This window comes from Dryas octopetala, chromosome 5 (genome assembly GCF_963921425.1).
Source record: "Dryas octopetala chromosome 5, drDryOcto1.1, whole genome shotgun sequence".
Taxonomy (NCBI): domain Eukaryota; kingdom Viridiplantae; phylum Streptophyta; class Magnoliopsida; order Rosales; family Rosaceae; genus Dryas; species Dryas octopetala.
The window spans coordinates 3,519,883-3,591,971 of record NC_141370.1 but is presented as its reverse complement, the minus strand read 5'-3'; the positions used below and the strand labels follow the sequence as shown (position 1 = coordinate 3,591,971).

Here is a 72,089-nt window from a genome sequence, read left to right as displayed (position 1 = left end):
ATAGCCCTTCCAATTAACCAGCTTAATTAGAGCATGAAATGCATATATTATTTTAAGTTGCAAAGCAGTAGTTTTATACAAGAGTAAAAAATTGCAAAAAAAATAATACCAAGCTTCCTATAGTTGTATACGTGGGCTAGCAGAAAAACATACCATTCTTAAAATAGATACCAAACTGTAAAGAGCCAGTAAACCATAGGCCACAGATAAAAGTACCCCCAAACGGGGCGGTCAACCATCAAACACTAACCTCGCTTACCTCCTTCTTCCCTCTCATTCCTCATTTCCTTAAAAGAAAATTTTTAATTATTTCAATTCTCTCCCTAATTACAAGCAAGAGAAATTTCCTTTCCTTTTTTTTTTTTCTTATTGTAAGAACATAATAATTAGTGTTTAGAATTCCATAATGTTTGAAGGGTGTCATTTGCTATAGGAGGGAGAAATAAACTAGCGGTTCCTTGTTCGACATTGTTGTAAAGGTGGCATTGGAGATTGAAGTGGTAAGAAATTCAAGATGGCAACGGCGGCGGCGGCGGCTGCAACAACAGCAGCAGCGAATAATTCATCAGATAATACAATAGTGTGCTATGCACCAACCATGATAACAACAAATGGTATATGGCAGGGTGACAACCCTTTAGACTACTCCCTCCCTCTCTTCATCTTACAATTAACTCTGGTCGTTGTTACCACTCGCATTCTCGTCCTCATTCTCAAGCCCTTTCGTCAACCTCGTGTCATCTCAGAAATTATGGTAATGTTAATATTTCTTATCATTCATATATGCATGCCAGCCATCCTAATTCAATTGCTAGCTAGCTCGGAAGTTGACACAATCTATGTACGAAATTAATGAATTAATTTTGTATAAATCAGACAATTATTTGATACTAACACAACATTATTTGATCAACAAGTTTAGGATTTAGGAATATATATGTGTGTGAGTAATTTGGTGTACGTTAATTGACAGGGTGGAGTAATATTGGGTCCATCTATGCTTGGGAGGAGTAAAGCATTTGCCGACACCATTTTCCCTCTAAGAAGTGTGATGGTGCTTGAGACAATGGCAAACGTGGGTCTCCTTTACTTCCTCTTCTTGGTTGGATTGGAGATGGACATTTCGGTAATTCGGAGGATGGGAAAAAGGGCCTTGGCCATTGCCATTTGTGGTATGGTCCTCCCTTTTCTCATTGGCGCTGCCTTCTCTTTCCTTCTCCACAAGAAAGAACAATCCATGCACCAAGGCACTTTCATTCTCTTCCTTGGCGTTGCCCTCTCTGTCACTGCCTTCCCGGTACTCGCCCGGGTCCTGGCCGAGCTCAAACTCATAAACACTGAGCTCGGCCGCATTGCCCTCTCCTCCGCTCTTGTCAACGACATGTGCGCTTGGGCTCTCTTAGCCTTAGCCATTGCCTTGGCAGAAAATGACTCCACCTCTTTGGCTTCCCTCTACGTGGTCCTCTCAAGCGCTGCCTTTGTTGTTTTCTGCATCTTCGTTGTCCGACCCGCCATTTGTTGGGTCATCCGAAGAACTCCCGAAGGCGAAAGCTTCAGCGAGTTCTACATATGTCTCATTCTCACCGGGGTCATGATCTCTGGCTTCGTCACTGATGCCATCGGAACACACTCCGTTTTCGGAGCCTTTGTGTTTGGGCTGGTCATCCCGAATGGGCCGTTAGGGGTCACTCTCATAGAGAAGCTTGAGGATTTTGTTTCGGGGCTTCTACTCCCTCTTTTCTTTGCCATAAGCGGACTCAGAACCGACATTGCCAAAATCAGCTCCGCTGGAACTTGGGGGATTCTTTTACTTGTCATCTTTCTTGCCTGCATTGGCAAAATTGCTGGCACCCTCATCATTTGCCTCTTTTACCAAATGCCATTCGACGAAGGATTCACTCTCGGATTGCTCATGAACACCAAAGGCCTTGTCGAATTGATCGTCCTCAATGTTGGAAAAGACCAGAAGGTGCTTGACGACGAGGCGTTTGCAATTATGGTGATTGTTGCGGTGGCTATGACTGGAATAATCACACCCATCGTAACCACAGTTTACAAGCCGGCAAGAAGGTATATACCTTACAAACGAAGAACGATTCAGAGGTCGAAACCCGACGCTGAGTTACGAGTTCTAGTCTGCATCCACACCCCTCGAAATGTTCCAACCATTATCAACCTGCTTGATGCTTCTCACCCCACTAAAAGATCGCCATTGTGCGTCTACATTCTCCATTTGGTCGAGCTCAGTGGCCGTGCGTCTGCTATGCTCATAGTCCATAACACGCGGAAATCCGGTCGACCGGCACTGAACCGGACCCAGGCGCAGTCCGACCACATCATCAATGCATTCGAAAACTACGAGCAGCACGCCGGCTGTGTGTCGGTCCAGCCCTTAACTGCCATTTCCCCTTACTCCACAATGCACGAGGACATCTGCAACTTGGCGGAAGACAAACGCGTTGCCTTTTTGATCATTCCTTTCCACAAACAGCAAACCGTGGATGGTGGAATGGAGTCCATGAACCCGGCGTTTCGGACCCTCAACCAGAATGTTCTTGCCAACGCGCCTTGTTCGGTCGGAATACTTGTCGACCGAGGCCTCAACGGCTCCACGCGCTTAGCGGCAAACCAGCTGTCACATCATGTGGTGGTGCTTTTCTTCGGCGGGCCAGACGACAGAGAGGCGTTGTCGTACGCGTGGAGGATGTGCGAGCATCCGGGGATAAGCCTGACGGTGATGCGCTTCGTTCCGGGGGAGGAAGCGCCGCCGCTTCGCCCCGACATCGACGGCAACAATTCTCGGATACTCTCTGTGGAAACAAACGACGGGTGGGAGAAGCAACTTGATCAGCAGTTGATCAATGACTTGAGAATCAAGTGTGTGAATGATGAGTCGATTATTTACACTGAGAATGTGGTGAATAATGGGGAGGAGACCGTGGCCATGATAAGGTCGATGGACAGCCAACATGACCTGTTCATAGTTGGGAGAGGACAAGGAATGATATCGCCATTGACGGCGGGACTAACGGACTGGAGTGAGTGCCCCGAACTTGGTGCCATTGGGGATTTGCTGGCTTCATCCGATTTTGCAGCAACGGCGTCGGTGTTGGTGATGCAGCAATATGTTGGTGATCAAGGCCCAGCAGAGGGGCTTCCCACTCCTGAAAGCCCAGATGAACGAGATCGCCGGCCACAACCATCGCCCAGGGGCCACAGTAATGACTACAGTCCCTAAAACGTACTTTTCGTCCAAACCAAACCTATTATCTATATGTGGAGAATGATATTTTTGACACAATTCTCACAAGTTTTGAATGGTCTCACGTACTCCATTTTAACAATTTGCGGATTATTTTTTAGGTCAAGATGATTTTGCAAAAATTATCTGTAGATGAAAAAAATAAAAGAACGGTTCGAATTGTTGAAATCTTATATGACTACGTCTTATTAAAAATTTGTGTAAAAACAAATATGACTTAATTAAAGCGATTTCTTTCTTTATGTTTTGTATTTCTTTCTCTTCTGTGTACTACGTTTTGTTTTTTTTGTTTTTTGTTTATAGTGAAGCATATGCCAGATGTACAGTTCATATAGGACGTATACGACACATATCTTGTTTCCGCCGCTGGTATTTTGGGGTTTAAGGTTTCTCCTTTGTTAACCAAAAAAAAAAAAGGTTTCTCCTTTCATTTTATTGATTTTTGTAAATAAACATGGATGCATAATTAGTTGGGTTTAGCCAAAGCGGTGAGGAAAAGGAAGAAATGGTCAGGTTAGGAATAAGATTAGGACCAGCTCTCAAGTATGATCAGTGGCTTCCAAATTATTTTCTAATATTATTTCACAATACTCCATATATATATATATATATATGATAGAATAGAAATTAAAAGTAATTGTATGACCTTTCTTGACTATTCAGAATGGAATTGTTTTGAACTTTTCATTCGAGTGTTTGGAATGGGTCAATAATAGAGATTAAGAAGGGTGTATTCAATTAGGATTTTAAATAACTTTGGTGGAATTAAAAAGTCTGGTGATATCAAGGAGTAAAATTTCGGTTTCGAGGAAATTTTCGATGGAAATTTCGACGGAAATTTTCGTGGAAATTTCGATTAAAATTTCGATTTCGACAAAATTAGATAAAAACGACGGAAATTGCTATCAAAATACGGAAATTTTGAATGAAACTTGACCATATGCTTATTTAACATATTATCTACTATATTGATAAAAAACATTGAAGAAACCAAATTATATAGTAGGTTTAATGTAATATAAGATGAATATAATGCACGCTGGTGGTAAATACTGTTAAAAAAATGGATCATTAATTAATAATTATATAAATAACACCTCAAATTTATTTATATTACAATTTTTATTTAACTTAAAAAAATAATTATATGTATACATACTTGCTTCTAATCTTTTTTGTTAGCTGTATATTTTGTTGACACTGTGTTCATAGTTAAATGTCATACATCTATTTTGTTTATATCAAACCGAAAATTTATTATAGTTAAACACTTAAACTTAAAATTATGGAACACAGTAAGGCCACGTTTGGTATGTTAGACTGTGTTAGATTGAACTATTCTTATGGATTATGCTGGATAGTGTTGGACTAGAGTAAGCTAGATTAAGTGTTATCTTGTGTTTGATGATGCTATATCGGATTAGAAAGCTGGATAAACTAAATAATACTGTTCTGTGTTTGATGCATGACCAGACTATGCTATAATTCCTTTTAATTTTTAAATTAATAAAAAATTTTAATTATCTTTTTATTTTTTCTTTCTTTTCTTTCTTTTGTTCTCATTTACATTTTTTTTTATATTTTTTTATTACATTGTGCACTCATCATTTTTTTTCTTTTTACTTTTCCTTTTTTATTTGTTTGGCCGTGCGCACAGATAATACAATATACTACGAAGTACAAAGTCAATGTAAAAAACCTGTCCACTAAATCCAATTAGAAAATTTTAAAATTTTAAAGTTCCTGATAAACAATAATTATGATAATAAAATGTATGTAGATGGATGACATTTTTTTTTTGGTCAAACAAAAAAGATGGATGACATTTTTTATAATTTATTTTGAGTGAATTAAATAAAAAAAATTAAAGTCCTCTTGGTGTGCAAGTGGGAAAATAATTAAAGAAATTTAGTGCCAATTGGAGAAAGTTAGATAAGAGGTTTTGCTTTCTGACTGACGTGGCTGCTTCCCATCCTTTTGTACCTCATATACTTTACTCAGATATTTCCCTGTATTTACACTTTTACCTTCTCTTTTCTGAACGTGATCTTAAAAGTTGCACAGCCCACAAGGCTGCTTTCCCATAATCCCATCTTCTTCTTATTATTTTTTTTTCTATTCTTTCTTCTTCTCTCTTTCGGTCCTTCCTTCTTCTCTTTTCTTCCTCTCTGTTTTTTTTTTTTCTTTCTTCTTTGTTTTCACCTGGGTTCCTCCCCCTCCCTCAGATTTTTTTTTGTTGTTCTTTTCTCCTTCCTTCCTTTCTTTCCTTCTGTTTCCTGCACACACTCCCCCTCCCTCAGCTTTGGGAGGTCGATCGGCATGCGGGTCGATCGGAGCAGCAGCCCACCCATCTTCAGACCTGGCTCCGAACCACATCGCGGCGATCTGAAGGATGTTTCAATCTTTTTTGCCAAACGGGTCTAATGGGTTACTTGTTTGTATTTGGGATTTTGGTTTGTTTTGTATTTTCTGATTGATTTATGTGAAATCGGATTGCTTGTTTGTATCTGAGATTTTGGTTTGTATTTCACAGCGAAATTTCGTCGAAATTTCGCTCAAATTTCGACGAAATTTTACAGAAATGCACTTGAAGGAGGATCGAAATTTCGGCCGAAATTTTGGCGAAATTTCGCCGAAATTTTCGAAATTTCGCCGAAAAATTACCGAAAATTAAGGGTTATGTGATAAAATTTCGGGATCCCAAAAAAACGAAAATTTCGGCGAAATTTCGCCGAAATTTTCGAAATTTCACTCCTTGGGTGATATTCAATCAAAACTTTTAAAGAGTTTATAAAAGTCTGGTGGTATTCAATCAATACTTTTAAAAAGTCTATGGTATTCAATTAAGACTTTTAGAGAGTCTATAAAAGTGACATGGTATTCAAAAAGTCATTGACTTTATTAAATGATAGACTTTAAAAGACTTTCATGGACTTTGTAGTGTAAATTATGTTATATCAAAGTCAATAATTCTCCAGCATTCCCCTGCAGATTTTAAAGGATTTCAAATATTAAAAAGCTATTAAAAAAGTGGTATTTATTTATTTTTTATAGAGTGATACTAAACCCCCTAATCTTATTTTTTCACCCACCTCTTAATTAATTTTTTTTTTTCTAATTACTATATCATCTTATATTAATTTTATTTTTCTCTTATATTTAATTGACTCCTCATCCTGGGTTGGAAGCAACAGCGTTGCCACAATGCAATGTAACAGCAAGATATCCAAACCAACCACTTCACAGTCTTTAAGTACTCAACAAAATCACAAGATTATATATTCATAATTTGAGAAATAATGTTACCACCACATCATATAATGTTCTCAACATGTCAATTCAATTAGACAAATTCTAACAACTCGTTAAAACACAATATTTGACAGTCTAACAACATAAAAACATAAAATTCAGAACACTTATAATAAATTATGGAACAAAATAATTTTGGTCCCTACAATTCTAGCCCCAACTTTTTATATTGTTTGCAATATTAGGACAATTTATAACACATGCATCTCGGTCTTGAAGCTCATCCCCATTCCACTCACTCACGGAGGAAAAAAAATAAAAAACATATTGGAGAAATCCTAAAATAAATAATAAAAAATTATATCAAAGTTATTAGAAATCTATAAAAATCCTTCAAAATTTATGAAAAAAGTCAGGGAAACTCTAAATAGAATTCTGTCAAAGTCTATGTGGAGTTTATAAAAGTCATTAAAAATCCATCAACTCTACCAAAGTCAATGACTTTCAAAAACTCTACAAAAGTCTATTAAAATCTTAATTAAATACACCCTCCTAAGAAACGATATATCATTCATATTTTTGTGTTTGGTAATTAACTAATTAGTGGAATTGATTGAAACTTTTAACATATTTTCAATTATATATATTTTTTAGAATTTTTATATACACTAAATTTATTTTAAGGAAATAATAATTTCATAAAAAAAAGGAAATAATAGAAGCATATATATATATGTGTGTGTGTATGTGTGTGCGTGCGCATAAATACAAACAAATAATGTAAGCATATATATTTTTCTTGGTAAAGAATATATATACTTTTTTTTTTTTGTAACCGAGGGTGCCTTGCACTAGATCGTGCACTAGACTAATCCCTTGAGTCAGTTAAAGGTAGGCAATTCACACCAGCCTTAGGGGATTCACAAGAGATTTTATCTCCCTTGTTGCCTGGCTCCAAGGGTCGCAAGTATATATACTTTTTCATCTTTGAATTATATGCATAGATACTGATATAATTCAAAGAGGACAAAATACCCATTCAATTATATTAATCTTTTACTTTTTAATTGTATATATATATATATATATATATATTTTTTAAAAAAAGGACTATATATAAGCTGCACTTGGAAATAAATGGCTCGCTAGAATTTAGTAACTTGAATGGAATTACAATGGGTCAAAGTTCATTTTTGGTCCCTATAGTTTGAGCTAAGTTCCACTTTGATCTATGTAGTTTCAATTGTTATGATTTTGGTCATGTAGTTTATAAATTGTTACAATTCAAGGATATTTTAGCATTTTTGTTCATCAAATCGTCAAATTTGTTGTGTTTTTGGTCATGTACTTTATAAATTAAACCATTTCGATTTTGATCATGAATTTTACATACCGTTAATGATTTAATGACTAATTTAACGAATTAATTGACAAAAATGTTAATTTGTCCTTGAATTACAACGATTTGTAAACTATATGACCAAAATCATAACAATTACAACTAAAGGGATCAAAGTAGACTTCAACCATTGAAGCCACTGTTTATATGTGTAACACACCAAATCTTACTGATTTTGGTTTATGAGGTTTTACTAAATTGATTTTAGTTTAGAACTAATGTTTACATTTTTCTTTGCAATCACAAATATGAATTTGATTCACATGTTTAGATCAATGGAAAATTATTTTCTTTTTTGCACTTGTTATGATTTAAATTATATGCTTATGCTCATTTTTATTTCATATTTGGTTAAATAATTATGCATGCACATTTTGTTTTGTGGAAAACAATTAAATTGTTTAAGTGTTTTAGTAGGTATTCTCGGATCACATATGCAGGGTGTCACGGGCCGGCTTTTCACAGCGTAAGACGGACCGTGCGGCACTTGCTAACCTATGCTAGTGAGCTAGCCCAGCATTCCACCGACTAGTCACCCCCCTGTAAAGAGCATTCTGAGCCATTTTCAAGATTACACCAAGAAACATCAAAATGTACGAGGAGTCATAATTCTTCCAAAAAGAAAATTAACTATTTTGCTAATTACTAAAATACCCTTGCACACAAGCAAGCGGCCAAAGGCTTGACTAATGACCTTGGACAAGCTTGGTTGTGGCAATACAAAAGCAACCCCTAACATCCTCCCCCACTTAAGCTGTCGGCGTCCTCGACGACTCTGTAGCCAGGAACTCTTCAATCTTCTGCTTGAATTGTTGTAAGTCTTCAGCCTTCTCCCAGCTTGTCTCTTCGTCACTTAATCCTTTCCATTTGACGAGGAACTCCATGCGCGGACGTCTGGCATTGACCACCACTCTGTCGGCGAGAATCTCTTCAACTTCTCTGGTCTTCGGCAGCTTGATGTCGACGGCAGTTCTGACTGGTTGGTTTCGTGCTGGATCTTCTGAGTCTGGGTTGTAGGGCTTGAGATTGCTGACGTGAAAGACGGGATGCACCTTCATCCAGGAGGGAACGTCAATCTTGTAGGAGGCTTTACCAACTTTGGCGAGGACGGGAGCTGGCCCCTTGTACTTGCGTATGAGTCTTCGATCTCTGTCGCGGAGGAATCTGAATTGTTCTGGCATCAGCTTGATCAGGACTAGGTCCCCCACTTGGAACTTTAATGGCCTGCGTCCACGATCCGCCCACTTCTTCATTCTGGAGGATGCTTTCTCCAGGTAAGCTCTAGCAATCTCAGAATTGGTCTTCCATTCTTTTGTGAACTTGAAGGCTCTGGGGTTCTCCCCTGTGTAATTCTCATCGACTGTGTGTGGCAAGAGAGGTTGTTGTCCCATCACGATTTCAAATGGGCTCATGTTGGTGGTCGAGCTCTTCTGGGAGTTGAAACAAAATTGGGCAGTATCTAGTAATTGTACCCAATTCTTCTGGTTGGCATTCACAAAGTGGCGCAAGTATTCTTCCAAGAGCCCATTGAACCTTTCTGTTTGGCCGTCTGTCTGCGGGTGATAAGTTGAAGAGATGTTAAGCTGAGAACCAAGTAAGTTGAATAGTTCAGACCATAATGTACATGTGAACCTGGGATCTCGATCACTCACGATGTTCTTGGGAACTCCCCAATATTTCACCACATACTTGAAGAATAGCCTGGCCGTCTCTTCTGCTGGACAAGACTTCGAAGTTGGGATAAAGGTTGCATATTTCGAGAACCTGTCCACGACCACTAAGATGCTACTGAGGTTTTTAACCTTCGGTAGGCTTGCAATAAAGTCTAGGGAGACACTTTCTCAAGGTCGAGTGGGGATTGAAAGCGGCTCAAGCAACCCTGGAGTTTTCTGTCTCTCCACTTTGTCTTGCTGGCAAGTGAGGCAAGTCTTGGTGTATTCCACGACATCATCACGCATCTGGGGCCAGTAGTATCTTTGCTTCAAAAGAGCATGTGTTCTCTGCCAACCTAGGTGCCCAGCCCACAGGGTGTCGTGGCATTCTCGCAATAGCATCCTCCGCAACCCATCTGCCTTCGGGACGAACAACCTTCCTCCCTTCGTCCACAATAACTGGTCTTCGACCCAGAACCGGCGGGTCTTTCCTTCATTAGCAAGCTTCATGATGGATTGAGCTACAGAATCTTTGCCCAAACTTTCTCTTATGCGCTCCAGCACAGTTGTAGCCACTATGCTACCTGACAATGCTGCAAGTGATTGTGAGGCCGCAAACTCAGCTTTTCGACTAAGGGCATCCGCTACTTGATTGGTATGCCCGGCTTTATGCTCGAAGGTGAAGTCAAATTCTGCAAGAAATTCCTGCCATCGGGCTTGTTTGGGCGTCAGCTTAGGCTATGACAAGAAATGACTGACCGCCGAGTTGTCTGTTTTCACAATAAACTTGGATCCTAGTAGCTAATGCCTCCATGTTCTCAGGCAATGTATCACTGCTAACAGCTCCTTCTCTTGGGCCGTGTACTTCCTCTCAGCTTCAGCTAATTTGTGACTCTTATAGGCAACCAGATGACCTTCTTGTAAGAGAACCCCTCCAAGAGCAAAATCTGAGGCATCTGTTTGCACCTCGAAGGGTTTTGTCAGGTCCGGAAGAGCCAAGACTGGATCGTTCATCATCGCCCTCTTTATGTCTTCAAATGCCCTCTGGCATTTATCTTCCCAATTCCAAGTTTTCCCTTTCTTCAGTAACTCGGTAAGGGGAGTGGTCCTCCTTGAGTAGCCCTCCACGAAACGCCGATAATAGTTGGACAACCCGAGGAAGGATCAGAGTTCTTTCACATTGCGGGGAGTTGGCCAATCTCTGATAGCCCTTACTTTCTCCATGTCCATCCTGATACGACCCTGCTCAATTATGTGACCGAGGAATTTGATGTTCACTTGGGCGAACGAGCATTTCTCCCTTTTCACAAACAGCTGATTGTCCCGCAACTTCTGAAACACTTGCCTCAAATGCTTTTGGTGTTCTTCTAGTGAAGAGCTATAGACAACAATGTCGTCGAGGTAGACCACCACAAACTTGTCTAAAAACTCGTGGAAAACTTGGTTCATGAGCGTGCAAAAGGTGGCTGGTGCATTTGTCAACTCGAACGGCATTACCATAAATTCGAAAGCTTCATAGCGGGTGACACATGTAGTCTTCGGTTCATCCCCTTCAGCAATGCGTACTTGGTAGTAACCCGACCTAAGGTCCAGCTTGGTGAAGAATTTGGCATTGCTCAATTGATCAAATAAGTCGGCAATTAAGGGAATGGGATACTTGTTGCACACCGTGACCTTGTTGAGAGCTCGATAGTCGACACATAACCTGAGACTCCCGTCATGTTTTTTCTAGAATAGGACAGGTGCTCCGAATGGGGCCTTTGAGGGCCTAATAAACCCGGCGTTGAGTAGCTCATCCAACTGTCTTCGCAACTCGGCTAACTCGGGAGGGGCCATTCGGTATGGTGCTTTAGCCGGTGGTCTTACCCCAGGGAGGAGCTCAATCTGATGGTCTATACTCCTTCTTGGTGGTAGAGACTTCGGAAGTTCATTGGGCATCACATCTTGGTAGGTCTTCAGGACTTTCTCAATCTTTGGCGGGACAGGCTCCCCTTTCATCTCATCCTTCACTATAGGGACCAACACATAAGATGGCTCATGGCGCTTCACTCCCTTTTTGAATTGTATAGCTGATAAGAAACGGGGCTCACTAGGCTTCTTTATCTTGGCAGGGACCACGCTTGGTTGTTCACCCATAATTAGTAAGTTGTGTGCGGCTGGGATGGGAATGGCCTTCGTTTCTAGGAGGAACTCCATCCCCAAGATAACATCAAAATCATCCATTTGCACAGCCACGAGGTCCGTTTCTCCTTCCCACGACCCGAGCTTAATGTGCACCTTTTTGGCCACGCCGGTTGTTGGCAAGGCTTCGGAATTCACGGCCTTCATACGCCCGACGTCCTTCTCAAGCTTTAGACCTAACATTTGGGCTTCACCTGTTGAAATGAAGTTGTGGGTGGCACCTGTGTCAACCATCACTCTTCGAGCGGCTTTGCCATTTATTGTTGCCTCCACGAACATGAGGCCTTTATCTGGGGTCTTTTGGGAATTGCCCATCTGCTTCTTCATGGCCCCCAAGAATCTCAAAGCTCCCATGTGGCCAGGCTCCACCTCCTGTTCTTGCTCCTCACCTGTTTCCTGCGAATTAATAGAAGCTTGTAAAGCATTTAATGCAGATTTGTGAGGACATTCGGCCACTCTGTGTGGCCCATTACATAAAAAGCATGCAAGAGATCTGGGTTTGAAGCCAGTCGAATTCTGAGGTCGGGATTGTGCTGTATCTCGAAGATTCGAGTTTCTTCTTTCGATCCCTCCTGAGTTTGAGTTTCTTGTCTCTGCTCCCCCACTTTTACTTTAGTTAGGCTTGAGGGACTTGTTCATTTCTCCAAGCTCCATTCTGATTGCTCCAATCTCGACTTGGAAATCTTCCGTCAGCTCATTAATAGCTTTCGAAAGACCCTGAATCATATCACCCATCGGGCCGATGGCAATCGAGCTTGCTGCGCCCATGGAACTCTTTCTCTTCTCCAAAGCTACTACCCTGTCCGCCAAATCTTCTAGCGCTCCGACCTTGCTCACAAGCTCGGGTAGATTATAGCTTTGTACCTCAGCAGAAAGCTCAGCAAAGCTATCTGGGAATCCTGCAAGCTCTCCCAATCGATCATCAATCCAATCAAAATGTTGCGCATTCGTCATTCGGGACATTGTTTCCGATTGCTAGGTAACCACGCTCTGATACCAATTATCATGGGCCGGCTTTTCACAGCGTAAGACGGACCGTGCGGCACTTGCTAACCTATGCTAGTGAGCTAGCCCAGCATTCCACCGACTAGTCACCCCCCTGTAAAGAGCATTCTGAGTCATTTTCAAGATTACACCAAGAAACATCAAAATGTACGAGGAGTCATAATTCCTCCAAAAAGAAAATTAACTATTTTGCTAATTACTAAAATACCCTTGCACACAAGCAAGCGGCCAAAGGCTTGACTAATGACCTTAGACAAGCTTGGTTGTGGCAATACAAAAGCAACCCCTAACACAGGGCACTTGTGCATGTGCGTGATTTTTATACTTGAATTAGGTTTAGAATATCAAGAGTTGACCAAAGGAATATCAAGGATCAAATGGTTTGACCTTGAAACCCTAGCATTGACCGGCCTACTTAAAAAAGGCTAAAACCCTAGGTTACTTGATCAATTGGAAAATAGGATGAACCATAGGTGAGGAGTAATGATGTTCATAAGAGGAATTGAGTGTATTTTCAGCAAATTGAAAATAAAAGGAAAAACAATCTAATAATGGTTTTTATTTAAGTGAATTAAAACAAGGAAAGACTTTGGATTGGTTAATGAGTTGTTAAGTCTAGTCTAATAGATTAATTATTCACTTAAGTAGGCCTTAGAAGATTGGTTAGCCAACCAAAGCCCTCTTGGGAAAACCAAAACCCTGACAACTAGCCTTGAACCCTTTCCCACACCAGTTAAGAGAAAATTGAAGAGGTGACTCTTCAGTTTCCTCTCCAACAACCATATTCCACCCTTTTAAAAACCAACCTGCATTCAGACAAACCTTCCACATTTAATTCAGGATCCAACAAGAGAAAGAGAGAAGGAAAAAAAGAAAGGGACATAGAGAAAGAGAGAGAGACTTGAAAGATTCAAGGAATCAAGAAAAGAGGAAAAGTGCAGCTACACTGCCTTCGAAGGGAATTATGGTAAGAAACCTCCCAACCAAACTCTCAAGTTCTTTATTATCAGTTCTTAGAATTAGAATGATGGTAGGATGACTAGGATAAGTTGCATTTCGAAAATCAATAGATTTTCATGTTTTTAAAACCTTGTTTGGCTGATTTTCAACTTATTGACCTTATTGCCATGTTTTCAATGTCTACATCAATCCTTTAGGAAATTGACAAAACTGTTTTAATGTGAGAAACTATACATCTTAACCTTTCTTTAGTATCAAGAATTACTCAAATCCAATGTGTTATGGATTTATAGTGATTTTTACAAGTTGCTACAATTTTCTGCATGTTTTCATAAAGAGAAGCATTAGGTTTTTATACATGAATTTTGATACACTTGTAATTTTGATTTGAAATTGTTACAGTAGCTTTTAAATGTGATTTCAAACATTTTTCAATTGGTCTCACTCGATTTGGTTCTGTATACACAAAAATGACATTTTTTACCACATGAACAGTGATTATGCAGAATTTCAGTTTTTGATGTGAGATCTAGCACTTCGAAAACCCCACTTGCACAACTCCAAATGCTTTAAAAATTTTTGGACATGAGTATCAATGTGTTTTCTGGGAACATGAGGGAGTCCAATTACCCTTGGATCAGAAATTGGGCTGTCAAACCCCTTATTTTCAACTAAAGCCTTGAAATTGATTTCTGCAACATGCCTATCTTTCTGTCATAACTTTTGTGATGTCTTTAAGCTTTAATTTGTGCTTTAATACATTATTTATAACTCTTGAAGGGTTAGACTTCAATTTTTTTTTTTTGAAATCTCTGATGCAACTTAACTTGTCTCTTAAGACATTAAAACCTATAAAACCCTAAATTTGTTTAAAGAATGCCATTTCTGATTTTGTTATGCTTTATGCTTTAAACCAGGGAAACCACTTGTTGGGACAACAGCAAAGGCAAAGACTAAATTTGAGGTAGGGGGAGCTAGTCCACTTAAAACCCTATGCCTTTTTCTTTATACCTATGTACCTCTATGTATATGTGCTTGTGATTGTGCTTTTGGTGTTGAATGCTTGGCTGTGTATTGTGTTTGAAATACTTAAAATGTGTTTGCAATTAATCACTAAGTTTCTATATAAACAACTTGATCTGCCTTTATCCTATAGCCTCAATTTCACTTTGTTATAAGTTGTTTACTTTGAGTGAGAGAACGTACCAACATGACATGGCATGTTGATGACTTCAACTCACTTCATCATGTTGGGAAAGAAACCTGAATTTGTTAATCAATTCAAACTAATTAGGTATGTGCAGTTTGCCTTGTTACATAATATGCTTTGTATTTTTAAAACTAAATCAACATGTGTAGGCATGTTGATGACTTTAACTTGCTGTAAAAAGTAAATGTAATTTGAACTAGTGTTTCTTACAATTAGATTGCAGTTAGGATGAATTAAGTATAACTCGCAGCCCTCTACATGCATGAACCCAAGACTAACAACCTAGTTACATGCCTTTGGATAAATAATTGATATCTTGCATAATTGAAGTGAGTACTTGAAACAAATTAGAATAATTTGGAACCTAGTTTCATTGTTTTACTGATTATTTGAAAAAGAATCTCAACATAGTAAGATATGTTGATGACTTCAACTTGCTTAATCAACTTGGAAATCATTTCTTTACTTAAAATGAAATCGGATTACACCTAGAATGATTCTATAGGATTTGCATAATTGGTAGTAATCCTAGGAGAAAATGAACTAATTTCTTCACTCAATGATCTCACACAATCTTGAGGAAAACTGTTTTAAGGAAAATAAAAGGATTGAACTAATAAGGGAACCATTAGTTATTTCTTTTCCTTAAATTGAATCAATGTGAATCTGCTTGCTTTATTAAAATTGCTCTTAGTGTACTTTCTTGTCTACACTAGTTGGATGTGAAGCATGATTTAAATAAATGATATAATGAACTTAACATGCATATATGAGACTATCATTACATGATTTATTATGCATTTTATATATATGGTTCATTGATGGTAGAACTTCCCTTCAAAGGGGTTGCCAATGCATTACATTAACATTCATAGTTGTTGAATCAAGAATGTTTACACTAATGTGTTTTGAGTGTTTGGACTTCCTAATTAGAAATGAAGGGGAACGTACAGTTCTTACTCTATCCTTAGGTTTAATCCCCTAAAAGTATGCATACAGGTTTTATATATAATTGGTTATGTGTTTTAAGAATATGCTAGATGGGAATAGATAGAGTTATCTACTTTCAATGAAGAACATATCACTATCTAGACCTACTAAATCATTAGTAGAATATGGGGATATGGGTAATAAAAATTACAAATTAATTAGGGAATAAGTCTACTGTATTTGAATTTTAAGAGGTTTGCTTTGTCATAGAGAAAATGTACGCATTGCATTGTATTTTACCTTTAAACATGCATTTGCATTTCATGAAATGATTCATGGTTAATTATGATATTTGTTGGAATATACAAGGTAACCCGAGACCAAGAAATGATCTCTTAGTTTGATTTATATCAATGTATTGTTCTAAGAACCTCAAACAAAGTGCATTCTTGTTATAAGTTCCACATATTATATTTTGGTTTGAATATGTCAATATTGTTTGGATGCCCTATAAATGTTATGCTTGCAAATCTGGCTAGTTTGGCAAAAAAGTTTCTTAAAGCCTTACTTTCTTATCTAAACTATTTTCAATGTTTGGAAAATGATTTGGACTAGTTGAGTAAATGATCAGTTGCTTTTGGTGATACTCACTCCTATACAGTTTATTAAGTGCAGAAAACCCTATGATGAATTTTGGTTAGCTTTGTGGATCTTACAAGTTCTGAAGGAGGAAGGAGCAACTAAAGATATAGGTCTCCAAGTGTAGAAGTTCCAACACCACCAACATCTCATTTCTCAAGTGAAGGGGATCCTAGCATGGATGAGTGTGTAACAATCAGTTTTCTTATCTCCACCTTTATTTTATCTTTTAGTTAAGAATTTTGTGGACTTGATACTCTAAGGATTAGAATGACTCATTACTCACTTCATACTTTGTTTCAATTTACAATTGGTTTTCTATTTAAAAGGTTTAATGAATTCTCTTTTGTTATTTTGCTTCACTCATTGAATTTCAAACTAAGGGCCTATTTTCTCATTTTAAGAATTCATTTTTAAACTCACAAGCTCACCACTTAGGAAAGCTTCTGCTGGTTGTATTTGTTTTTGTTAAAAAGCAAAAATTTTACTCTGATATTTTATTTCAAACTCTAGTGTCAATTAGTCTTACATTGATCATTGACTTTAGGATGATGTTAATCTCAAGGTTGGTGACTAAGATGCCACATCCTCAAAGTGATAGGCCCCACTTTGGGGTGTGACAATATGCAAGAAATCTGAGAGCTTTTTGGTTCATTCCTATGTGAGCTTTTGTGCAGGAAATCTAAAGTCAGGTGGAGAGAGAGACATAAAGAGAGAGAGAAAAAGAAAGGGAGAGAGAGAGGGGTGGCCGTTGCGGGGAGGGAGGCCGGCGTGGAGGGGGTGGCCGGCGCGGGGAGGCTGTTGGCATGTTGGGGGAGGGTCTGCTCCTCCCCCCCCCCCCCCCCCCCTCTTTTCTTCTTTTAGTAAATTCTCAAAATGCCCATCCACATAGGCGCTACATTAGTTTTTTTTAACTGACAAATGGATAAAGTTGACGAAATTAGTCATTTGTAAAGTTCGGAGGATAAAGTAAAAAGATTTAACTTTAAGGGAGTAAAATAAAAAAAATTAATTTTAGGAAGTATTTTCGTGGATAAGCCAAAAATTTAACCATACTTAATTTAGTAGCGTCTTTAAAACAAGGTGGTGAACAAATTAGTAAAGACTTATATGAGCTTGAAAATTATAGAACGGTCATTATTAAGTGGGATCAAATTTGTTCTCTATATAAATTTCGTATTGCTCTACAATTTGGAGGGATAATTCTATTCGAATCTCACAAATTGCCTAGTTCATGAACTTGAAGTCTTCATATAAACATACCATGACTCACCAACTTTCTAGAACACACATAAGACCTAAGGACAAAAGTTGTTCCAACTCAAAAGTTGTTCAAACTCATAAGCAGACATGACATGTAAAGACAAGCACACAAGGGTCTGAGTACATCGAGTCCAAGCAAAAGTTTGAAAACCAATTAAGTGATGTAAAGGAGAGCTTGCCCTGTTCAAAAACTTTGAGTTTTTGTTGATTTTTTATAGTTGGATTTCTGAGAGAAATTTTCCTGCAACAAAATATTACTGATTTTGTATCTCAATTTAATAACATGATAGTACATATATTTTTATATTTCATCACATAAAAATTTCTCCAATTTTAAAATAAAAATTATCTCTTAAGATGTCAAATTAACCCCTATTTCTATTATAGGTAAGTTTTTCTCTTAATTCCTTTATAAACATTGCCACTACTCTCTCTCTCTCTCTCTCTCTCTCTCTTACACAGTCAGTCACAGGCATAATTTTATTACTTTTCAAAGTTGTATATATTGGTGGAATTCAAAGTTCAACGACATTAACAATTGATTGGGTGGGTCAGTTTGACTGAATTAATAAATGAGGAGAGACATGGGGGGACCATTTTGCCAAATTATTCTACATTGTTCTCATACTCTTTTACTAGGATAAGGCCTATTTCGGCCTGCCCCCTGTTTTGTATCTTTGTGTTCTCATCTCATTCTTCCAATAAATCCTCCAACTTTTTTTTGGTCAATATATCCTCCAACTAAGATTGCACTTAATTTCCCTTATCTCTTTCTTTCTTCCCCATTATCATGTGTTGTCTGTCAGACTGAACTGCAACTCTCCACCAATCTTTGATTTCTTTCCCATTATACCCCTCTCCACTTCTTCAAATGCTTGTTATTTCTGCACTTGTAAGCTCTAAAATCTGATTTTTTTTAAAACCCACTTCTCCACAGTGACCCTCATTCACTTATTACAAACAGTTGTCTTCTGAGAGACCAGACCCACATCTTGCATTGCAAACTAAATCAGTCCCTTGTCACATTAATTTGTATTTGTATCACTTGGTTTATTTTGTTCCATGAAACAAGTTCAAATGAGCATTCCCCACTTGTTCCGATGCCCAATTAGTCTGGACTTGATCAAAGATCCAGTCACTCTATGCACAGGGCAAACCTATGACAGGTCAAGCATAGAAAAATGGTTGGCCGCAGGCAATCTCACATGTCCAGTCACAATGCAGAAGCTTCATGATCCAACCATGGTACCAAATCACACTCTTGGCCATTTGATCAATCAATGGCTGCAAATGGGTCACCAATTCGATCCTGATTACTTGGAAACAATTGACTCTTTAGCTTCACTGAAGCACACCCTTGAATCCCATGAGGCCAACCCAGAAACCAAGATTCAAGCACTCGAAAAGATTCGAGTTTTGTCACAGGAATCACCATCCAGAAATGACATGCTGCTGCAATTGGGCTTCTTGCCTTTACTTCTGGAACTAGTCTTTGGACTAGGAGAAGCCAAACTCCTGGCAGATCAAGACTTGTACATAAAGTTTGTGGAGCCTGCACTTTGTTGTATTCTAATACTGCTGCCTCTCGACAAATTGGGGTCACTAAATGTGCTCAAACAAGAGAGTAAATTAGCATCCTTCCAAGTTTTATTTGCGCACGGCACTGTCTTCATCAGGATGAGTTTGTGCCGTCTAATTGAGGCAACATCATTATCGTTATCATCGTCATCATCGCCATCATCTTCGCGTTTAGATCAGTCAAAAGGACTCTGTTCTATGCTTGGAAAGAACCACCGACTCGTGCATCAGATGGTTGAGCTTCTTCACCAGAATTCGGAGGCTGCAGATGCTGGAATTAAAGCCATATCAGCACTAACTTCCTTGGAAGAAAACAGAGAGGTTTTGGTCAGACAAGGCATAGTAAATGGACTGATAGCATACATTTCGAGCTCGGAAAGACGAGAAAGAAGATTGGCAGCATTGGCAATGGCCACACTCGAGAAGCTTTTGGATATAGAGAGTGCAAAAGAGGCATTGGTTAGTAATCGGAATGGCATTCATGCTCTGGTTAAGATGGTTTTCAGGGTGTCATCGGACCACCAAGGCAGTGAGAGTGCTGTTGGGTCACTTATAATTGTGTGCAATGACTCTTTATTGGCACAAGAAGAAGCAATCAGTGGTGGAGTGTTGAGCCAGTTGCTACTGCTTCTGCAGTGCCAGTGCAGTGGTAGGACCAAAACAAAGGCAAGAATGCTGCTCAAGCTCCTTAGAACCAAGTGCTCTCACGACCCAACCATGCCTAGTTTATAAGGTTCTTTTAGTAATTTAATTAATTAGGCTTAATTATGTTTTTATCACTCGTAGTTTTAGTTGATTTCTACTTTACCACCCAGATATATATTTGTCTCACTTTACCACCTACAACTATTTCGTATGACTCAACTTTATCTTTATCTGTCCATTCTGTCAGCTAATCTGTTAATATCTGTGATAAAAATGCTTCTGTCATTAGCTGACGTAATGAACGAAAAAAAGTAGAATGAGACATAAAAATAGTTAAAAGTGATAAAATGAGACAAATAAATATCTGAGTGTTAAAATAAAAATCAACTAAACTATGAGTAATAAAAACACAATTAAGCCTAATTAATTAATGCGTGTATGGATCTTATTTCCTAACATCCTATGTGGTTTGTCTCAATATGTGTATATGTGTCATCATGCATGCCACCTTCTTTCTCTAATCACATTAGCCGTGATCATTTTATCGACCACGTATTGATCTGTTTTTCACATTCTCGCATATTAAACATCTATAGTCTAAGGATGACTTCATGGATTTGTTTATTTTAGTAAATGTGATTTCTTGTTAGGTTTGTTTTGCGCTATAAAAACATGAAAAAATGAAAAATAAGGCTATAATGTGTCACCTAAAAAAACAAAACAATTAGTAATATAGTATTATGGATCTACAGTCAAAAGAACGAAATGCAAACATACCTTTGACCCAATTAATTTGCCAACAGCATCTACATCTGAGACGCAAGATTGATGGGACCTAGAAATTTCTAGATGTCGACAAAGGAGAGAGATAGAAAGAGAGTGGACGGCATCCAGTGTGATTTGCAGTTAGGTCCCCCTAACGTCCTATATAAACTCATCAATATAGGCTAATTCAATTGCAAGATGTTTTTCATAAAATTAAAAAGGAAAACTTTCATTTAACTCATTTAATTTAACAATTTACTAAATAAAGCCTTATAATTTTTAAAATTTTAACTAAAATCTAATAATATTGTAATCATTCCATGTTACATAATATTAGTCAATTAATTTCAATTTTTTCACACATATCAGGTTCGAGCTCTTGACGGTCATTTTCGAGTGTTTGGCAATGTATTTTTATTTCTTCTCAAGCACTAGTTTGTCGGCTTTATATTAGGTTTTAACTTTGAGATTTTGGACTCCGCCCAAAATTTCATAGTTAAAATCTAACATGCAGCCTTCACAAACCTTATTTTATACCTTAAGAAGGTATGAGGTGAATCCGTATTCTATACCCTCAAAAAATAAAAAAATAATGACATATTTCTTTGACAAAGCAATGATCAAAGGGCTTTATTTAGAAAATAATAATGACTTTATTTGGGAAAAAAAAAGTCACAAGGATTTTTTTAAAATAAAAAATATTAAAAGGACTAAACTCTAATTTTCCCAATTAAAAATAAATATATAAACCCCATTTGGCTACACACTTCAGAAATGCCAAACTAAAGAAAAGAGTAGGTTGCTAACTTTGCTATCAACAGGACCCACAAAAGGACTAATCAAGTCAACAAACAACTCTACCATGTTTGTTACACTTAGGTGGTGTTTGGTAGCGACACCGGAATGGAAATATAAATGAAATCACTCTATTGTTTAAATGAAAACTGGAATCAAGGATCAATCTATTGTTAGAACTAATCGATTATAAAAACGAGTACCATTTGGTACAATTTTTGCCATTAGATATATCATGCATGATTGTTTTGCAAAAGTAGTGCAATCAAAAACCACTTTATCAATGAAAGTGTCTGTGGCTCGGAACCCCCCGATGTCCAAAGTCCAAGGCTTTGGTCAAGATAGGGTTTCACATATGGTGCTCCATAATTGAGGTCTAAGGTGGAGAGCTTTGTGAGATTTGGTTGCAGCTTAAATTAATGGTTCAAGGCTTGAATTGAAGTCTAGGGTTAAGGTCGTGATTTTTTATTGGAGGCTTGATGACCAAGGTCGATCTAGGGTTAGGTTCAAGGCTCAACATCTAGGTTCGAGATTCAAGGCTCGCGGTTACAATTAAGGTTTCGGGGTTTCGATTCAAGGCTTGCTTGGTGTTCAAAGTTCGTATCAAAGGCTCAAAGGGATTCGAGCAAAGATCAAGCTCAAGCATGAGGTTTAGGGCTCAGGGCCATGTTTTGTGACATAATGCCTAGGGTTCGAGGCTTATAACCCAAGGCCGAATGTCTTGAATTTGGAGCTTGAGTATGGTGTTTGAGACTTGGCATCCTAGACTTCGAGTGAATTTGTAGAAATAAAATTTGCATTCCTCACCTCTAATTTGAGAATGCTCGCTTCCCAACTATGTACAAGCATTACCTTAAACAATATCTCTACATAATTTTTTACTCCATATTTTGAATGTGCACATGACTTTTGATGTATTTTATTCATTCTCTTGTACATGTTGTGTATATTGTCCTGTCTAACATGTGTTGTCTTATACCGTGATGTTTAATAACCAAGCATGATCCATAAAAATATTAAAAAATTATGATAATTAAAATTAAAAATAAAAGAAAAAGAGCATGTGATATTGTGATGTGCCATAACACTGATTAAATTCTTCAACAAAAAAAAAAAGTTATAGGAACAACAGTATTGCCTTTGACATTGAACGGCCACAGGCAAGGCAAAGCACTAAAAGGTGACTAAAGTCCACTTTTGCGGCGAGGAAGGACACCAAATTACGAGACGGTGCACTTTTCGGCAAGAAAGCAAGGTGATAGGGAAAAAGCTTTGTATCTGCACACTAGCAATGCCAATGCTGCATTACCAAACTGCACTGCATGCTTTTGGAATGCATTCAAAACAAAGACTTTGATGTATATGTAAAAAAGGAACACATGGTGGAGTCAATCTAACAACATTACACTCAAAAAGGGTAGAATTTCCATCAAAAGTAATTGGGTAGAATGGTTTTTCCCTCCAAAAATTGTTAATATATAGAACTGCCACTTAAAGGAATGTTAGAATGAACTTCCAAATAATATGATAATTTATATATTATGCACGAGCTGTGGCATCATAATGGTGATTTAGATTTGCATTATCAAACAAAACAGGGTGCATAGATTGAGGTATGCAATGGCATCTTTGAAACTCATGTATAACTAGGGCTGGGTAGGGTTGACCGAAAAACCGAGGCCGAGCCCGAAACCGACCCAACCGATACCGAAAAAAACCGTACCGAAATAAAACCGTACCGGAAGTTCGGTTTGACTACCGAACCTCCCAGTTCGGACTCGGTCCCGGTTCTCATATTCTTAAATCGTCGGTAAACCGAACCGAACCGAATATACTTAACAAATCATTTACATAATTCATTTTTATACATTTTTAATACATTTCTTATACATTTCTAATACATTTCTTATACATTTCTAATAAATAATATATAATTTTATATAATACATTTCTATAATTTATATAAAACATATATAAATTTATAAACCCCTATAATTTTAATTTATATGTTTTTTAATATATATAAACTAATTAAAAATACCCTAAACCATAATATTAATATATTATACTAAATTAGTGAATAGAGTCAAGGCCCAAAAATGGCCCAAAATGTGGCCCAAAACATGGTCCAACATGTGTTCGGTCTAGGCCCATGACCGAGCCGACTGGATTCTTCGGTTGACCGGACATCGGTTTACCGGCTTGTCGGTCTCGGTCTCGGTTGCCGTGGAGGCTTACCGGAGGGGTTCAGTTCGGTCTTCAGTTTAGGGGTTTCGGTTCGGTTACCGATCCAAACCCACCCCTATGTATAACAGTATAATCATATATAAATTATAATGAAGACCATATAGCAACTCAGTGTAAACCATGGGCGCTTGGAAGACTTAATGGGAGAAGAAATGATATGCCAATTATCTTCAATAGTAATCTATGAATTAGACTACGTACAAGAACCTTTCACCTATCCTTTCAACCTTTTCCCATGTTTCTTTTTAGCCTCAAGAAGGAAAAATCTTTTGCACTTATAAATCTTGGCACTCTGTAAACTAACGAAGATGTATCAACAATCATTGGTACAGAAGTAACAATAGAATGAACAATTGAGATGAAATAAAATACAAAAGAAAGGAGAAAATACAAAGTGAAAGGAACAAAATGTCTTCAGTTGCTAAGATGACGATGACATTAGAACCCTGCATCCACCAGTATCATTCCAAATAATTAAGACTGGTAACAAACAAAAAAGTAGAAGCACAATATTTGTATAAGCAAGGTGTATAATTCCCATACATCATTTGTATCATCATAAATTATTTAGATAATTACAATGATAAGATACCTAAGTGTAAATTTGTCAATTTGCAATTGACTAATAGACACTGAATATGACCACAACTGTTTGGTTTGTGATTAAATACAGAAAATATAATTCAACTATACAAGTCTCTAGGAAAGTGTGATGAAGTGTTGCAATGAACTAACCAAACTTGGAGGCCAATGTTTTGTTTCTTTTACATATGAGAGGTCCGTATAGTGAGGATCAAGAAGAGTTGCAATTGTGAACTGGTTTTCTGCAAGTAGTGGGGCATGTTTGTCCACATATAAGGCTGCTGCTAGAGCTGCATGGACTTCTGCAGAAAACCCCATCAAACATAAGTTCATTAAAAATTGAGGGAATTACCCCTGCTTAGGTGCCTAAGAACGCAATATCTATTTAAGTACCTGGATATCCCTTCAAAGATATTGAAACATCCTCCATCTCTGCAATTGCTCTCTCTCTGTCACCAACCTCATACAAAACCAGTGCCCTGCCTACTCTTGCATAGTCTGAAAATGCAAAGTCGTTGTACTTTTCAATCACCTGAAATGAGATGCAGGCAATCTGAACAGTGAAACTTCTGAATCTATTTATCTGCAAAAAGGCTAAGCATTTGGGGCCAGTAATGCAGAAACTACACATTTGACTTGACACATGTAATCAGAAGTAATTCAGGTCTAGAGGTATTAGGGTTGAGCCAAAGGCACTATACTTGTCATATTATCATAAACCTGACCTGATCAACAACTTGCAGCTAGTATGTTTGTGGGATTTTATTGATCAACTTTTTGTGATTAAACTCAGCTTACATATTGCTACATCCCATATATTCTGATATCAGTTTTAGGAAAGTTTTATTTCCTTTAAGGAAGTTTCGGTTTTCTTATTGAATTCCTAAGGAATTTTTTAGGACAGTTAGGGTGAGAATCTTGGAGATATGCAATCTTGGTAATTTTGGATTATATTTTATATTGTAATTAGTATTCTCAGTGCCCAAGTTTTTCTGGACTCTATAAATACAAGCTATTGTGCCCTTTTAGCATATAAGTTTGAGTTTGAACGAAAAACACAGTTTTCTCTGCTTCATTCCTTTTTTCTTGGTATTCTACAGAATCCATAAGACAATAGAAGTCCTTTGTTCTTGACATTCTCAATTTGAAAACCAACAAGTCTAAGGTAGGTTGCGACTACTTGTTCCTTTCTTTTGTGCCCACTATATACTGCATCGATGCATATCAGAGCCATCATGCTGCCAAGACATAGAGATAGTGGTGGTAGGGGAGGTGCTGCTCCTGAGACTATCCTAGATGATGTGTTTCAGCGAGAAGATACAGGTTGTTTGGCATAGCAGATCGAGGCATTCAGTGAGAAAGTTGTGAATCTGGTTGCTACTAGGCAACATTCAAAATCAACCCTTCAATCATAATGATGAGGAGGACAATGGGGATGAAGAGGAAGAAGAAGTGGTTATATATGATTATTCAGGTTCTAGTTGTGATATTGTTCAGTATGAGTTTTATGATTTTAGAAACTCAGATTTTTCAAGTTATGAAACTTCAGATGACTTGGAAGATAACAGTTTTCTTAGTTTAGAATTCCTTCTAGTATTTGATTATTGCTTAAAAGATGATTGTGAAATTTAATATGATGTTTGTTTGGTAGTTGAAAAGTTTTGACAATGATTTGGGTGACAGTAATGAAGAAGCTCGGTTTGATGAATCTGCAAGTGAAGAGAATCAAGAAAACGTTGAAGATAACTATTTGCAAGCTATTTATGATGACGTCAAACGGAAACATATGAAATTGTCTGAAATGTAACTGTAAAATTATGTCAAATATGATGTTACAATTGAAGATGAGTTCATAATCCTCAAGTCTCAAGACCTGATAAATTCTTAAAAAATAATGCCTATAAATATATTGATTTTGATGAGATTGGTACTTCTAATTTGAAGCCCTCAGGAAACATGATAGACCTTGTAAGGTCTGAAGATCGATGCAAAGAACTTTTGGGTTGCACGATTGAGTAAGGAGAATAAATTTCAGTCAAGAATGATAAAATAAATAAATAAATAATTCCAAATATCTCTTTGTTTGGAAAGGAATAATTCAACTTCGAGGCCAAAAGTCCAGAATGAGTTTATCTAAAATGGGAGATTAAGTTTGGATGATTTTGACTAGAAGAATTGAATTCGAGGACAAATTCTCTTCAACTTGGGGAGGATGAAGTATCCCACATATTCGGATTTCAGTAGTTTTATTCTCTTTAAGGAAGTTTTTGTTTTCTTATTAGATTCTAGTAGGAATTTTGATGAAATTTTGAGTGAGAATCTTGGAGATATGTATACCTCAAGATGTCTTTCAGATATGCAATTTTACTAATTTTAGATTTTTTTTTAGTTAGTATTTTTAGTGCCCACGTTTTTCAAAACTCTATATATACAAAGCTATTGTAGCATTTATAAGTTTGAGTATTAATACAAAAATACATACTGTTTTCTCTACTTTATTCCTATTTTCTTGATATTCTACAAAAAAAAAAAATTAAGACAATAGAAGCCCTTTGTTCTTTGCATAGAGAATCAACCAGTGTAAAGGTTACTTTGTGACTACGTGTTATTATCTTTTGTCTCCACTATGGGCTGCATCACATATGCTGTCTTACCCATTTTTCTTTCTTTCTGCCCACTTATAACTAGTGCAAACAGCATCCCATAATGAACAGGTCCCTTTGAGAACTTAAATGGTGCATAAAAGACACCAAGAATCATTTGGACTCATAAGAACCTATCTTCTTCCTATTGTAGAGAGGGAGGGAGGGAGGGAGAGAGAGAGAGAGAGAGAGAGAGAGAGAGAGAGAGAGAGAGAGAGAGAGAGAGTGAACAAAGGATGTCATGTTCATTTTTGGTGCAGCATCAGAAAGCAATATTATTGAGCAAGGACAGGATAAGGAGACATTATCTTTCTTTTCTTGTAAAGGAAGCTTCAAACAATCCATAAAGGTATAGCAACATGAAAACATGGCCAACAAGGAAGGTGACATTATCAGCTTTATGTCTTTGATACATATCTCCAGGACATGCACATTTTGCTGAAACAGTTCATAAAGGTATAGCAACAGTGATGCTTAAACACGGTAGAATCAAGACTCATATATAATTCTAACAGTTCACTGAGCAAGCACTCGTTATCCATATGTGTGTGGAGTGGAGTCTGTACAGTACTATGCAGATAGAAGACTATAAAATAGAATAACAAAGCAGGTGAACTACATTTGCGCCATGTCATGTGCTTGGCTAAGCTGGAACTGCTTTTTTCCTTTTCCGATAAAAAAATAATAAATAAATCAGGTCCAGCTTGGCCAAGCACATGATATGGAACCCGAGGAAAGATCATTTTAAATCTGAAAAATCTGTTTTCCATATGCTAGGTAAAAACAAAAGCACAATGGCAGATGTTGTACCCTATCCATCTCAGACAGAAGGAAAACATGGCTGTCCATCAAAACCCCAAAGGAAATATTGAACTACCTCGTAAGTGCTTTATCTGCTTCTAACATATAATATCAATTAATAATTCATTGTCCTGTTATTGAGCCACAAATATCCAATAAATCACAGGAATAATAATATCTATTACGTGAGGAGAACTGCTAAAGTTGGAGCATCCAACCCAAAACCTATAGGCAATAAGTGGTGAAGCACATAATAGTCAATAAGTGGAGAAGAACATAATAGGCAATAAGTGGAGAACCTCATAATAGGCAATAGGTGGAGAAGTTCATAATTTTATATATTGTAATGCGAGGTTTAGAATATCCAAGGTAGGACTCTATATTCTCAATAGGAACATTGAGAAATTATGGAGGTGGCATATCTAAGGAGGCTATTCATTAGACTTTTTATCTACTATTTCAGTTTTACAACAAAGAAAATATTGAAGAAATGAAATCAAGCAATAACAGCTGCTAATGATGATTTGCTTCTCAAAACAAAACTTGACTTCTACTAAGTTCAGTGTAAAATGTTAAAGAATTCAAAATATGTGATTCATTGGATTTACCTGCATTAAAATATGTTACCATTGTTACCTTCCAACATAGAGCTTATAAACAGCTACTGAATTATAACTCAATACCCATGTTTCCAAAAACCCAAATATTCATCATTCAAACAACTACAAACTCGAAGCTAAAGTGGGTACCTGCGTAAAACAGAGAAGAGCCTCGTTAAAGTCGCCCCGAGCCTGCAATTCCCTCCCTTTTTCCAACAATTCCAAGGCTTCAGATATTCTCTGAGAAATCGCAGCACTTGTGTCTCTGTCGGCAGCGCTTATCGGGTCGAAGCTTGTGAGAGCATAAGCATAACTGGGATGGATTGAATTTGTGTTAATTCCATTACTTGAAAGCAGAAAAGTAGCTAGAGGGAGAGAAAATAGGACCAAGCGCCTGCTTGGTAATGGGGTTTTGGGAATTGGGTTTGGGCCTTTTAGGTTTGGTGGTTGAGTTGAGGAAGAAGAAGAAGAGGTAATGAGAAGATGGGGAATGGGTGCTTTACATGCGCCCATCTTGCTGGTCTCGTGCCAAAATTGGTCGTCCACAAAGTTTATACACAAGGCCTACGTCACTGCATAACAATAGTTTGGTGGTCGCTATTAAACTCAAGGTTAAATACAAAAATGTTCACAAACTTTACTTTACGATGGGTCTCAATTTAATTCATTAATTACAAAAAGTGTCAATTTGGTCCACTAACTTTTCAAGTAGTACTAAATCTGTACAAACGCTAACTTTTATCAAAAAATTAACGAAATTGGTCACATAAAAATGTGATGAACGGACGAAAATGCTTCTAAAATGTGGTCACTTGTTGTGCACATGACCAGTTTTCGTTAAATTTTTCGATAGAAGTTAACATTTGTACTGCTTTGATACAACTTACAAAGTTCGTGGATCAAATTGACATTTTTTATAGATAGTGGACTAAATTGAGATTCACTGTAAAGTTCGTGGACTATTTTTGTATTTAAACCCTAAACTTAACTAATTCATTAATAACTCCAAAAATTTAATATACAATTTAATTTACATATAATTTCTTATTGTAGTCTAATGTGAATTGACTAACAAAAACATACTAGTTAATGGCCAAAAAAAAAAAAAAAATACTAGTTTTACAAAAAATAATAACAATCACCCAACATCATTTCTATACCCAACCATACAGTACCAAATTTTCTTGATTAAAAAAAAAAAAACTAAAAATATTATTAATAAAAAAAACCCATCGTCATCACTACAACTCAGCCCCCGCCACCACCCCGGTCACTGGCTTGCAGCCCTCCACCTCTCTCTCTCTCTCTCTCTCTCTCTCTCTCTCTCATGAACGTCACTTTAGTTAAAAACAAAAGAAAAGAGAACTACAAAACTTTTCAACCTTGATGCACAACGTTGCGATCTTATTTGTTGATTTTACTTTTGCTATTTTTGTTCCTATGTGGTGGTCTGTCTCTTTCTCTTCTGAAGGTTTTTCTTCTTTTCTGGTTCACAAAATTTGGGCTCTTGGACAGTGGCGGAACCAAACACATGACTGACTGAGCTAATTCTGCTAAAAACAAAATTGATTAATGACTTATCTGCTAAAGAGTGATTAATGACTTATATAATAGCACCCAGTAGCTATAGAAGTTGAGTCAATTAATGATTTATATAATATCTTTTATTTTAAAAAATTAAACTCATTAAAATTTAAAATAAAGGATCTAAAAAGTCAAAAAAGAATTTTTTTAAGTTATTAACACTTTTTTTTTGTCAATTAACTAATTAAGTTATTAACCTAACATAGCTATATCTAATATTTTATATTTATAAGAGCTTTCAAACTTCAGAAGCTTTCACGACATATAAAAAAACACTGCTCCCCCTTTATTCTTTCATCACCAATTTTCAAATTATCATCGATTGTTCTCGATCAATCAATCTTATGCCTAAGTAAATATAATTTTGAGTTATTTTTCAATACTAATTTAATTTTAATTTATTAATTTCAATTGAAAATTTAATTTAGAGTTTAGAGTTTAGAGTTTAAGATTAGGGTTTAATCTTATTCCATATGAATATAATGGGAAAACACATTTTTCTGTTGCATTTTATTTAGGAGATTTTCATATGTTGTACATGTTTGCTTTGTTGAGCTTGCTTATTCCTACTACTGGAAGCCAATAGTCAGGTTAGTAACTTAGTATGTTAATGTTTCTTTCAATTAGAATTTGTTGGTATGATTGGTGAAATTTATATGAAATTAATTTGTGTGTTTGATGCCATATTTTTTCGCGCAATGCTTACAATTTTTTCTAGTTTAATTAATATTTGTATAAATATGCATTTTGAGAGGTAAGGTTCAATATGTCCCCCCTGACTAGTGTTATCATTTTTTATGGTGTTGGGTTTAGGAGGTGGTGGTGATGATGTTGGGGTTGTGTGTGTTTGTTGGGTATAATAAGTAGAATTGTTGGGAGTGATCGATGTTGGGTTTTCATAAGGTTAGTTTAGGAAAAATGTTGAGTCTACTAATAAGTTTTAAAATTTATTAAAATTAAGGTGGGTCTAAATAATATGTTGAGGCTATTGATAAAAAAATTGGGTCCGAATAGTGACACTCATTCATAAATAAGGCATCTAAGAATCTTTTTTTATTTTTTTCTATTTTATAAAATTAGTTTTTTTGAACTAATACCACCCAAACTATAGGGAGTGTGCAAAAGTACCATCCAACAAAACTTTTTTGACTACTTGCCACCCAATTTTATCTCCATGTGATAATGTAGTACCTACTATTATTTTTCATCTAATTTTCGGTTAATTTCAAAGTATTTTCATCAATTCATATGATAGAACATTTAAAATTCTGAAAGAAAAAAATTACTCCTAAATACACCCATCCAATTTGCTCACTTGACCCCACTAACTTCATCATTTGGAAAGTTAATGCTACTCCTAAAATTAAACCTTTAACTGTTATGGACTTGTCATGGTAAGATTGTAAGGACCATTATTTTGTATTGACATTATTCCGTTGACACAAACACGCCTAAATTTGTATTGGCCTAAGTTCTACCGTCTCTGTGATCCTTGCCATGACGAAAGTTTCATTAGAACATTCACATATGGTCTTGGTTATTTTAAGACGGTAAGGGCTCGTTTGGTACGCCTCACTGTTAAGGACTTCACTATTTCCTGGGACTGTCCTGGACTCTCTCGAACAGGCTTAAGCTGGACTAATATTGTCCTATGCTTGGTACTGCATCAGACTAAGAAGATGGACTATCAAAATAGTGATGACTTATGTTTGATATTGTATCGGTCCTATCAGACTAAATTATAAAAATTTTATTTTTGAGTTACTCATATTTACAATCATAAAAAAATCAACAACTCATTGAATAAAACTTCATCTTCTTCCCAACTCAATCATCCAACCATTAGCCTTAATTTCATGTACAAACACCCCAAAACATATCACAAAAATAACAAAAAACTCGTATCACAACATATTCAATCTTTCGAAAATAAGAAAAACCCAAAATCTAGCCATCAATACTTGTAGTTGCAGTTAAAGATGACTGCAAGTATTGTCGCCTTGCACCAATTACAGTCACTTTAGAACAGTTGGGGCTCAAGTCTCAAGCTAGTCTTTCTGCTAATATCCTTTCATTGACTGAACCAAAAAAAGAAAATGGCACAAAGTCTCCAGCAATGACAGCAAGAGTTTGTACATGTTATTTATCCACTATTTCCTGTAGCCTTTGCCCATTTTACGGTGGACCTTGCCAAAGCATCCATGGGGTCAATACATCTCTCTTAGCATCATCTTCTCCAGCCCACACTGCCGGTGAGACCACACATCCATAAACCTAGAAAACCACATCATATTATCTCTCTTGCGACCGGCAAGACTCTCTTACCCAAAAACCCATCGGAACACCCACAACCGAAGCCACACCCGAAGCCTCTTCTCCACCGTTGATGTGAGACCTCGTATTTTTCAAAGATTTATTTTAAATATTTTGAGAATTTATTATAAGGATTTTGCAAATTTATTTGGAATTTAAAAAGGTTTTAATTTAAATTTAATTTTTGTTCTGGGCTTGACCCAAAGTTGACTTTTTAAGTTAGTGGGCTTTCGTTTTTGACTTTGGGCACGTTGGATAGGTCTTGATTCCACAAGTTCGTAGACACGAAACACGTGTAAATTGGAGTTACGGTTTGAGTTTTACAGAAGTTCAAAATGAGGGGCATTTTTATAATTTCACATGGAAGGGATTTAAAAAACCCGAAAGTCATTTTTATCTCTCATTCTCTCTCCTCTCTCACCGGTTCTCTCTCTCCCCTTCTCTCTTTTCTCTCTTCCATCTCCGCCCACCCTCTTCCTCGGCAAGTCGTCGTCTGGCCACCCTACGACCAGTGACGGGCACTGGTGAATTCCTTTCGCCATCGCCGACCCCCAGCAGCCCTCCCCTTCATCGGCCGACCACTATAGACGGAGAATCAGTCTGGGCAATTTACATTTTCTAACGGAGTTGCGGCGTCGGACCACCTGGGTCCTCCTCTTCTCATCATGGCAAGTCTTCCCATGCCTTTCCCTCACGCCGATGACACTCCACGGCGGCGATTCGACGACACCAAGCTGCGGCTACTCCGGCGAATCCAGCGGTGTTTTCCGTCGAGTGAGGTACAATTCTTCATCCTCTCGACGTGCTCTTGATGTTTGTGTACTTTGTTTGAGTCATTTGTGATTCGAATCAGATTTCCTTGTTTTGCAGCCATGGCCACTGCCAGCTCCGCCACTGGTGGCGGTGGGTTGATGGTTACTTGTCCCTGTTCTACCCAATTGAAATCCTAGAGGCCAATTTCAGGTTCCTGTAAAGTTTTGGTGAATGTTTGTGTGTTGTTTGGGGCTGGGCAGCCACTGCGTGTGGTGGTTACCGCCCGTTTCGGTCGTTGAACGACCATTTGTGAATCCTTTTGTATTTGATTGGTTGTCTGGTCTTAACAGGTGCACGGGCTCGAGAAATCTCATTCCCGATGTCATTATGCTGCCGGATTGGGAATCCGAGCATGTTGCTGTCCAAGGGCATTTCAGTCTTTTCACATGGTTGCACTGTTAGTGAAATTAGATAGATGATTATTTGTATTGTGTGCTTGTATTGCATTGTTTACTAGGACTTGGTAAAGTCTAAGCTTGAATCTTAAGGATGGAATTCATGATGATTATGCATTGAGGTTGTTAATTAGGATGTGAATGATTTGAGGTTGAGATTAATAGTTGACGATTAGGCAATTGAATTGCAGAATGATTATTATTATTATTGGTGGGATTTGATGTGAATTTGAGGAATTATGTTTATCTTGATGCTTGGATGATTGGCGATGAAATTATTATGTGATTGGATAATTATTATTTATGCATGGATTTTTATTATTTATGCTTAGATTTTATTGTGGATTATTTATTGAGTATGAAAATTGAGGAAATTATTGAGGTTTGTTAATTAAGTTATTTCATTCATACGAGCTTTCGAACTTACCGGGTTTGTTGTATAACCCGGTACACCATGGATGTGGTGTAGGGTTTGTGTTTTACAGGTTAAGCAGGCTGATGAGGCAGTGAGGAGAAGATGAGGCACTGTGACCCATTTTGAGTTTTATCAAATATTTTTAATACAGTGGTTTTATATAAATGTTTTATTTGAAAGAAATGTATTTATTTATTATGTTAAGTGCATGAATTATTCTTTGAAAAGGGGTTTAAATGACAAAGTTTCAGTGTGTTTATGGGCCTGAGGTTCGAGGCGTTACAGTTGACTTCATCTCCGACCAAGTCGCGAGGCTAGACCGCCCTTAAACTCTTCCCCTCGTCATGGTGAGTTTAGCCATGGGTTCCGATTACCCCAACGACCACCGAGCACGGCGAATCAAATCTGAGAAGTCCGGTGAATTCTTGCCGCCTATGCTGGCGTTTTAAGAGGAATTGAGAGAGAAAGAGAGTGAGCTCGGGAGAGAGAAACATAATCAGGGGTGGGGGGAGAATGAGCTGGGTGAGAGGGGAGGCTGGGTGAGGGGTCGGGCTCGTTATTTTGGGAGGTTCTTATTTTACGAGGTGTATTTTGCGAGTGCAATATCAAAACGTGTAAGGAGAGAGTGTTTAGGTGATCCGAATAATTTGGTCCCACTTAATTTAGCACCGGTGGTACCAAACACAAGATAATGGTCTTATTTAAAACAATCCAATCCAATGAAGGCTAGTGAAGTCTGCCAAACATACCCTAAGTGACTTAGTTACCTAGACTCTTAGGTGGCTAGACATTCCACGCATATGATGTATTAACTTGTTTCGGATTTAATGTCAATCGTTTACACTGGGATACACACATGTCCGTTTAAGAAGCCCAGCATATCTTAATTTGCGTGACAAGATAATTAATTTTTATTTAAATTAAAATCAGACATTATTACAAAACTCATTTATTTTTTATCAAATTTTTCTACACAAAACACGCGACAAGCCAAAGTCGTAAGACATGCAGCACACAGCATGCGAAGCCATAAATGGCTTGACTGCAGTACCAAGCGCTCGCTTAGCAGTCTCATTTTACAATGAAACCACCTGAGAGCTCGTCTCATTTTACTTCTTCAGCTTTTTATTTTATGAAAACCGAAGCTCTCAGCCTTCTCCTGCATATTTCAATAAGAGCTTACAAATGATCCATTATGCATGTATGTTCTCCTTAGATTGATCGATTAGATGATTATATAAACTTTTATCATTGATTATATCATTTAGATCATGAACCTTGCTTAGAAAATCCATCCTTACGAAGAACACCCTTTTGAATGCCATGTCTTGTTCAACTTATGCATTCAATCATTTTTAGGTTGGTATTTGATTATGTCATCTTGACCTTACATTAATCATATGCACACCTCTCCAATAAGTTCTGCTTTCTAAAAAGAAAGATGCCCTCAGTATGTTGAGGGCATTTGAATCTCGAAAGCATATAAACAAACTTCACACTTTATTAAAATAGAAAACAATACTATATAAACTTAAAACTCACAGATCGAGTTTGGATACCCAGATGGGCAAAGCTCCAGTCTTTTATAGTAGCACACAGTACACTTCTTTTATAACAAATTTTACAACTAAACGATAGAATTAGAAATTCGAATGCCTCTAGCACACTAAGGCCATACCTTAAATAGACTAAATTAAAGGCTACAGAGGTTGGGACCAAATTCCTAATAGAAGATAAGATTTTTTCTTATCAAGTGGCCGACAACATATTCTTCTTTTTAGAAAGGATACATGTGCTCTAAATAAAGGTGGAGTCGGTCCATCTACTAATTGCAAAACGACAAAATGCAAGGAATCCCTTTTAGATAGTGGAGACTAACAGACAATTTTAATGGAGTGGGGTAAAAACTCTAAAATAGTAATCATCATTATTTAGGTAGTTGCCTACATTATTGGTATCAGTCGACCCATTATCATTATCGACTTCATCAAAAACTTCAAAGATCTGTTATACAAGGTCTTCTTTTGGAGATAGTCAGAGTAGCTATCTTGACAGCCTGTATGTGGATTATTGAGGTAGCTATCTGTATTATTATTATCAGTTGACCCATCATCATTATCGACTTCATCAAAACCTTCAAGGATATGTTGTTTAAGGTATTCTTTAGAGAGAGTCTGATTAGTTGTCTTGACAGCCTATATGTGGGCTCTTAAGCCTTTTGTTTTCTTGGATGAAGGTTGAGATGACGAAGGAACATTGGAGGAAGTTTCTTCACAAATCATCCTAATCTTGAAACGAGGGACAGTAACGTGTGAATGATTAAAATTATCCCTCTATTTTATAAAAAGGGCTCGGTGAAGATTAAGAATGTAAATGTTGTCATCTTCATCAAGGGGAGAAATTGTATAAGTCCATTTTATATCCAACAGATCACATAAAGAAAAAAAAAAAATAAAAACCAATGTACTGCATCCCATGGTTGGACTTCAAGGTTGACTGATTGGAACTGAAGGAGACTTTGCTTAACTCTTGATGGGACAGTATCTTCAATAGGTCCCCATACAATGAACCAAGCCTTGAACCAGTTTGGAAAAAGCATTTTGGTCGTAAGTTGGAATTAGAAGAACCAAGAATGGGTAAATCCATTGTTATGGAGATACATAGAATTTTCCTATGCATGCTTATAATCAAAATAATTGTAAGCGATGGGAGTTACCCTTTAGTCTCTGAATTGCCTTTTAGCGAAAAGAGAAGCTCCCCAGTCTTTTAAGGATAAGATTCTTGAGATATACCTTTGGGAATTGGCAAGGATTCTCTTAGATTCATATATGAAATTGTGGATAGTCCTTGCTGATCCTAAATCCAAGAGAATAAATTTGTAAGAGAATTGAGTTTTTCCCCATTTGGATGCATGTGATCTGTTAAGTATAATGAATCTACCTCTTTAGGTTGGAGAGACATATGTTCTTCTATAGTAGTAATGGATTACTCCATAGAAGGGTAGTAAGGCGTCCTTTTAGGAGCCTTTTTTGATAATGGCTGCTTAAGCTTTTGGGACAGGGTCCTGGCCTCACTTTCTCTCCTTTGGGTTGAGCTAGCTCCCTTGTGTCTGAATTGTTATGTCCTCCTCATTTTCCTTGTCTTTCAAAAATTCACGAGTTAGGAAATCAGGGAGAGAGTTAGTTTCACCCTTAATATATTCAATGGTAAAATCAAAAGCAGACAATATTGCTTGCCATCTAGCAAAAATCTATTTAGATGCAAGATTTTAACATCTTTGACTATAACATATTTTGTTGTCTGGAAAATTTACTCTGATTAGAAATTCCTAGTTTAGGAGGTCACTCTCAAATTTAGTGACACATAGTACAATAGCCAATATTTTTTTCTTAATAGTCGAATACTTCTGTTGGGTTGGATTCCAGACTCCAGAAGTAAAGCAGACTAATTGCTTTTTCTTATGATGTATGCTTTGCTTGAGAATCCCTCCATAGCCAAACTCTGAGGCATCTGTTTCCACTATCATGTAGGTCCCTGGTTTAGGGATAGCAAGATATGGTATTTCTTTGGCTCGTGTTTTGAGCGTAATCACTGCTTGAGTGTGTTGTCTATGAGTCCATGGAAAAGGTTTTTGCGTAGTCTTTTATATAAAGGTTTGTTGTCTTTTGCCAGATCTTTATAAAAGTCAGCAATGTAATTAAGACTACCTAGAAATCGCTGGAGCTGGGTTTTGTCTTTAAGTTCATTTAGAAATTTATCTGCAAAAGAAATATATGGCTCTATCTATGAGAATTATGGTCCCAAGATGGATGTTATGATCCAAGAATCTCACCTTTGTTTGAAAAATCTTCATTTTTTTTTGTTTTGCGGAGACAACTAACCCTGCTTTTATTACAATTGCAATGAAAATATTGAGATGTTTAACATGATGTTCAAATGATGCAGAGAAAACAAGAACATCATCAATATAAACAATTGTAAATGAATAGTAAGGGTTAAAAATATCGTTCATGATATTCTGGAATTATGAGGGGGCATTCTTTAGCCCGAATTGCATCACATTCCACTCATAATGGCCAAAAGAAATAGTAAATGCATTTTTATACCTTTCATTTTCAGCTATATGGATTTGCAGTAGCCAGACTTCATGTCAAATTTGGAAAAAACTACCGCTTGATGCAGTCTATATAACAAATCTCTTTTATTTGGGATTTGGTACCTGATCCACCTAAGCGCTTTGTTTAAAGGCTTATAGTTAATGACTTATCTAGGTACTCCTCTTTCTATTTTAGCACCCTTTTCTACATAGAAATCTGGACAACTCCAAGGCGAAGAACTTTTTCTGATTAAACCCTTCTTTAGGAGGTCTTTAATTTTGTTCCTACAAAGTTCCAAATGCTTCTTGGAGTTTCCACTCTATAAACTAGTCTATTTATTTATTCATCTGTTTGAGTGACTCCTTTTAACATAATGGGCCTATCAGGCCTTTCACTCCCAACCACATAAGAGAGGTGTATAGGCCAGCTACCAGGCCTTTCACTTTCAGTGACGTAAGAATGGTGTGTGGTATATAGTACTTCTCCTGGAGTTGGTACTTGGCCGGCCTTCCTAGTTTAGCCGACTTAGTACTAGAAAATTAAATTTCCACTTGACCATCTGCATGTTCTACTATTTGGTCAACCTCTTGATTTTCTAAAGGCTTTTGGGGCATTTTAGCAGTTAGGGTCCATCTTTCCTAAATTAGCCTGGAACATAGTGGTTTTTCCTTCCACATGCAAATCATGAGCATTTAGGCATAAGGTTGTCATGACTTTATAATACACACGAGATACTACAGCTATGTTCTGCAATCCATAGAGCTTACAAAACCCTGGGTCTAAATGTTTGTTGGAGTGAGGGATAGAGAGGAATTGACCATAATTGTTGACAATACTTATGAAAATAAAGTAGCTTTATATTAGGTTAGGTCTAAGATGAATAGGTGAGAGAATTCACAAGTTATTCGGACGGGAAGTACCTGTATGTGAGATGTGTTGCTCACATAACGAATTTAATAGTAGGAATTGGGTTAGGGAAGCTTAATAGGTCTGTTTTAGCAATTAGAAAGTTTGTAAAGTATATGAGGTCTTCTCCACAAAGATGAGAATATTTTAAATTCTTTGTGGGAAGGACAAACTGTCCAGTAAGGGTCTTGTATGTATGGATAACCCTACAAGGTGGAATTCAACATTTATAATGTTAGATGCAACCTTGAAATTTAAGAAGGCTTTTAGAAGAATAGTGGATGATGACGACATTCCCTTTTTGGCTTACTTCAAGGACCAGATAAAGAGTATGATGAGGAGGGCAAATGTAGTTCAGAGCAGTAGTAGGAGGCTTAAGGTTGGACCGCCAAGTGAGATTGATTGGGAAAATGCTAGGGTGTTTGTGAAGTTTTTTAGGGTGCCTTATGATGTGACTTTAAAGGTTAGTGCATATTTTCACCTCACTGTCTACACAACTTTTCATGATGTTCTTGCTATTGAACATGAGATTTACAATTTGTTTGTGACATCTGAGATGGCCACTGGTTTAGAAACTGAAAAAGTGTTGGCTAACATGGCAGTTGTAACAGGGGTAATTTTCGACCTCCAAATCACAATGAACCACCCTTGTTATGGCAAAGTGATGCACTCACACTCTTAGCCAATCTCACACAATTATAAGAGGAACACAAATGTAAAAGTATGACAACTCATGTTTACAGGAACTCTATCCCCAACCTTTATTACTCACAAAGGAATATAAGATTACACACTCTCAAAATTGTGTTCTCTCTCTCTCTCTCTCTCTCTCTCTCTCTCTCTCTCTCTCTCTTATATTCAATTCACAAAACTGAACTGCTTAGGTTTTAGCTTGCCTCTCATCAAGCTTATATAGAGAGTCATGACAACTTGTTGCCTACAATTTGCCAACATACTCAAGTGACTGCCTTCCACCAGAACATCAAGTGGTTGTTGTCCACTAGGGTTGCTTCCGCCTACTTGATCCCCTCAAGTGGCTGTTGCTTGCTCCAGCAAGCCCCAAAGGTTGCTACTTGCTTCTTCCAAAGTCCCAAAGGCCACTGCCTTTTGGCTCCAACAATTCCGAAGAGTTGCTGCCTGCTTGAGCTACTTACTTCAAGTTTTCATGCTGATTTGTACTTCAAGTCTTTAGAAAGTGTTGTCTGCATGATCAGCCTACTTGCTTTCAGAAAGTCAACAATTGTTGCTGCCTCTTCAAGTAAGCAAGGTTTCTTATCCCATGAAGTAAACAAGGTTGCTGCCTCATGCATCTGTCCATTTGTCCACATGTGCATGACATCACTCACATGTCACCAGCCCACCTTCTTTGACCTAGAAACCTGACCAAGCCAAGCATGTCGCCCGCATGTCATCTTCATTTGTAACCATTTTAGTGCATGTGTTCATCACAAGTACGCCGTGCCAGCAACATTCACCCTATGTATAGACCAAGATTCATAGGACCTTGTAAAAGTCTTACAAACCACCCCTACTAAATGAGCCTGACGTCTTTGTCATATTCGAGTTCAAATACTTCGAGAAGGATCCTCAGCGCTCACATGGAATGGTTTAAGGAAGCTAATGTGAAAAGTTGGATGTATCTTCAAGCGATCTGGTAGCTTCAACCGATAGGCAACATTTCCAACTGGTTTGATTATTTTAAACGGACCATCATATCTAAGAATCAGCCCACTATGCACGATCTTGCTACTTATTTTTTTCCAAATTTGAGGAGTAAGCTTAAGGAAAACTTTATCCCCAACCTGGAATTCCAATGGCCTTCGCCCTTTGTCAGCATATTTCTTCAATCTTTAGATTGCTTTAAATAAACTATCTTGAGCTTCTTCTAGCAACTCTTGCGGAGGCTGTTGGCCCATAGCTTTATGGATTCATTCTTGTAGTTGAAGATCGTTGAAGGTTATAGCAAAATTGTGCATATTCCAATAATTTCACCCAATTTTTCTGACTTGCCATCACATAATGTCTGAGATATTCTTCCAACAACTAATTCACCCTCTCCGTTTGTCCAACCATTTAAAGATGGTTGGCTGTAGAGAACTTCAGTTTAGACCCCATCATGTTAAACAAGGCTGTCCAGAATCTGCTAGTGAACCTTGCATCGTGATCATTTATGATGTCTTCCGGTAAACCAAAGTATTTCACCACATTCTTGTAAAACAACACTGCTATTACATCCACAGCATAAGCATGTGGTGTTTCTATGAACACATCATACTTCGAGAATCGATCAACCACCACTAGAATAGAACGTATTCCCTCAACTTTTATCAGGTTAGTAATAAAGTCCATAGACAGGACTGCTAATGTTTCTCCGATATGGGTAGTGGTTGTAACAAATCTATTTCGTTCTTCCTCTTAAACTTATATTGTTGGAAAACTAAACATGTTTTGACTTAGGCTTCAATGTCTTCCTCCATCTTTGGCCAATAATAAGACCTTGGAATCAAGGTTAATATCCGATCGATTCCAGGATGTCCAACCCATTACAAGTCATGCATCTTCTGCATTAGTTCTTTAAGGAGTCCTCCCCCACTTGGAACATATACCCTTCCGCCTTTAGAATACACCAAGTTATCTTCCAACCAATATCTTCGAACAAGTCCCTCCCTAACTTGTTGCTGGATCTTTGTGTAAGCAATATCTGACTTGGATATTTCTCGAATTTTGCCTAAGAAATCTGAATATACAAGAGCCAAGGCAGCAACATACTCTTGCACATCTTTGCGACTCAACGCATCTGCCACTTGATTTTGCTTCCTAGGTTTGTGCACCCAAACAAATCAAATTCGGCTAGAAATTCTTGCCATCGTGCTCGTTTAGGAGACAACTTCTTTTGAGTTTTGAAATAGGTGTTAGAAACGTTATCTGTCACCATGAAATGAGTACCCATCAATTAGTGTCTCCAAACCTTTAAGAAATGCACAACTGCAGCCATCTCTTTCTCATGAATTGAATATTGCTACTCGGTATCTTTCAATTTTTGGCTCTGAAAGGAAATAAGATGTCTTTCTTAGACCAGCATCCCTACTAGTGCTCGATCTAAAGTGTCCATGTGAACTTCGAAGTCAAACCGTCTTAGGATAGGTTCCGAAGCCACCGCTTTCTTCACCTTCTCAAATGTTGCTTCACACTTCTCTGTCCAGCACCATTTGTTGTCTTTTCGTAGAAATTCTGTCACAGGATTCACTTTCCTTAAATAATATTTGATAAATCGACGATAATAATTCGCCAAGCCAAGAAAAGATCTCAAATCTGGTACTTTAGTAGGTGCATGCCAGTAAAGGATGACCTTTACTTTCCTCTTATCCATCTGTATCTTGCCTTTGCTAATCCAATGCTCCAAGAACATGATTTCTTGGCAGCAAAACTAGCACTTCTCCTTCTTCACATGAAGTTGATAATCTCTAAGTCACAAGAAAATTAACCGAAGGTTATGTCATCCAAGTAAACCACAACAAACGAATCCAAATACTCATAAAGGACATCGTTCATTGGATTGCAGAAAGTAGTCAGGGCATTGGTTAGCCCAAACGACATTACAAGGAACTCATACAAGCCGTATCTCATAACACAAGCAGTTTTAGCTTCATCTCCTTCAACGATGCACACCTGTCAATAGCTAGAACGCAAATCCAAGTTAGTGAAGTAAGAGGCTTTGGACAACCAATCAAATAAGTCCGACACATTCGAAACATGGTACTTATTTTTTATTGTGACCTTTTTCAAGGCACAGTAGTCCACACACATCCTCATGGATCCATCTAATTTCTTTTGAAATAAAACTAGGGCACCAAAGGGAGCTTTCGAGGGTTGAAGGAGACCATCATCCAACAACTCATTCAATTGCTTTCTAAGCTCCACCAATTCTGGAGGTGCGATTTTGGAGGGACTAATTCTATCTTGTAATCAATGGCACATCAAAGAGGAAGTTGTTTAGGAAGCTCCAAGGGCATCACATCTGCAAATGAATTCAACACTTCACCACACAATCTGAAACTTCAACAACTTTGTCCATCTTGATCTCTACCAAGGTAGTCAAGTATGTCACCTTCTTCTTCTTCAACCCCTTCTGTACTTGTATAGCAGATTGCATACCATGTTTTTGTTGAACTGCCTTATTTTCCCCACTCATATTAATTTCAGGGAAAAAGCATGGCAAGTTTCCTTCAGCAACCAATAAGCCTCCAAGGTAAGGCATCAAGGAAACCTCTACTTGGACAAAGAACTCGATTCCAAGTATTACATTAAAATCATTTAAGGGAACAACCATTATATTGCACTGTTCGTCCCACGAACCAACCTTGAGAGTAACCGTAATTGATCTACTTATGGGAGCAGCTTCTAAATCCGTAAGAATCATATCAAGTCTCTGCACCTCTTGCATCCTCATTTTTTGAATTATCCTTTGAATTTTTAGCAACTAGGGCACTCAACTTCTCCTTCTTCGGGCAGTCCTTAAATCGATGAGGCCCATAACAAAGGAATCTAGTAGGCTTTGTACCACTTGTACTAGAATTCCCACCAGATTTGGACTTGTTCAGAACATCTTGCTTTTTTTAATCTTTGTTTTTATTCCGTGAACCCGTTTTTGAATAAGAAGTTTTTTCGCTGTCTTTCTTTCCGTCATTTCCCTTCTTGTCCGAAGAAGGGTTTTTCGTCTTGAAGTCGACTAGCTCTTCTGCCATTGAGATTTCAATAGGCAAGTTTCGTACCCTTTGCCTTCTCAACTCTGTTTGTGCCTAAGATTGTAAGCCAAACATAATATTGAAAAGCTTGTCTTCTTTGGTCATGTTCTTGATGTCAAGCATCATAAAATTGAATTCTTTCATATACACACGCATTGTACCTGTATGTTTCAAGTTCTTGAGGGACTCCCTTACGATCTACGTTGTGTTGCCAGGGAGGAATTGATCCCTCAATTTTTTCCTCAAGGCTTCCCATGTCTTGATCAATGCCTGACCAGTACTAGCATCATTCGCCATCCAAATTCGCCACTATAGCTTTGCATCTCTGACAAGACACATGCTAGTAGCCGACACCTTTTCTGTTTCAGGCACACGGGCAACTGTGAAGTACTGCTCTATGTTCCAAACGAAATTCTCAAGATCCTTTGCATTTTTATCGTCATTGAATGGCTTAGGTTCGGGAACCTTGATCTTTGACATAGAGTCAACTCTCATCTTCTAACCAAACATGGCCTTCTTCAGTAAAGTGACATTGTCTTCAACATCTTTGAAATTTTGTTTGAAGAGATGTACCAAGGACTCTATGTCCTCCACTGTGAGACCCGGAAATTTTCAAATTTATTTTGGGATTTTTCCTTATTTTCTAAAATTTTTATGGAATTTATTTGTCGGAAAATCTAATTTTTCTACCTTGAGTTTTAATTGTTTGACCAACTTTGACTAGGGTTTTGACCCAAGTTAGAACTTTAAAGGGAGTACTTTTACTCACAAACCCAACGGTGCAAGTCTTGTATTATTTCGAGTCCGGGAGATTTTTTTATCAATTTCCCAAATTTTCTTTTTCTTTAAAGCATTTTATTTTAGGTTGTGGAGCTTGAAATTTCTGAAATTTTTCTAAGGGCAAATTGGTAATTTGAGTCCGTAATATTTTTCTGAGTCCCGAGCTATTTTTAATTAATTTTTGAAGTTGAGAAAAATAGGAAAAAAAAATAATATAGCAAATCACCAGATCGCGCCACGTGGCATGATCTGGAGCGTCCATCGCTGCATGGCAGCAAGATCTGATGGCTGCATGTGCAGCCAAGTGTAAGGGCATGCGCCATGTGTCACTTTCTCATTGGTCTAAATTGTGACAGTTGACTTAAGTCAACCCGGTCAACTCGGATGAGTCAACCGAGTTGACTCACTCTCTCTCCCCTATAAATAGTGCCGCACCTTCAGCTGATCCCTCACAAATTCAACCGCACGCTTCCCAAGAGAGAGCTTCTCTCTCCTCTCTCCTCTCTCCTCTCTCCTATCTCCTCTTTTCCCTCTCTTCTTCAATCTTGTTTTGAGTTTATTTTGAATTCTAGAGCTCCGATCGACGATCCGATTTTGCCTACGCGATTGTGGCGACGAGCTCTTCGATTCTAGTAGTGTGAAGGCTAGGTTTTGGTGAAGTTTAAAAAAAATCATTTCTGAGCTCCATAGGTAATTTTTTGATCACTGTTGAAATTCTGCTAAAATTTTGTTAAATTAATCTCTTGTTAATTAGGCTTTTTTAATCTTGTTATTTAGCAAGTCTAGTAGTACCGAGACTCTGTCCGTGGGAAGTCTTCAACAGGTATACCCTCAACCCAACTTATTTAATTTGCTTTTATTTACGTTGTGATTATAAACGGAACGCCGTTTAAACTGTTGTTATTAAATGAACTAAATAAATATTGAGGTCATATCAGTGGTAACCAAATAACATGATGACTAAGGTCAGTCCATGAGCATACAGGCGTTGGGTACTGAGCCAGAGCTCCCTCAGTTTCCCCTTGCACTGACCTGGTCACGTTGTAGGTTCATATCTGATCAACCTCCTCGATAATAAATTAAAATAGATATAGAAACCACACGGTCTAACATGACTGTTTGCCTCGAGGTGCAAGGTCATGTCGGATTAAGAATTCAGAGAAGCCTAGCAGTTACGCTAGTGCCAAACCTCTGAATTATACCTGGTCTTAACAGACAAGGTCATCAATTTACGTGAATACCGTTTTTAACACCAGTTGTTGTCAAATTAGAAACTCTAGTTACCTAAAAGAGATCGTTGCGACGTGGCAAATTGTGATTTGTACTCGAGACCAGGCAAAAGCTTTGGACGCTAGGTTGGGGGACAACACACTCTGACTAGTGGATTTCCTGCATGTACTATATAATAAATACTGTGTGATAAAGATGCATGTTTTTGATTAGCATATCTGCTTGGTTTTATGATGATGAGAATTATGACTGTTATGTATATTCTCGTGAGATTGTTATTGTGTTTGACTTGAGAGTGAAAGGTCCCTTACGGTAGACCCTGGGTTTCGATCCCAAAAACCTCATGAGGGGTTGTACGGACGGACTGGTCGATTGTCCTTCTTGGGAGGCCAGTCTAGGCAGTATAACCATGAAATGGCCACTTTCGCTACCCTGTCCCAGTCAAATGACTGCAGGACTTTGTTATGTTTTTGTGAGAGGGTAGTTAGCTCTAACGGCTGGTCAACAAGTATGATTCTGAACTTGGGCCCGGAAAACTGTATTTTGAAAACTGTATGAGCATGCTACTAGTTTTACAAAGCTTGACAACTGGTTTGTGTTGTGCATTTGATTTTAAATTATCTCAAACTATTTTTCAAACCTAGCAGGAAGTTCCCTGAAGGGGAGCAATAAACGTATGTGATGCTCACCCCTACGTTGTTGTTTTTCTCCTTCTTAGGTGTTGCGCGTGTGGACTTTGACGGCCTCGATTAAGGGTGTGGTGCTGCGGTCTCAAGCTTGTCAACTCATGTGTTCCTGTTTAGTCAGTATATTTCCTTGGGCAGGCCTTTAGTAACCTTTTACTATCTTTATATACCCTTGGTCATATCTTGTATATACACTGAGTCCTTGGGTTGTCTACTTTTGAATTATCGAGTCTATGTAAACAGTGTCTTTGAAGTTAATCTAAACAATAGTAGCTCCGAGGGTTGGTTTAATTATGAATCAATTATTTCTATATTTTTCCGCTGCAAACTCAAGCACTCTGATCCAACCCATTTTACTAAACCAAAAGGCTTAACTTATTTTGTGAATATTTGGGATTATAACACCGGAGGATTGGTTGTTGTAGTCTTAGATATTCTCAAGATAGGTGCCTCTGTTACGTACCCTGATTTTGGGGCGTGACATCCACCATGGTGGAGAACTTGCTGTTGACTTCCTCAACAAACGAGTCTATTTTTTCGCGTAAGGCACTACAAGAAAACTGGACATACACCACTCCTCACCAGTAGTGGTATATGTTTACAAATACCACTGAGCATCTGTGGTATTAGAGCAAACACCACAGTCATAGTCACAGGAAATGTATCAGTGGGCGTTGCGGGTGTATCGAAAAGTCTACTCCCACTGATAGGTGGCTGTGGTTTTTGTTTATGCATGTTTTCACCTTTCTCTTATACACTCAGTCCTTATTATTGTTTAAATATTCTGACTGTTGCGCATTCCCATAAATGTCTCGTCAACATTACTTATGTAATGTAAAATGCCACACCCTTGGGCCTGTGGTATATTTTTCTTTATTGTTTTTTAGTTATAATTTCATATTTATTCAATATCCAAAACCGCTGGGGGATATCATTTAATTTAATACACAACAATTAAATATCATTATAATATTAATTAGGCAACACACCCTTGGCAGTGACCATTCAAATTGAAAAAACTATTTGCTTCTACACATTTTGCAACACCATGAACTTCATTAGATAATAATATCAATTACTCAAGCAACAACCACTAAACATAATCAAAATACATTAAGTATCCAGTCAATTACTCAAGCAACAACCACTAAACTATCACCCTACCATCTAGATTACATCAAACATCCCCCCAAATTCTCCCTATACAAAGATCATTTCTAAACCATAGACATATTGTCAACTACCATAAAAACAATGAACACTTCTATTGCAACAAAAAATAATTACTATCTTTCCAATCATATACAGGGGACCCATTCCAGACAATTTATTGCAAACAAAAAGTAACCAAAGCTGTAACATGTGCTTCGTTACCTCCACAAAAGCTCATGGTTCATTAAGTTCCCCATTGAGCATCAGGTGATATGCCTTCAAAGGTCCAAAGACACTAACAATCCCCATAAACTATAAAAGCAGCATAAAAGACCTATCAGTAAAGCGGTCGGTGAAGACATGGAAAGATAAAATCAAAAGCGAAGATATGATTTTGGTAAGAAAAGAGAAATAAATGCATTATAAACATCATACCATATTACCATTTTCAATGAAAGAGCCTTTGCAATTCCACCAATGAAAATCTGCAGCAATAAGGGAAAAATGAAATAGTCAATGAAACATAATTATACTAACCAATTTCATCAGTAGGAAATAGTCAAAGAAACCTCAAAAGATCTTCTAAATTTTGGCATTATCATACCTAGGTATGATAATGCCAAAATTTAGAACAAGAGTGAGTTATCTTTACTGGCCCGAGAGATAAGATATATCCAAGTGAGGGGGAAAAAAGTGTGAGACAAAAGATGCACACTTAAGCAACTAGAGTTAGCTTCTAAACATCCCATTTAAAACAAGAGAAATTAAACATGAGCAACAATAATTAAGCATTTTATGCAGTAGGAAATGCTAACACCTGTTGAAGACCCAGCTCAAACATAATCTTTTTATGCAGTAGAAAAAGTATAATCACAAAAGTCAATAAGAAAACTAAAAGCCTATCACATACATGAGAATTGAACAAGCTTTCCTTATTCAAAGTCTTCTCAAAACTCTTAACATGAAAAAGATTAAAAGAAAAACTTTATTAATCAGCTATTCTCTGCTATGGCTCCAAATTTTTCTATTTTTCTTTTTTTGCTTTGATGAAAGTAAGATCTTAGAAACATGAAAGAAAGGGTACCAGCAGTACCTTGGCCAAACTAGCCAGAATGAACTTATGCAAGAGATTGATGAAGCAACCTCAACAGTCCAACTTTCATAGTTTCAACTACAACCGAAAATAAAGAAAATGAAAATCAATTTCTCTAAAATCAAACCCTAACATGATAAAATTAAAAGATTGTCAAAAAGAAATTTAATAAGAAAAGCTCTTAGAGGAGCTGTGAGGAACAGTTCTACAACAAAATCAATAAATAAATATCATATATAAACTTGGACATACATATCGCCACAAATTCGTTCCTAACGCAAGCTTTAAGTCCTATTTCTCTTCGACCCAAAAAAAATAAAATCCCTATTTCTCAATTTAAGAGCGAAATTGGAAAAAGGAAAAAGAAATCATAGGGAAATTGAAAAAAAAAAAAAAAAAAAAAAAACTAACCCCATTGTTGTCACCATTGAATAAGCTCAGGAAATTGCAAAGCATAATATTAAAGTCATAATTAGACTCTTGGAAAGGGGCGATTTGATTTCCACCTCTGCATGCAAACCCTGATCTCATAGTAATCAAATCCCTTAACCAAATTCAAAGTAACAAAAATTATGAGGTTAGGGTTTGAAGAACTCACCGATTGTTCTGAAGAAAAAGAACTGACAATAGAGAAGAAAGCGATTTAGAGCTTCATATTATGAAACCCTAAATTAGTAAACAAAAAATAAAACCCAAATCGATTTGGGTGATGAAAATTAGAGATAGAGAGAAACATTCTACGACCTTCCATATTTGGGCTTCTAGTTTTGACTGAGAATCGGAAGAACCAAAGTGGAGGAAGAGAGGGAGACAAAGAAAGGGGGAGAAGAGAAGAGGCATGAAAAGAAAGGCCTGGTGCTTGGGTCTTGTTGGAAACATAAGGTCTTTTTTAGTTTTTATTATTAACCAAAAAAAAAAATTACCCTTGTTTTGATTCTTTTGAACTTCTTTGAGATAGGAGGTTTTGGTGTTGGAGTGTGTGTGAGCAGTGAGCTTATAATTGCTGATGAGCATCACGTGATCCCAATAAAATATTATATTTATATTCAGCAATTTGCCCACATCGAAGACAAGCTGATGAGCAAAATAAAATAATAGGCCTTAATACACCGGCATTATTACAATGGCAAAATAAAATAATAAAAATAAGAATACCCAAGTTTATTGTCAAGTCAAACTATTATTTAATTTTCATATGCTACAACCATTGTGGGAAAAGGGTTGGATAGATTCCCAATGCTCCACTTTTGATAATGAAAAGTAATGTTGGGCTGATAGGTTGGATAATTAACCATGGCATCTGTGGGAAATACTTTAAACCCCACAGACGAACTGTGGGTTAAAAAATAATAACCACAGTCAGCCGTTGCTTATTGATTAATTACCACATGAATCATATTTGTTGTGGGTTATGACTTATTAATTACCACATAGCTGTGGGTTATTACTTATTAATTACCACAGAATCACCATTGTGGGAAAATCACCTATGGTTTATGTGCAGTTTTCTTGTAGTAAGGCAACATTCTCCTCCTTCAAGGAATAACATTGTGCTGTCATGTTAACAGCATCATTGGTCAGCGAAGTGCTGAAAAAGTCCTCAAGTTGTGCGACTCACTTCTTCATATTATCGCTTCCCCTGACCATCGTTTCACCAACAAGAACAACTCGAGGTTTAGCCAACTTATGGCTCTAAGACCAACTGTAACAAGGGTAATTTTTGACCTTCAAATCACAATAAAACACCCTTGTTATGGTTGCGAGATGCACTCACACTTTCAGCCAATCTCACACTATTATAAGAGGAATACAAATGCAAAAGCATGCACAACTTAAGTTTAAAGGAACTCTATCCTCAACCTTTATTACTCATAAAGGAATACAAGATTACACACTCTCAAAACTGTATTCTCCCTCTCTCTCTCTCTCTCTCTCTCTCTCTCTCTCTCTTACATTCGGTTCACGAACCTGAACTGCTTAGGTTTTAGATTGTGTCTCATCAAGCTTATATAGAGGGTCATGACAATTTGCTGCCTGCAACTTGCCAACATACTTAAATGGATGCCTTCCACCTAAACATCAAGTGGTTGTTATCCACCAGGGCTGCTGCCACTCACTTGTCCCCTCAAGTGGCTCTTACTTGCTCCAGCAACTCCCCGAAGGCTGCTGCTTACTTCTCCCAACATCCCAAGAGTTGTTGCTTGCATGAGCAGTCTGCTTCAAGTCTTCATGCTGATGTGTGCTTCAAGTCTTCAGAAGGTGCTTCCTGCATGAGCAACTTGCTTGCTTTCAACAAGTCAACAATGGTTGATGCCTCTTCAAGTAATCAAGGGTTTATGCGCCATCAAATAAACAAGGCTATTGCCTCTTTGCATCAGCCTACCTTCTTTGACTTAGCAACCTGACCAAGCCAAGCATGTCTCGCGTATGTCATCTTCCTTGCAACTGTGTTAATGTGTGTGCTCATCACAAGCGCACTATGCCAATGACATTCACCTTATGTTGAGGCCAAGATCCATAAGACCTTGTAAGGGTTTTACAGCAAACCAACATGAGAGTTAAAGACAACAAGTATTTTTGCTCATTCCAGAATCTGAACAATTTGGTGGTGATTGCACTTGTGTTGGATCCAAGGTTCAAGATGCGACATGTAACTCATTTGTTTAGGAAGGAAACGTTTAATGAGGAAGAGTGCAATAGAAAACCAAAGAGATGAATGGAGTGATAATGGCCCTTTATGAAGAGTATGGCCTAAAAGTAGATGTTGGCATGCATGTAAGAAGGAATGTGAATGATGATTCACAAAACCGTTCTGCAACTTCAATGGTAGAAGATGGTGGTAGGGGTAGTGGGAGGGATGATATTTTGGAAGATTGGAGAAAAGTGGTGGAAAAGAGTGATGAAGCAATGGCGGCACATGAAGTGGATAAATACTTGATGGATCCTTTAGAATGGACAACCAAAGATGCAACTGGTTTTGACATATTATTATGGTGGAAGCTCAATGGTCTTAAGTACCCTGTGTTGGCAACAATTGAAAATGATGTTCTTGCCATTCAATTATCAACAATGGCATCTGAAAGTTGTTTTAGCACAGAGGGCAGAGTCATAAATGCACTTAGGAGTTCATTAACTCCTAAATAAGTGGAGGCCTTGATATGTATGCAAAATTGATTGGGGGGATGATATGTCCAGCTTGGAAGATGAAGCTTGTATTGTAGAACTTGAATTTTATGAAAGTGTTGAATCATGTAATGTTTGATAAGTTTCATTGTTCTGTTAATTTTTTTTTTTTTTGTATATTGGCACTTTGAATTTTAATTATTTTTGTGATGATATATATGTAGAATATGCAAGTACTGTCACTGCCACTACTAGTAGAAACACAACTTCATATCCAAAGGAAAAGGGAAAGTAAACTTGGACTGCAAGGCTGCAATCAATCTGCAATCTGCAATTTTCCAATTGTTGTGTTCAAATTTCAAATTTGTTGTTGTTGCAATTTTTGTGTTTTGAATTGTATAATTTGTATGTGAATTTATTTAACTTAAGCTTTTGTTTGTATATATATTGGTTTTTTGTAATAAGCCATAAGGCTTGTGAATTAGTTTCTGCCTTTCTGTTTTGTAACTTTGTATATTTGGTTTTTGTAATAAGCCATAAGACTTGTGAATTGCAACAAGATGCATGTTTAACTCATTTGTGTTGTTAGCTGATTTCTTTTGTCTTAAGATAGATGTATGTTTAACTCATAAAATTGTTTTAAAAATCATATAAGCCATATTGACAACTAACTTAATTGAATTTTGATTTCAAAGCCATATTGTCATTGAATTTTGATTTTTGATGTCATCCCGAAACTGGTGCTGAATCAAACCGATCTCGGTGGTTTCGATTTCATTCTAATGCAAATCTTTAAAAAGGCAATACTGAACTGTCCCATACCGATTACAAATTCTGGTTTTGGGATCGGTAAGTGGTCCATACCGAACTGTCCTGTACCGTGCCCAGCACTATGATTTAGTAAGAATGAACAAAGATACATTAGTGAACTTGTGTTCGACATTAAGGGGGTCAGACTTTTTACAAGATGATATATCAGTTTGTATCGATGAGGCATTGTGAAAGTTTAATTTAGGTGATCTATTCACTCAATTAACTTGATTAATTTCACTTTCAGTGATCGGACCCCAATTTTTGGTTTATGTGATCACTCACGAACTAGTCAACCAAACACAACTCAGACGGTCCAGTAACAAAAATGTGAAACTCCACATTGACTTCTAAAAACCAAAAATTACTTCAGTAAACAACACAAATCAAACACACCAAGGATCAAGTGACATCCTATACACTCAGAGGACCCATCACAATAGGCATCCCAGTGTTATCCACAACTACAGTGGTGTGTGATTATCTAAACAGTTATATAAGTCATATATCAATTTTAAGCAAATAGCTCCAGTACAGATTTGTGTTTAAAAGATGAGTGAGCCAGTAATCATAACAACACAAACAGGGAAGACAGATGCACACAAGATGTTCACCCAGAAAAACCGCAAAGGGTAAAAACTGGGGGTCTATCCAGCTGACCAGGCAATCCACTAAATCAGAAGTTCAATACAAAAGAGGGTACTCAGCACACAAGCTCAATCACTAAGTCCTAGACTAAGTGGCAGCTATCTTACCCATTTTGTGCAACTTCCATACGCAAGGCAGATGGTCATTCATGAAGAAGGCAGCTCCACTCCAAGCTCATCAACCCATGGCACCAATCCGCACCAAGCTCAGTGGTTTCATCAATGCATGAACATGATATGCAAATGTAGGATTCACAAACAAAGATCAATCTTCTCAAGCTATCGGCATGAAAAGATCAATATTGAATCCTTCAACTTAAATCTAAAATGAATGTGTTTGAAGTATGTATGAAGACATTTAAGCACTCAAACCCATATAGAATTTCAGATTTAACAAAAACAATTTCAGAAAATCTCTATGTGATTTTTCAAGAATTAAAAACCATTTTTCTGAAAATTATGAAGATGAGCACCTCACATGGAAAATACCCAGCAGTGAAAACCCAAGAATTCACGCTCTAAAATGGCTCATCGACACGTGCACAGATCTGACCAGCCAGCACCCCTTATGCCCGTACACACTCACGCAAGAGGCATGTTCGCCCATGCCACGTGGAAGCCAATCAATGGCTGTCCACAAGAGACGGATTAAGGGCATATTCCCTTTGTCCTAGAGGGGTATCCTAGTATTTACTAAGGATAGAAATAAGCAGCTGTCAAAAGGAATTTTGCATTTAAAAATCAGAATGTAGAAGATGATGAATAGTGTGTGTGCGTGAATGGGAAAGATGAATCAGATCTGATTTGAAAACATTGGGGGAACCAAGTCATGTGTTGTGCACATGCATGTCTAATACTAAACAGAATATGGGCTTTCAAAGAATTGGGCTTAAACAGCAAAACCCGAAATGACCCACTGTAGCAACTGTGACTTAAGTAACAGTCACTGTACGTGAAAAACAGTGTTCATTATGATCAGTGAATGACTAGTCAAATAGACAAAAATCTGTTAATTTCATGAAATGAATGAAGTGCAGTATACCTTGTGACTTGTTCATTCTTGACTTCTTCAAAGCAGTAGACCTTGTCCTAAATCTAGCCTAGAGCTTGTGAGTGAATAAATACAAATTAATACAATTGTTTTGACACGGAAAATAGCCAACATTAACAAATCCTAGAAACTAACACATTGTTTATATTTTTGTATACTATTTGTCATACAGTTCTCAATTGGGTTATTGCTAAGATATTTCAACATTCTAAGGAGACAATATCAAGACAATTTAAGAGAATTATCAAAGCAATATGTCGACTTGGCGCTCATATAATTCAACCTGGAAATATGGATGAGACTAGGGGTGTGTTTCGGACGGATCAAATCGAAAATAGGGTGTTCCAATTCCAATTCAAAAAATTTCGAAATAAAATTTCTATTCCAAAAAATCGGAATTTCAACATCTCATTCCAATTTAGAATTTTCAGATTTCTCGGAATTTTTGGAATTTTTCAGAATATCACATTTTCGGAACTTTCGAATAAAAATTCGAAATTTTCAGAGAAAAAATCAGAATCTTCACGTTACCTTTTGTTATTAGTAAAAACAAACAAAAAAAATTAGTAATTACACGTACAAAAAATGTGGGTACTTTTGTTAGCATTTATGTTAGGGATTAATGTCATTTTGCTCCCCAGACTATTACACATGTATCAGTTTGCTCTCCAGACTTCTAATTTGGAAAATTAAGGACCTTGACTTTTTCAATTTTGTCAATTAAGGTTATTCCGTTAATTTATACATTTTTCATCTAAAATGTCGAGATGATCAAGCAAAATTTAGCAAGAAATAAAAGAGGAAAAATGATACATGAGGAAAAAATGACAAGATATAATTGGAAGGGACCATTTTGCCCTCAAAGATTTGGATAAAAAATGTATAAATTGACAAAAGAACCTCAATTGGCAAAATTGAAAAAGTCAGAGTCCTTAATTTTCCAAATTAAAAGTCTGGGGAGCAAACTGATACAAGTGTAATAGTCTGTGGAGCAAAATGGTATTAATCCCTTTATGTTATTATGATACACATATATTTATAATATGCATATGTTTATATTAATAGTATTAGTTATTTTTTTTAATATATATATGTGTGTATGTTTGAAACAAATAACAAATTAATGAAACATATAGTAAAAACCTAAATAAATGATATAATATTAATATAAATACGGAATAAATTGACATAATTTCAAAAATATCGAATCGGAATCCCTTTGGAAAATTTCGGATAAGATTTCAGATTGGATCGGAATTTACAGATACATTCCAATTCCAATCCAATTTTTTTCGGAATTTTCGGATTTCGGGTTTGATTCGGACGTTCCAAAATTGAAAATTTTCGGATTACAATCGGTCGGATTCGGATTTTCCAATCCAAATCACACCCCTAGATGAGACTCCTCCTAAGATCATGGGAAATCTCAAATATTATTCATGGTTTGAGGTATTAATTCTATTAGTATTAGTATATAATACAAATTTTATAATTGTGCTAATCTAATATAGTTTTGTACTAATATGTGATTATTTGAATTGTCACTTGGTAGAATTGTGTTGGGGAAATTGATGGAACACATATAAGTGCATGGGCACTTGCATCAAAGAAGCAAGTCCCATATCGAGGTAGAAAAGGGCAGGTGACACAAAATATTATGTGTGCATGTTCCTTTGTCATGTTGTTTACGATTGTCTACACAAGATGGAAGGGACAAGAGTGTTGATGGATGCAATAAATAGAGAAGAGAACCGGTTTCCATTGTCTAAGGAAGGTATGAAGTCATTCAAATATGTTTAAATTATTTTAACAAAATATATATAGTATATTTTAATAAAATAAAATAATTAATTGCATTGTTCTTCAATTGAAAAATGTTATGTTGTTGATTTCTCATACCATATCGTGGACAACGTTATCACTTGCGTGATTATAGAGGAAGAAACAGACAACCAAGAGGCCCGATGAAATTATTCAACTATAGGCACTCATCACTATGTAACGTTATTGGACGGTGTTTTGGAGTGCTTAAGGCTCGTTTTCCTATTCTAAATTAAGTTAATGCCCAATTATTCACTTAGGAAACGACTCATTCCCATTGCATATTGCACATTGCACAACTTCATTAGAATGTAATCAAGAGGTGATATAATGTTTCATCAATACCAAGCTGAGAACCTTGATGTGGTAGATGAAGAAAGCTCGGAGGTGAGTCAAGAAGAGGAAAACTTGCATGGACATGAATGAGGAAAATCAAATGCGTGATATTAGAGATCACATTGTTGGGGCTATGTGGCTAGACTATGTTAATAATTGGTCTTAGAATTTGTGTTAAATTGAACTTTTTGTTATCTTGGATGTTTGAATGATTCTTGAATTTGTGTTAATTTGAAGTAAACTTTATATTATTTTGAAGAATTTTTTTAATCACAAATAGTCCCCAAACTTTCACTCAATATAATCCCTCATCTTTGTCACCGAACATCAATTTGGTCCCTCTGTCCACTTCTATTTAATTTTTTGTCTAAAATACCATTTTTTTCAAGGGCAAATATGTCTTTATATACATAGACACACTTTAAAAATTCACTAAAAATAGTTTGGGACTCGAAAAAATTCCTTGGAATGTCCTACAGACTTGTCTTGACTAGTACTATTTATATGAAGTTAAATTAAAACAAAATGTTATTTTAATTTTCTAGAAATTAGTTTGGGAATTTCAAATTTTTTAGAAAATACTAAACGTCAATTTGATCATTTGACCCCATATGAAAATATTAGTAGCCAAGACGAGTCCGTTTGGAGAATTTTTTTGTGCCCCGATCTATTTTTGGCGAATTTTTAAAGTGTGTCTAGAGGGTGTTAAGACATATTTGCCCTTGAAAAATGGGTATTTTAAACGAAAAAATTAAACAAATGTGGATAGAGGGACCAAATTGATGTTCAGTGGCAAAAATGAGTTATAGCATTAAGTGAAAATGCACTTTAAGAACCAAATTGATGTTTTGATGAAAGTTAAGAGACTATTTGTGATAAAAAAACCTATTTTGAATGATTCTTGAAATTTTGCTATGAAATTTTGTTATTGATCTTAGGTTATGGACCTTGTGTATAGAGTCTCAAGTCCTGGGTTTCGGATTTGGGATCTCGTGCCCCAGTTTTTGGATCCCGGGTCTCGAGGGTTGGGGATTGAGTCTTGGGTTCAAAATCTAAGTCTAAATCCTAATACAAACAACTTATTGAAAAAAAATAGATTATTTTAAAAATATCAACCAAACAAGTTTTCAAAAATTTAAAATTTTAAAAATTGTTTTAAGTTCCATATCAAACAAGTTTTCAAATTTTAAAATTAGATTTAAAATCTCATATTTTAAAAATGGATCCATGTGTTTGAATTTTTTTTTTTAATTGGATACTAAGTAGGGCTTAAGGTACTTAACTTTTTCAATTTTACCAATTGAGGTAATTCCACCTATTTACTCGGTAAATTAATACAAGTGATGGACACGTGACTACCATTTTTCCCTTAATAAGGAATCTTCGTGATAGGGATTTGACTTTGTGTAAACAAAACTTTTGATGGAAAGCAAGCAAATTCACAAAATTACCTCAATTGGCAAAATTGAGAAGTCAAGTACCTTTATTTTCAAAAATGGAAGTCTGGGGAGTAAACTAATACAAGTGCAATAGTCTAGAGAGCAAATTGATACAAATGCAATAGTAATGGGAGCAAAATGACATTTATCTTTTATTATAATTTAGTGTTGTCATGCTAGGGTAAGGATGAAGCCCTGATTCATGTTGAACAATAAATCACTCATAGATTTTAAGATCTTGTTTATTTAATTCAATGTTTGCATGTGATAAATTGCTACTCTCTATTTAAATGCCATGCTAGATGTTTACTCTCTTTGATTGGCCACCTAAGGGTTGTATGCATCTAGTAATAGTTGTGGAAATGTGCAGACGAGAACCAAGTCCATGATTTCAATAGGCCAGCAACAAGTGAATATCCTAAAAAATGTATTCATGATGATTAAAAATCATAGAAGTCATATAATATGATAACCAAGTTTTGTATATATGCTCTATGTGTTTGTCAATATTCTCACAAAGCTTAATGACTCTATACATGACTAATATGTCTAGGAATGTGATAACCAAGCTCTAGGAAATATGTGTAGTTAACTGTCTAAATCAAGTTAACCAATTGGATTAGTTCATGCCTTAGAGGAATGATTGCCAAAAGTGTCCAATAACCAAGGTCTTTTGTGTAGACAAATTTTATCACATGTGTTTGAATTGAATTACTTGACTCCATTATGGTTGTACTTCATGATTAGTGGTGGATTCTAAGTCTTAGCATCCCAATTTTATGTTGAGAGACTTAGAGTCCAGTCGATTTTATGAGTCTTTCTTAGACTAAGACCAGTAGTGACTTAAGGTTTTTAATTAAGTCCTTTTATTTTTTTTCTTTGACGGCTTTATGTTAAGTTTTAACTCCAAGATTTTGGGCGGAACCCAAAATCTCAGAATTAAAACCAAACATGCAGTCTCTACAAAGCCCACTCTACACCCTAGGAGGGGAAATACCTTTCAAATAGAGGGAAATGCCAATCAAATTGGGGAATGACTTTATTATGAATTAAAAAGATTTTCTTATAAATTTTAAAACATCACCGGTCTCTATCTAAAAACTGTTTTTCTAAAGGACCTAAGCCTAATTATCTCTTTTATGTTTCTTGCATTAGGGGTATTTTACTATGTAGTTTTAGTTTTAAAAACCCTTTTATGCCGTGTGTGTGAGTTGGGTATTCTTAGCTTGCAAGTTAAGTTAATTAATCGTATTGGTTTCATTCATTGTGGGATCGATCTCGTACTTGTACTCATTGCTATTATATGATTTGTGCACTTGCAAATAAACTTGGAATTAGATTGAAATAAATTGGTTCTAAAAAAACATGTGGCAAATGCATTTTTCTCATTTCGTATAGTTTCTTCCACATAGACAAAAAGATTAATAAAAAATTCTAATATTTTAAATGATTGGTGATGTGGCATGTCGTGGCCATTGTGGGTCTATTTTTCATTTATGTAAGATGCCACTTTTACAATAATTAATAAAAAATTCTAATATTTAAAAAACTTTAAATTCAATTAAAACAAAAAAAAAAAAAAAAACAAATCCCATGGCCTTCCTCCATGGTGGTGAGAAGGGCAGGGGAGGGGCTCGGGTTGGGTGGGGAGGTTTCGAGGAGGAGGAGGAGATGGAGGGGAAGTGGAGGGTGCTGCTTTTGGAGATTTTTTTTAGTTTTTAATATTTTTTAATTGAACATAAAAGTTTTTAAAATATCAGAATTTTTTGTTAAGTTTTTTGTCTAAGCGGATGAAAATACAAATATACCCCTGCTAACGTCACCGAGTTTGATGGATTGACTAACAAAATGGGTGGAAAAGGATAAAGTGAAACATGAAGACTAGTTATGAGTGGTAAAGTGAGACAAAATAAATTCCATGTGGTAATGGGAGATTCGGATTAAACTTTGGTTGACAAAACAGATATTAAGCCAAAAAGAAAATAAGTTTGTCCCTTGTCCTTATCAACAATGAAGAGAAGTATAAATTGAAGCTTGGGAACAGAGTCAGTTATTGATGTCACAACTCGTCTTCTGTACAAATCACATAACAAATCAGCTTAAATATGTTGCACTATATCAGTAAATTCTCCCAGGCCTGGACATGATACTAAATGTTACTCTGTTTGTACACAACAGATTAGTCCAAAAGAAACACACACACAAAAAAAAAAAAAAAAAAAAAAGAACCACAATCTATATTTTACAAGTAATTTGTTGTTCATGTAGGGAATACAATGAGAATAATTTCTTTAGGATTTAAAAAGAAACCAATTTGCGGCTAAAGTTAGAGATCTTAAATGCCAGAAGTTTGAGAAGAAGGTATCAGCTTCAGCAACAGCTGCTTGTGGATGCATTGGACTGTGGCAGTTTCTCCTTGAAGATATTCTTTTTCACTCCTTTAGAACCTTCAGCTAAGAGACTAGGAGTATCCAGAATCTGCATATATGATTCCAATTTCATACCATCATTCTGCTATCAATTTTCATTTAAAAAGATAATATTATAGGCATGCAATGTATGTCTAATTAACCTACTATGATTCTTTGAGAAAGTTCTAACAGAGTACCTTGCATTGTTATTTGTTACTATGAAAACAGTTTTGTTTTCTTACCTTTTTTTATGTCAAAAGATTTTTTCTCAGTAAAACAAGCTCCATAAAGTTTAGCACAGGCACCATAAATGAGATTAAAATAGTTAAAAGGTTTCCAAACCTTTAAAACAAGCTCTTCAAAGCACTGCTGCACATTAACTCGAGTTTTAGCACTGCATTCAATAAAGAGACATCCAGATTCCCTAGCGAAATTTATTCCCTCTTTCTTTGTTACAACCCTGTCACTTTCCTGAAAAATAAGAAGGATATATTTAAGCTTCAAAAGCTCAAAATGCACCTAATATAAATAAACATTATGATTCAAGACCGTCATGTGCTTGACACAAATAACTTGAGACAAACTTGACCTGTATTGTCGCTTGTGCTCATTCAGTTAAATATCCACCAAAAACAGGACATCCTTGTCGTGATGTAGCAGTACAACAAAACAGAATAACAATTGGAAAAAAAAAAAACCACACCGAATTTAAAATCAAATCTACCATTAAATAGAATTGGCCCAAAGGACTTCAATTCTCAATTGTGACATGAGAGAGAGACCTATAGACATTTTAGGTAGGGACTTCAGGGTAGAACAGAAGCTCTTCATAATTGAGGTCGACGAGAAATCTAGGAGTGGTGTGATTAAAATGACAGACAAATAGATTGAGGAGTTTCTCCTTATTAGATTTTGGGAAAGTACCTTAAAGAAGCTGCTCAGACCAGGCTCAATGACAGGTTCTTTAGAAGTTACAGATTATCATGTCTGGTTGGAGACTTATGAGAGTTTTTAGTCAACTATCAGAGCCAATGTTTTCAGAGGAGGCATTAAGGCAAGGCATTGCCATGTTCTCTAGTGGCAGAATCAGTGTATCATTTGAGTTATTTTTTCACCGAGCAACGGGAGGCCTCTTTGGAGGGTGGAATTAGTATTTCTTTTTCCATGATCATATTCAAGTTACTGATGCAGTGGGAAACCAGGTAGGCAATTTCTCCAAAAAAGGATTCAGGGTATACAGGTTCACGGTGTAAATTCTGTTCCTAAGGAGAGCAATGCAGTAGCTACAGCTTGGTTAGAAAAAGTATCCTCTTTGGAATCCCAAGACTAAGCCAATTGGCCCAAATCTAACAGTAAGGCCTTTTGAGTCTAGAATGAAGTGTCCATGGTAGTGCATGAATAAAATAATTAAATAAATAAATAAATAAGTCAAACAGCCAATCTAAGAGTTAATGTCAAGTTTTATTATCTATTTGAGTCTAGTTTACTAAGAGTCTATCAATCTGGGTCTTAGGAAAATACAATGTCTTTCCTCCTCACTCCGCAATTTTATCATAAATATCATCCATAATATCTTTCTCCTCACTATCGCCAAACCAACTATAGAAGCTTTCCTCAGCCGGAGGTTGCTTGTTACCTTTCTTATCTTGATTAACACCATTTTTTTTTTTTTTTTGAGAAGAAACGAGAACTTTTATTAAAAAGACAAAGTAAAAAAAAAAACACAGAGTGGATCAGGAATCCACAAACTTATAAGAAGAATAAAAGTAAAAAACAAAACTGATCTTAGATAAGAAAAACCCAAGACATCGCCCCAAAACTAGTCTCACTGCACAACCGCTAACACCATTTGGTATGCACATTCCCTCTTTCCACTTTATCAATATAGAAGTAACTTCTGTTCCTTCATGAAGGTAAAGATCTTTGTATCTTTGTGTCTTCAGGGGTGTTTGTTCATGGTAGATAAGACTTATGAACGAATTATTGGTATCCTTGTGAGCTTCTTAGACAAAGTATTTTAGGAACACTCCTCTTAGTTTAATCTATCTTGAATTCTCGATTGGGGGACGGTTTTGTATTGATTGTGGGGGTTTTCAGTTATTTTTCTCGTTGGTGACCATTAAGAAAATGCGATTTGAACAAGTTTGACTGCAAAAATGTCAACTTTTCCCTTCTAATTGTTTATGATTAACCTGACCCCTCGTAGTGCGTTTTGCACTTATGACACGGTGCTAAAGGTACTGGCTTTTGGTTTATGAGATGAAGCAGAGGCTGAAGAGTAACCTGACCATGTGGTAACATTCTGAGCCTTTGCACTGGATGTTGTACTTTTTGTGAGCTTGTAAAACCATTGTCCCCTAGAGATGCTTGTGAACCCCACTTGTCGTCAAACTTTTTGGTATACTTTTTGCATTCCTCTCTGGGCATATGCTATTCTCTAAACTTTAGCAGACAACAAACTCCATGCCTCATAAATTAGCTTAAATGCTCCATCAGCTCCTATAGACTTGTTTTTAACAGGACCGGAGCATAAGAGGTAGGTTCCTATACTGTTTCCTCACTGTCTCGTCATCTGCTCTCAGATCCGCACAAAGAATCCCATAACAATCAACTTCCCCTATTATTTTGTTCTCTGAATAAATATACACATCAAGAGCCCCCAATATTTTGGGGAACACCCTCAAGCCCTGGAAACAAATTTTGAACCTTACAAGCAAATTTCTTTGGCCCCATAATATCCTTTGTAGTGAATTTCTCCGCAATCTCTTTTGCTCTGGTGGCCTCATTGTTATTGCACAAATCCTTGGATCTCTCATTCTTCAAAAGAAATCTTGCCCTAGCAGTACAAACCCTTATTATATGGGCTGTGTTGGCCAAAAAAATTGAATTGTAGGGAGCCTCCATGAACAGACCTCTCCACCACAAGTTTTTTACTTCTTAGCCCCTCTTTCCTAACCCATATCTAAAGAATCCCCAAAACTGGACCCTTTTGCTTCCAACCTTCAAGGTTGGAGGTGCTTCACTGTGTTTAATTTTTGTTTTTTATAATTATTATTATTATTTTTTTTTTTTTGAGGCTTATGGAAAGAGAAGAAGGTAATAACTTTTTTGTTTAATTTTTAAGGTTAAAATGACAGTCTTACCCTTGACAGTTATACTTTTTTTCTAGAAGAAACAAATGATTTATCGGTAGAAGGATACAGAAGAAGAGAGAGAGAGAGAGAGAGAGAGAGAGAGAGAGAGAGAGAGAGAGAGAGAGAGAGAGAGAGAGAGAGAGAGAGATCACAAATGAGTGCTTGTGTTCCAATTGCATTCACAACGAACCTACAGAATAATTCATTTTCCCCCAAAAAATGCTTAAACAACAAATATACTTCTCCTGAGAAATTTAAATTGGAATAATAAAATACCTTATCAACTTTGTTCCCCACAAGTAACTTGATGCAGTCTTGATTTGTTGAATAGAGTTCTATTTCCTTGGCCCATATATCACAAAGGTTTGTAAATGTTTCTCGCCTTGTTACATCATAGACTGTTGCAGTTACAAAAAGCATATGACTACTTCACAGGAAGAATTACGGAATCAGAGGCCCACAAACAGTTATTTTCTCATAACTAAATATTTCAATTAATCATGAAAAGACGTCTGCATGTCAACCCACATGACAACAGGTAATAATGCTAGGGATCCCAAATTTGTGTACTGAATTAGAATGGCAAATGACATGGCATATGCCACATAGGATTCACCCACCTTATTTTTAGGGTTTACAATTTTTAAATAACTCAAAACTGATGATGTGGCTATGCCACCTCATTTTGGACTTAAATTTGGCACAAAAATTTTGGATCCCTAGCACTACACTTCTGTTAAAGATTCCAATCTTAGGTTTTGAGAACAAGACAGTGACCTAAGAATTTTCCAAAATTTCAAGGAAAATTCACAACTTTGAAATATCCATTATCTGCAATTTCACTTGAAACAATAATATAATACAGCTGTAGGTAAAACATACCCATAATGATCCCTTGGGCACCTCTGTAATATGAACTTGTCAAGGTTCTAAATCTCTCTTGACCAGCTGAGTTAATAATAAACATTTAGAACCTGTTAGAAATGGAAGAGTCCAAGCCGTCCTCTTTACAAAGAGAATGGTGAAGGGTACAAGAAAAATGAATTCCTAGCAAAAGAAGCAGTGAAGTATATCCAAGGTCATGAATAGCTTATCCATGCATTTATAACAAGAAGATCTCATGAAGTAAGACACGATGTCAACAAGCACACAAGCAAACAGCCAACAAATAGATCTGTAAGGGACAGTTTAAAGGCAAATCTTAGCATGAGTGCAGAAATTTTTTTCACTTAAAGTCAGCAGCTCTCATTTGTAATCTTAACCATTCATATTAAATCTTGACATGGAGAGTGCAAGTCTTATGATTCAATCTCAACTGGAAAGAATTTTAGTTGTTCTTTGGAACCACATGTGTTTGCACTTGGACAATTACACAATTTGTGTTGCAAAGGAAAACCATTAACACATTAAAATAAAAATAAAAATTAAAGAAAAAACAAAACAAAACAAAACAATTGCTTCTACCAAAAAAACAGGGGGTGCGGGGAAACAGAAACTTGAATGCAAACAAGGTTGGTTCTTTTTTGTTTTTTTGGTCAGAAGGAAACAAGGTTGGTTAGATTAAAACATTCCGAGCAATAAAGGAATTGATTAACATACAATCAAAAGTGATAATTAAAATACAACAAATAGTTGCTATGATAGCCTGATCAACTTTATGTGGATGGGTAATAAAAACTCAAAATCAATATCATCCTTAGGGACACACCAGGAAAGGAGTAGTTTCTCATTGTTTTATTTTTTATTAAGGAAAATTATAAAACGAGCCTGTAAATAGCAGAAAATCCACAACGAGCTACTAGTATCACAAATCCTTTAGTTACGTTTAATTGAATCATTTTCTTTTTGAAAATGTTCCAGCATTTCTGAAATCTGAAATTGATCATACAAATTTTCGTAATGATAACTTTCCAAATGACCTAATCATATAAGAATAAGCACTACAACTGTAAAAAACTCAAAAATTTGAAGATGAGCAGTGCTTTGGGATTACCTGTATCCCAAATTGCAAGCTTGAGCTTTTTGCCTCCAAGACTAACATATTTTACCTTAAAATCAACACCTGCACCCAAAAAAGAAAAGAAAAGCAAAGCATGAAATTCAAGAAAGTGAAAGAGGATAGGAAATCTGAAGGATCAGAGGAAGGAAATGCAAACCGATGGTAGGCGAAAGGTCTTCGAAGGAATCGGAAGTGAAGCTGAGGAGGAGACTGCTCTTGCCAACCCCTGAATCCCCAATCATCAACAGCTTGAACAAGTAATCGAACTCCGTTTGATTTGAAGCCGATGATTCCATTTCAATGAAATGCAGCACATCCAAGATTTCAATGCAATGCCAAGATCTATCAAACAAACAACAAACTGTTGCAACCAAGGACACAACTGTAATTTCACACTTCTACCGAGTTTGCTTTCAACTCGGAACGTTTCGTTTTTTTCTCTCCCTCCCTCCCTCTTTCTCAATACTAATTGTTTTCATTTTCTTGGCACTATCTGGTTTATATTGAAAAGATAATAGAACAGAGAGAAAAGTAATAAGGAATTGAGGGACGATCTTTCTCCTCACCGAGGAATAAAATTTTGAGTTTTTAGAAAATTTTGATGAAAATTTTGACAAAAATCTCGAAAATTTTTAAATTTCGACAAAAATTAGATGGAAACAACGAAAATTACTATCAAAATACGAAAATTTTGAATGAAACTTTACCATATGTTTATTTCACATATTATCTACAACATTGATAAAAAATATTGAAAAAACCAAATTATATAATAGATTTCATGTGATATAAAATAAACATAATGCGTGCTAAAGATAAATACTGTTAAATAAAATTAGTATATTCTTTATAATCTATAATCTATACACTAAACTATAATACTAAACCCTATATACTTTATATACTATAATATTATTTATATTCTATAATTTATACATTAAACCCTATATACCATATATTCTTTAAAATATATATATAGTATAAGATATTAGGGTTTAGACCTTAAAAGTATTTTTTATTATTTTATATATAAAAATGTATTATGGTTAGGGTTTAAAAATAACTAAACGAAACCTTAAAAAAGCCAAACGAAATCTCAAACATTTTTTTTCTTTCCAATTGTCCAAAGAGTCCAAACCCTTTTTTTTTTTTTCTTTCTTTTGTTTTTTTTTCTTTTCCTTTTTTTCTTTTTTTTTTTCTTTCTTTTTTTTTTTTTCTTTCCTTTCCTTTTTCCTTTCTTTCCTTTTTCCTTTCTTTCCGTGATTCTCTCATTCTTCCCTCTCTTTTCTCTCTCTCCCAGTTAGTCCCTACCTCCTAGCCGCTATAATATATCATCTCTTTCTCTTCTCTCTTCTCTCTCCTCCCTCTCCTGCGCCAATCTCTTTCTCCCTCCCCAATCTGATTTTCTCCATGCCTATCTCTCTTCTCTCTCCTCCCTCCCAAATCACTCCGGTGGCTGGGTTTGTTACCGCCAACAAGGAGAATGTAAAAGACAGAGATGGTTGGGTTTGTTACCTCCAGTGTGAGGGTTAGCTGGTGTGAGATCCCGTATTTTTCAGATAATTATTTTAAATATTTTGAATATTTATTTTAAGGATTTTGGAATTTAAAGAGGTTTAGGGTTAATTTTTAAATTTTGTGTTAAATTGGGCATGACAAAAAGTTGACTTTTAAAATTAATGGACTTTCGTCTTTGACTTTGGGTCCGTTGGATTGGTCTCGAGTCCACAAATTCGTAAACATGTGGCACGCGTCAATCGGAGCTACGGTTTGAAAGATACGGGCTTTTGAAGCGAGTGGCAAACTTGTAATTTTTACAAAGGTGGGTTTTAAAACCCCAAAAGTCAGTTCTCTCTCCTCATTTCTCTCTCTCTCTCTCTCTCTCTCTCTCTCTCTCTCTCCCGCGTCTCTCTCGCCCTTCACCCTTGCCGCCCCTTCCACCAGCGCGTGGCGGCACGTCCGGCGGCGGCTGGACTGGGTGTTTGGCCCAGGTTGCTCGTCTCTCTCTCCTCTTCATCCCAGTGGCCGCCATCAACCCAGAAAACCCCAGACCTGAGACACCCAGCGCCGGATCCGATCGAACCCTTCTCCGGCTATCTGCATTTTTCGGCCAAATCGCGGCGCCGGACCACCTGGGTTTTCTTCCCCAGGCCTCGGCGAGTTCAGCCATGTCCTCCCCTAGCTCCGACGACCCCTCACGGCGGCAGATCGAGAAATTTTAGGCCGGCGGCTTCTCCGGCCAGTTCGAGCTTTTCCGGCGAGATTTGGCCCTCGATCCAGTTACGAGAAATGATCCTCTAGGTATGGGCTTCTTTTCCCCTTGTTCTTGCGTGTCAATTTTGAGAAATTGGAGATTTAAATTTTAGGGCTTGTACCCATTTCGGGTTTACCTTGAATTGAGCATATTTGAATGAATTCTGAGTTGTTTTTTGTCCAATTGAAGTGCCTAGGTTAGTTGGGGTTGATTTTAGTTGAAAAACCAATTTTTTAAGGATCTGTCGCCGCAGCCACCACTGCCTCCGCCACTTGTGGCGGCGGGTCAGCGGTTATTTGTCTCTTTTTGCCCAAATTGAACTTCTAGGAGACCCTCAGAGGTTGTTTGGTGAATTCTGTGAAATTTCTGTGTTGTTTAAGGCCGGGCAGCCACTGTGTGTGGTGGCGGCCGCCCGTTTTGGAGGCTAAACGACCAGTTGTGAATTCTGTTTATATTTAAGTTGGTTGTCTGGTTCTAACAGGTACACGGGCTCGGGAAATCTCATTCCCGCTGCCGTTATGTTGCCGGATTTGGTATTCGAGCAATGGCACCGTGAAGGGTATTTCGGTCTTTTACGTAGTTGAACTGTGAATGACACTTATCAGATTTTAATGTAGAGTACTGTTATTGAATGGTCTGTTTTGTGTGTTTGTTGCTTTATGTTAGGAAGGCTAAGGGTAGGATTTGGATCATGAGAATGAATTGATGAGGATCTGAGGTTAAGGAATTAATTTGGAATTTTAGAGTTTGTCCTGAGGATAATGGCTGAACTAGGAAAGAAATGTTTATTGTCGAAGTAAATAAATGATGATTAGGCGATTAATTTACCGATTTGATCGAATTGAGTATTGAGAAAGTGTTGGTATGATTTGAGTGACAAGCAAGTGAAGGGTCGTGAGTAGGAATCAATCTCGGAAAGGTTTCGGTGTAGTTCGGAGTAAACAGTGAGTGGAATATGTTTATAATTGATTATTTATACAATGTTGATTGAGACGTTGTGATTTGAGGAGAGACACCTCCTTTTGATGAGTGGGTTTGATAAGGAGAATTTAGAAAAGAATATTTAAAGACTGCTGTGTAAATGCACGTGTTAACCGGTCGAGCCTGCCTGTGTAAAATGCACGGGATTGTGGCCAGGATACGAGCCTGCTCGTATGGAGTGACCCCTCCGTATGAGATTGTGGCCAGGATACGAGCCTGCTCGTGCGGAGTGACCTTCCGTACGAGATTGTGACTAGGATTTGAGCCTGCCCGAGTGCGGGATTGTGGCCAGGACATTGTCTACAGTACAGGTACGAGAATGATGTGAGTTTTAAGAATAAGTGTTTCGAGATATCAGTTTCCAAGGATAAATTCAGTTCAGAGTTTGATTTGCGATTGAGGGGATTTAAAAATGGTTTTGAAAGAAGAGATTTTTGAAAGTAGTTATAAAGCTGGAGGATTTCCAAGAAACGAAGTGTGTGAAATTAGATAGATGGTTGTTTGGTTGCTTGTATTGCATTGGTTTGCTAGGACTTAGTAAAGTCTAGGCTTGAATCATGAGGACGGAAATGATGGTGTTTATGCATTGAGGTTATTAATTAGGATGTGAATGATTGAGGTTGAGGTTAATGGTTGATGATTAGGCAATTGATTTGTTAGAGTATAATTATTATTATTGATGAAATATTAGATGATTGAAGAATTTCGGACTTATGAAGATTAATTAGTTACGCCCTGGATTTATTGCGAATATTTTGTGGATTGTAAATTGAGATAACTGACTATTTTGAGGCCTTGTGATTTCTTATCAAGGATAAATATTTACGTCATTTCACTCCTACGAGCTATAGTGAGTTTATCGGGTTATTTGTTTGAATGACCCGGTGTACCATGGATATGGTGCAGTGTGGTTAATTGTGTTTTTGCAGGTTAAGCAGACTGAGGAGGCAGTGAGGAGAAGACGAAGCAGTGTGACTCACTTTGTTTTATGTAAATGATTTTATACAGTGATTTTAACCGATTTTAGAAAGTAATTTTTACATCAATATCTTTGGGCTCACACTATGATTTAGTTAACGTATTTCTTTATTATATTAAATGCATGGCTCATTCTTTGAAAAGAGGTTTAAAGGACAAAGTTTCAGTGTATTTTTGGGCCCGAGGATCAGGGCGTTACAGCTGGGTAGCCTGAGTTACTGCTTTACTGGGTAAGTTAGCGAAATTTCGACGAAATTCATCTCAAATTCAAAAAAATTGGCTGCTTTACTGGATTACCGCCAGTGTTCGAAATTTCGAATATTTCACCGAAATATTCCGAAATTTGATCGAATGTGTGTTAAAATTTTGGAACCCCTAAAAATCAAAATTTAATCCCTTGCTCCTCACATAGGTCCTTTATTTATAAGTTTCAGGATGACTTGGGATAAACATCCAAATCTCCTAGTTTTACATGGAATAAGACTCTTACTATTTATCTAATACATCAAATAAATAACAAAAAATATTAGATAAATAAATTGGATAAATATGGACAGCCACATAGATACTAATATTCATAACACTCCCCCTTGGATGTCCATTTCACATCAAATATGCCTCATTAAAAACCTTACTAGTCAAAACCCTATGGGAAAAAGACTAACTAAGGAAAATAGTACAATCTGTGTTTCTCATAACTATGGTAGACGTACGACACTGCCTCATTAAAACCTTGCCAAGAAAACCCAATGGGACAAAAGCCTTGGACGAAGGGAAAAGAGTACAGTGCGATGACAAGCTCTCCCTGATGTTGATATGAGTTTTTCAATCAGTGACGATTGCCTCGTTAAAATCTTGCTTAGGAAAACCCAGTGGGATAAAACCAAGGCGAAGGAAAAAGAGTACAATATTTTATAAGATCATTGACAGTGTTGGATGCACTTAATGTTGCCTCATTAAAACCTTGCTAGGAAAAACCCGATGAGACAAAAATCTAGTCGAAGGAAAAAAAGTACAGCACGCAAAATGGTTGGATGTTTTCCTTGATGAGTTACTCCCCCATTAAGAATATCTATAGGGGATCATCCATTGAAATCCTGTTGAGATTTAAACAATGCCAACAAAATATAGTTCCACTAAATCAAGTGGTTAAATATAATTCTCAAATCTCATATACTCCCTATTATTAATAAGGGATCGAAAAATTAAAAGAAGGAAATCAATACTTGGATATTGGAGAAATTACATGACATAACTGGCCATTAATATATACAAATTTTTGTATATTTTCAAAGGCTCTTCAGGAGCTTCAATTGATTTATCCAAAAGTTTTGAATACGTTGCAACGATATTGAATTCAAATTCGATTTATCTATTATCAAAGTACTAATCAAGACAATTTAACCATATTTATGGTAATAAACTTGAGTACATAATTTGGACTTTAGGCTCTTTGAATCCTTCAAAAAATTTCTTTAAACAACTCATGTATTTCATGTACTATGTTTATTTTAATAGAAATTGGGCTTTAAATCCCTTAAGAAATCGCTTGGTAATGTGCCTTAAACATTTCATAAATGTAAATCTCCATATGCAGTGAACACGTTTCGTGGCTGCATCTATAGTAGAAGAATATCAAATCTCATGTCTCATTGAGAAATTGTGTCCCGTATTAGCGATTTAATTTTACTTTACAACAAACACTCATTTGCAACCTTTATGGTTTATCATCACTAATTTGGTGTTTGAACTATAGGTCTAATTAATCCATGTTTCTCAATCATAATCAATTTTATTGGAATTGCCTCTTTCTAGTTTGGCCAATCATTTTATTTGTCGACATTATCATAAACGTGGTTTCTCGTCACCATAGCCCTTAATCAATTCAGTACGTATTATGAATCAATATATCGATCATTGATGATCATCTTGTTAATTTGTATCCCACAATTCTCTTATGCATGCATAAAGATATTTCAAGCTATTGGGTACCCAAGCCACTTTTGGGGCTTTAATTCTCATCTCATAGACTTGAGTCTTTTCTAAGACTGTCATCTCATCTGGATGATCATTTAGAGAATGTGGATATATGAAATTAGGCTTGTATGGACCTTTCCATATGGTCTGAACCTTTGGGAGCCTATAGATTTTTACAACGCATTAAGTGTGTCATTCATATTATCAGGTTGTCCTACATGGACACCAATCTGGCTGGGCCATTTGTCACCGAAACATGCAACTTTGTCACTTTATTTGTATCAACACATATAACAATTGACTTGCAATTTGTGCAAGTGAATGATCCTTTGAACTATAGATTCATACTTAGAATCAAGCAAAGTTGATGATGTTTTTCATAAATTTCACATCGTTCAACATGAATCGGCCTTTCTCCCCCTAACGGCTGAAAAATTATCACCATTTATGGGTTCAACATATCATATCTTTGAGCCATTTCTTGCTTCAATATCACCTTTATGTATTTGCAA

The 72,089-nt window shown here is 36.7% G+C and overlaps 4 protein-coding genes, 1 long non-coding RNA gene and 2 pseudogenes across 6 annotated transcripts; 3 read left to right on the top strand and 4 right to left on the bottom strand.

Moving 5' to 3' along the window:
* The first annotated feature begins 529 nt into the window (after positions 1-529).
* Positions 530-3,238, top strand: CHX15 (cation/hydrogen exchanger 15). Its single transcript, XM_086245549.1, has 2 exons — positions 530-754; positions 974-3,238. Exons 1-2 carry the CDS (start codon positions 599-601, stop codon positions 3,236-3,238), a joined length of 2,421 nt encoding a protein of 806 aa, XP_086101675.1. The 5' UTR covers positions 530-598.
* A 15,288-nt stretch (positions 3,239-18,526) lies between these two features.
* Positions 18,527-20,176, top strand: LOC147283607 (U-box domain-containing protein 26-like). The gene has a single exon (XM_086245190.1). It carries the CDS (start codon positions 18,816-18,818, stop codon positions 20,061-20,063), a length of 1,248 nt encoding a protein of 415 aa, XP_086101316.1. The 5' UTR covers positions 18,527-18,815; the 3' UTR covers positions 20,064-20,176.
* Positions 20,177-24,272: 4,096 nt separating this feature from the next.
* Positions 24,273-28,942, bottom strand: LOC147283606 (uncharacterized). The gene is made up of 3 exons (XM_086245401.1): positions 28,558-28,942; positions 24,759-24,897; positions 24,273-24,667 (listed from the first exon to the last, which is right to left on the bottom strand). Exons 1-3 carry the CDS (start codon positions 28,918-28,920, stop codon positions 24,483-24,485), a joined length of 687 nt encoding a protein of 228 aa, XP_086101527.1. The 5' UTR covers positions 28,921-28,942; the 3' UTR covers positions 24,273-24,482.
* Positions 28,943-43,546: 14,604 nt separating this feature from the next.
* Positions 43,547-44,170, bottom strand: LOC147283605 (uncharacterized; annotated as a pseudogene).
* A 3,538-nt stretch (positions 44,171-47,708) lies between these two features.
* Positions 47,709-49,400, bottom strand: LOC147283604 (uncharacterized). 2 transcript variants are annotated; one of them, XR_015122526.1, is made up of 4 exons: positions 49,215-49,400; positions 49,028-49,124; positions 47,967-48,008; positions 47,709-47,835 (listed from the first exon to the last, which is right to left on the bottom strand). It is a non-coding gene; the product is annotated as an uncharacterized LOC147283604 (long non-coding RNA). The 2 variants fall into 2 exon arrangements; XR_015122525.1 differs by having other exon boundaries at positions 49,028-49,400.
* Positions 49,401-51,343: 1,943 nt separating this feature from the next.
* On the top strand, positions 51,344-56,383 carry LOC147283603 (uncharacterized; annotated as a pseudogene).
* A 3,479-nt stretch (positions 56,384-59,862) lies between these two features.
* LOC147283602 (ras-related protein RABC1-like) lies at positions 59,863-65,843 on the bottom strand. Its single transcript, XM_086243284.1, has 6 exons — positions 65,545-65,843; positions 65,382-65,450; positions 64,271-64,336; positions 63,665-63,786; positions 60,597-60,725; positions 59,863-60,321 (listed from the first exon to the last, which is right to left on the bottom strand). The coding sequence occupies exons 1-6, from the start codon at positions 65,681-65,683 to the stop codon at positions 60,214-60,216; spliced, it is 633 nt and encodes a 210-aa protein (XP_086099410.1). The 5' UTR covers positions 65,684-65,843; the 3' UTR covers positions 59,863-60,213.
* Between the last annotated feature and the right edge of the window lie 6,246 nt (positions 65,844-72,089).

Coding starts and splice junctions, on each gene's coding strand:
- CHX15 (XM_086245549.1), top strand. CDS start 599: ATGATAACAACAAATGGTATATGGCAGGGTGACAACCCTTTAGACTAC. Junction 755..973: donor GTGTCATCTCAGAAATTATG/GTAATGTTAATA, acceptor GTTAATTGACAG/GGTGGAGTAATATTGGGTCC.
- LOC147283607 (XM_086245190.1), top strand. CDS start 18,816: ATGAAACAAGTTCAAATGAGCATTCCCCACTTGTTCCGATGCCCAATT.
- LOC147283606 (XM_086245401.1), bottom strand. CDS start 28,920: ATGGGCGCATGTAAAGCACCCATTCCCCATCTTCTCATTACCTCTTCT. Junction 24,898..28,557: donor CTCTTCTCTGTTTTACGCAG/GTACCCACTTTA, acceptor ATCTCATTTCAG/GTGATTGAAAAGTACAACGA. Junction 24,668..24,758: donor ATCTTTGAAGGGATATCCAG/GTACTTAAATAG, acceptor GGTTTTCTGCAG/AAGTCCATGCAGCTCTAGCA.
- LOC147283602 (XM_086243284.1), bottom strand. CDS start 65,683: ATGGAATCATCGGCTTCAAATCAAACGGAGTTCGATTACTTGTTCAAG. Junction 65,451..65,544: donor AGACCTTTCGCCTACCATCG/GTTTGCATTTCC, acceptor TTTTGGGTGCAG/GTGTTGATTTTAAGGTAAAA. Junction 60,726..63,664: donor TGGGGAACAAAGTTGATAAG/GTATTTTATTAT, acceptor CTTATTTTTCAG/GAAAGTGACAGGGTTGTAAC.